Source organism: Camellia sinensis, chromosome 5, assembly GCF_055761805.1.
Source record: "Camellia sinensis isolate YWXY chromosome 5, ASM5576180v1, whole genome shotgun sequence".
NCBI lineage: Eukaryota > Viridiplantae > Streptophyta > Magnoliopsida > Ericales > Theaceae > Camellia > Camellia sinensis.
In genome coordinates this window covers 81,915,857-81,987,945 of record NC_138965.1, presented here as the reverse complement: position 1 = coordinate 81,987,945, position 72,089 = coordinate 81,915,857, and the positions used below count along the sequence as shown (strand labels likewise).

General features: G+C 37.7%; 4 protein-coding genes across 7 annotated transcripts; 1 reads left to right on the top strand and 3 right to left on the bottom strand.

Annotated features, from left to right (window-relative positions):
* Positions 1-14,444: 14,444 nt before the first annotated feature.
* Positions 14,445-46,752, bottom strand: LOC114311306 (zinc finger A20 and AN1 domain-containing stress-associated protein 8). Of its 2 annotated transcripts, XM_082869134.1 has the most exons (4): positions 46,425-46,556; positions 46,287-46,336; positions 22,199-22,241; positions 14,445-15,339 (listed from the first exon to the last, which is right to left on the bottom strand). In XM_082869134.1, the coding sequence occupies exon 4, from the start codon at positions 15,327-15,329 to the stop codon at positions 14,808-14,810; it is 522 nt and encodes a 173-aa protein (XP_082725260.1). In that variant the 5' UTR covers positions 15,330-15,339; positions 22,199-22,241; positions 46,287-46,336; positions 46,425-46,556; the 3' UTR covers positions 14,445-14,807. The 2 variants fall into 2 exon arrangements, with proteins under 2 accessions (XP_082725260.1, XP_028113226.1); XM_028257425.2 differs by lacking the exon at positions 22,199-22,241 and having other exon boundaries at positions 46,425-46,752.
* On the bottom strand, positions 23,567-24,561 carry LOC145791493 (uncharacterized). Its single transcript, XM_082871849.1, has 3 exons — positions 24,234-24,561; positions 24,108-24,190; positions 23,567-24,022 (listed from the first exon to the last, which is right to left on the bottom strand). The coding sequence occupies exons 1-3, from the start codon at positions 24,559-24,561 to the stop codon at positions 23,567-23,569; spliced, it is 867 nt and encodes a 288-aa protein (XP_082727975.1).
* Positions 31,609-32,256, top strand: LOC145791492 (uncharacterized). The gene has a single exon (XM_082871848.1). It carries the CDS (start codon positions 31,609-31,611, stop codon positions 32,254-32,256), a length of 648 nt encoding a protein of 215 aa, XP_082727974.1.
* LOC114311289 (uncharacterized) lies at positions 36,260-38,642 on the bottom strand. 3 transcript variants are annotated; one of them, XR_014329686.1, is made up of 4 exons: positions 37,474-38,642; positions 37,245-37,381; positions 36,702-37,097; positions 36,260-36,619 (listed from the first exon to the last, which is right to left on the bottom strand). XR_014329686.1 is itself a non-coding variant. In XM_082869133.1 (3 exons), exons 1-3 carry the CDS (start codon positions 37,812-37,814, stop codon positions 37,090-37,092), a joined length of 486 nt encoding a protein of 161 aa, XP_082725259.1. In that variant the 5' UTR covers positions 37,815-37,944; the 3' UTR covers positions 36,260-37,089. The 3 variants fall into 3 exon arrangements, 2 of the variants coding, with proteins under 2 accessions (XP_082725259.1, XP_082725258.1); XM_082869133.1 differs by having other exon boundaries at positions 36,260-37,097; positions 37,474-37,944; XM_082869132.1 differs by lacking the exon at positions 36,260-36,619 and having other exon boundaries at positions 36,956-37,381.
* Positions 46,753-72,089: the final 25,337 nt, after the last annotated feature.

The window sequence follows — 72,089 nt, the reverse complement described above, 5'->3', positions numbered from 1 at the left end:
TCAATTCCAACTAGTGTCCATTCATTTTCCAACTAGTGGTCCATTAAATTTTCCAAATAATGATCCATTCAATTCCAACTAGCGTCCATTCATTTTCCAACTAGTGATCCATTCAATTCCAACTAGTGGGCTTTAATGACAAGTAAATTCTAACTTGTCCTTTCAATTCCAACTAGTGGGCTTTTATGCCATGTTACACCAAGTTTGCCTATAAATTGAGCTCACCTCTCAACTTCTTTCTATGGTTCTTCCCATATCTCTCTCCATTTGTTATATAGATTTTGAGTTTAGATTAGGAATGTTTAAAGTGAGAGTAAGCATTTTCATAAAGGAGGAAAGTTGTAGATTTTGTGAAACCTTACATATCTTATGGCTTAGAATTTGGAGATCCATGGAGAAATATCGAGATTTGAGTATTGGCAACGGGGGAGATTGATTTGAGGTAATTTGGGTGGTATACAATATGTTTCCTCTAAATCTCTTTACAAAGAGTTATGTTAAATACTTTCAATTTGTAATCTTCTTAATTATTGTGATCATTTGATAAATCCTGTGAATCATTGTCTGTTGACACGTTTGAGTACTCTGGTCATTTGATAAATTCTATGAAGTTGTTATGTGTAGTTAATGTTGATTTGTCTGGCTAAATGACGTGAAAATGCTCCATACATGGATCGAGTAGACCTTGCCAATAGCTTGGACCAATAGCCCAGATAAGCGTTTGTGCTTGGGTGAGGTGGGTGAGGCCGGTCATTGGTCATGTACCGAGTAGGACAGGGTATTTGGTTCTGGATAAATTATCATATGTCGAGTTGACTTGTTTGTGCAATTTGGTAAATTGTTTGATTATCGAATCTAATCGGATGTGTAATTGCCGAATCTCTGTTAATTTATTTTCTATCTGAGCCTTGTTATTCCTGTTGTATTTTATACTTTCCAAATTACCTCAAATCAATGTCCTCCGTCGCCAATACTCAAATCTTGATATTTCTCCATGGATCTCCAAATTCTAAGCCATAAGGTATGTAAGATTTCACAAAATCTACAACTTTCCTCCTTTATGAAAATGCTTATTCTCACTTTAAACATTCTTAATCTAAACTCAAAATCTATATAACAAATGGAGAGAGATATGGGAAGAACCATAGAAAGAAGTTGAGAAGTGAGCTCAATTTATAGGCAAACTTGGTGTAACAAGGCATAAAAGCCCACTAGTTGGAATTGAAAGGACAAGTTAGAATTTACTTGTCATTAAAGCCCACTAGTTGGAATTGAATGGATCATTAGTTGGAAAATGAATGGACGCTAGTTGGAATTGAATGGACCATTATTTGGAAAATTTAATAGACCACTAGTTGGAAAATGAATGGACACTAGTTGGAATTGAATGGACCATTATTTGGAAAATTGAATGGACCACTAGTTGGAAATGAATGGTCAAGTTAAGATATTCCTGTTTTGATAAAAAAAAATGCTAATCGACAAGATTCGAAATAATTCTAGTAACTGAGGGGCTTTAAGCAAATAATTTAAACATTAGGTTTTTTTAAAGGGAAAACATTTTTCAGGGGCTTCACAGTTGATACATGCTTAGTGCATTTCATGTTGTTGCATGCTTGTTGCATTGCATGATTTTGCATGCTTGCTGCATTGCATTGTGTGTGCATGCGTTGGCTCTTGATCAAACATGATAGAGGTTAAGGTCCCTTATGTGTTTTTGTGCATTTCATTCACATTGAATTGTGCGACTCAGCCTCTTTGGCCATCATGCATCGAAATGCGTGATTGATGGCTCGAGAGTCGAGCACTACACTCCTTTGAGTTTCAAACATGATAAGGGGTGTAGTTACACAACATTTTCTTGCATATTGCCATGCCTTTGTTTGTACTCTGCTACAGCAAAAGGAGCAGTCTGCAGGAAGAGATGGCCGATCGGCTAGAAATGTTTGGCCGATAGCCTCATATTTGGTCGATGTCCACTGGCCAATGGCTACCTCTCTTGGCCGATGACCTCTCCGAGTGTCCATGAGGTGGTTCAGAAGCATCACAGAAGTTGGCATAATTTTCAGAGGTGCAGAAGTGTGCAAACAGAGGCAACATGAGGCATGACAACGGATTTCCAAGCGAAGCCGACCGAGCATGCATATGCCCCTCTTCTCGAGGCCGTTTTAACTGCTTTGTATAGTTAGTTAATTTGTAATTAATTAGTTAATGTGTTAGCTAATTTAATTCATTGTTGTAAATCCTTGATTAGCTTAGCGTGCCTAATTTTCAATTCGGTGTTGTAATAATTAGTCTAATTAGATTATTAGATTAGTTAGAATAGCTTAGCATAGATAGCTTGTATTATTCATTCGGACCCTCCGTCGAGAGGGCAAATTTTGTAATAAGTGTGCATGAGTGTGTGAATGTCTTCCAACCCCACGTTTTTCTCCCTTTTACTTAACCGCTTACGATGGTTAGTTATAGGTCATGTTTTGATTAGCATCTTTATGCTTGCATGTTTGCATTCATTCATCTGTCTTGCATGCACCGGACTGGGCGCATCATACAAACTGCATTGTATTTCAATACATTTTACTTGAATACGTGTTCAATAACATGTTATCAAGTTTCATTTCATATGCCATCTTAGAATAGCCGAGCCTATTTTAGTTGCATTTTTGTATGTGTTGCATTAGGCATCTTAACATAGCTAGGATCATGCATTGATTATTAACTAGTTGTTGTTCTGGTTCGGAGTGCACTGTAAGTGTTTGTGCTTTAGCATCTTGCATGTGTTATTGATTGCCATGACAGCATGCTTGCCATGAGGCTATTTGCTTAAATGATATAACTGCCTGAATGCCTGTGGGTGAGGTTGGATTGCTTGAATTGGAACAATTCATTGAAATGCAAGTTTTAAGCCCACTTGAGAGTGGCAAAATCATGTTTTCTAAGCCCACTTTAGGGTGGCAAATCCACGTCTTAGCTTACTTGCGAGTAGCACCTTCAAACCATTTTCAAACAAACATGAGATGTTTTGTTCCAAATTAGGCGATCTAGTCTATACTTGTATGTTGTGCGCATCACGTAGTAATGATAGATTAATAAACCGAAATAAGAACACATGTGTTTTCAAAAACAAGATATCATGCTTAGTAAAGGCCGATCTTTTTTATCGAGCGAGCGGGGGTGCTCATTGCATGACCTTCCCCTCTCGTACCCAAGCTCCTGAGCCGATGCAACTTTAGTGATGATGGACATGTGGCCTTAGGCACGAGTCAGGATTTCCTAAATTTTCCAAAAACAAAATATTTAGGTGGCGACTCTGTATCTGGCAAAGCAGTCCATGTTTGGCACTTCTTTATAAAAATCAATTTTCCAAAATGATTTGTCGGATTTGGACTCTTTGGTGATTTATCGGTCTTGCATTGCACTTTGCAAAGATTAGATTCAGAACCGTGACATTGAGTCCGAACTGTAGTAGCTAAAGAACAAAATGGATTTCGCGTCATTCGTCGTACGGAGCCGGGACGTTCGGGCACGTCTACAAGCTCATATTTATAAAATCGAGATGCAGCATGAGATATGTGGTAGTATTTGGTTGAACATGCATGAGTAGATTTAGGACTAGATAAACTACTCGCAACAACTATATATATGAGAATTGAAGGCATAAAAAGACCAGCACCACAAACATGAATTCAACATTCAAGCAATTCACTTTGGCCCCTCTATCATTTTCATAGCTTCAATATCTTAATTATCGTAGCTTAGTTCCAAAACCACCAACATTATTTTAATTTGGACAAATGCCTTTATCTTCATAGTTTCGTGGCTACAACAACTTTATTTATTTATTTATTATTATTATAATAATTTTTTAAAACTTCTGTAGCTTAGTTTCCTTAGCTCATCAATAGCTTTTCACTACTATTTAGATATGTGAAATGTTACTATTCATCAATGGAATTGTTTACATGTCTTTCAATTCTAATTATCCATGGCCCAATTCGTTCATCCTTAGCTTAGAATCAGTAGCTTAGTTTTCTACTATTTAGAAGTAGTTTTCAACATATTTCAGAGTTGTAATCTTTATTATTTCTACAATTGTAATGTTTTCTTTGTTTGTCTAGATTATCTTTCTCCATCGCCTGAGTAAATTGAGAAGTCCTCTTTAAAAAAGAAGAGAAAAAGAAGAAAGAAAGAAATAAGGAGAAAAAAAAAAAAGAAGTGATTTTTCGTTCAACCACGCACAATCCGATTGATTAGAAGTCAGCTATGAGTGCATCGCTCTCAATCACATTTGAATCACACTTGATCCTGGAACATCCACGAACCCAATCATTACTATACATTTGCCAAATTTGTGTTTTCTTTTTTAAAGGAAAATATTTTTGGCACACCCAAGGGGACTCTCAGGTGAATATACATTTGTTTGTTGCGTTGAGTTATTCATTATGTCAATTCTTCATTTTGAATTGAATGCTTTAATTTGGTGATGTAATGGCACTGTGATAAGATTTACAAGCTTGAATAAAAAATTTATCGTTTTGGTAGGAACAAATGCTAACTTATGGCCTTATATCCATCACTTTTCATGCTGGATTTCGAATGATTGCATGAAAAAAAGAGTTGTTTGATTGATGTAATTTAATGGCTTGATAATGATATTAATCGCTTGGATCTAGAACTCAAGTAGCTCCATTGTGATAAACTAGAGTCATGCTATATAGAGTTTTAAGCCTAACGTATTCAATCTTGTAAAGAGGATGAAAGGCATTTTCAAAATTTCAAAGTGGCAGGCCTAGTGAACCACCTATCCAATACACAAGGGGACAATATGAAGACTTCATTTCAACACAAAAAGGGTAGATTCTCTACCTTGAGGTTATATGAAATCAAACCAGAGATCGAACTTGAAATCGATCTTGAATTCAACCTTGAAATTGAGACTAAAATGGAAGATGAGATCAAGCCTGAAAACGAGATAAAAGAAGGTCAAAGCAAGTTTACCAAGGCTAGCAACCGAATGGTAGCTTTGTTTGAAGAAAGGTTGTTAACTCATTTGACGCCAACTGTTGCACAATTTAGTACACTAGGGATTTCCTCATAGCTGAATCCTCGTAAACCAAACATTCTGTTCCTCGAAGGTTTTTTCTAGGCTTCATTATTCAACAACTTGAACTCGAGGGGCAGGTTTTTTACCTAGAGCTCTGACCTGAAATTCATCTTTGAAATTGATCTTCAATTCGAGCTTGAAATCGAAGTAAAGATTGTGCCAGAGATTGAATTTGAGATCGAGCCTGGAATTGAAGTCTTGAAGTCAAGCTTGATTCTAACTATAGAATTGATCCTAAAATCAAGTATGAGATAGAAGATGAATTTGAACTTGATGTTGATTATGAATTCAAGCTTGAGGCAAGTTTGGAAGTTAAATAATAAACTCCTCCGAAATCACTTATACCTGAATTCAAGCCTAAGGTCATATCTAAATTGAATTTTTTATTTTTTTATTTTTATTTATTTTTATTTTTTAGGGAGGGGGGTTACATTGGAAATAAAACAACAACAAGTGTCAAGCCCTTAAAATTAACACAATATAGATTCATCAACTTCCAATTACATCATCTTGAATTCCAACTCAAAAACTTCCATTATTTAATGTAAATGGAAATAAAGCCTCAATATTGACATCATCATCAAATCTCCAACATTTGTATTCATTAGTCATCAAGAGATTTACAAATGATATTCCACATACGAATATATATATATATATATATATTTAACATTATCGTACTTTCATTATTGGCGTACTTCCATCATTGGCCCGTATCCCCTTTGAGATAGTAACTTGCTAGAGTCACCCTTAGCTCACTATCTTCAACGTGAAGCATCTCAAATGTCTTCACCGTTTGCTCGAGCCACCCATCCACCTTCTTGGGCTTGGGGCCATCGTGAAACGCATCCAGCTTGGCCCGCAAAAACTCCCTAGTAAGAAAACTCACCCTTGACTCTATGGCGTTTTCTCGGGCTTAGTTCTCCGCCCTCAAGATGTTCATCGACTCTCTCAAAGCCCCTGCCATATCTCGGGCTAGGGTACCCATTGTGGCTTGACTCGCTTGTTCAGGGACTCCTGATTGCCCCATTTGCTAGACCACATTAGCTTGGTCTGCTTGCTCAGTCGCATTAGCTTGGCCGAACCCTTGCTCTTGCACTGGAACCTCATGGACCGGTACTTCATACACACCTTGGCGAGGCCTACCACGCTGCCCGCCTCTACCACCACGTGCTTGACCTCTTCCTGACATCCTAATTATCCTAATTAAGGATAAAAGTAAACAATTTAGCACACAAACTCAAATGTGCTCGTAACTTATCTCACACGTCGTATCACACAATTCTTTACATTTCCATATCATAAAAACACTTAGTTTTACTCCACATAAGCACTTAGTCACATAAACACATACAGATTACTCCTTTACGATGAAATTTGTCCCACAAAATACTAAGAATTCTTAATAGAATGAATATTGATCAAGTACCCTTCTAATAAGACCTCAAGGAATTTAATAGGCGCAAACCACATCCCAAAAGTTCAATCCCATACCCATCTAGTCATGTAAGCATGTTATCACATAACACCTAAAGTATGGAACATCTCTTAATCAAGCGAAATGAACCCATTGTGGAAAAATCACTTCCCTCAAGCCTTAAGTATTCAAATAGCTCTGATACCATGTTGTCAAGCCCTTGGAAATCAACACAATATAGATTCATCAACTTCCAATTACATTATCTTGAATTCCAACTCAAAAACTTCCATTATTTAATATAAACGGAAATAAAGCCTCAATATTGACATCATCATCAAATCTCCAACATTTGTATTCATTAGTCATCAAGAGATTTACAAATGATATTCCACATGCGAATATATATATATATATATATATATTCTATATTCTTAGAATATGAATCATGTGGTACAATTAGTCAAGTACAAATTAATACCCTCAAGGGCTACAAATTCCAAGGCTTAAGCCCGATTACTCAAAAGTGGTTTTCGAACCCATACATATAAAGCCCTTGGCTAGTCAAAAATAATTACAAGAAAAGAAAAGAGCCTTGTGCTTTCAAAATATATTCCATGCCTCTAACTAGGTGGGATCACCACATCCTTTCCTACATAAAATCCTATAGGATAAGCACAAATCCTAGTAGGAAAATCTTAACAACCTATTCATATTTTATACAATCTCTTGAGATGAATGCATTTAAAAACATATATCTCTATCTTTTGAAACCTTTGTGCATAATACAATTTGAGAATTTAACAATTAAATGATTTTAATGTAGTTCGAAGGGGCTGTAAATACAACTCAGATAATCCCTAAGTTGGTGTCTGCAAGTAGGCATAACAAGCACTACCAATCCCCACTTTACTGGTTGCTAACCGGAAGGCACGGGATACCTCCTCTACGCGTGTTTTCGGTCTTTCACCATAGATACTCAGGCCAACTTAACCAATACCAACTACACCCCCTATCTGGACTTACCAACATATTTATCCCAAAAACAAATCAATATGATATTGTTTCACAAAACAATTTCCTTTCTCAAAACAATACTTTTCCAATGCAAGATTCAAAATGAATTGAATTAATGATAAAATGGAATGGCGATGCAATGTCCAATGCAATAATAAAGTTCTATTTAATAATCTCAACAATACCAATTCGACAGGTGATGATAATGAAATAAAGTGCCAATGCAATGTATTTCTATATCAATGCCTTAAAATTTCTTAATTTCTTAATTCATCCACACAATCCTCTATTGCGATTAAATTCCACATCTCTTGTCAATATGACATCAATATATATTTCCAAGAGATAAAGTAACAATATCGACATTCATATATTTTTCACAAGTTAAACATCATTTTCTAAACTTGGTTTTCCAAGACAAACCAACGATAAGTTTTAAAATCAACTATTCTCATTTCCCCCATGAAATTCTCTCATTGGATACAACCATAGGAATTTCTCCATCATTTCTTCACATAACAATTTATGAAGCATAAATTTCACAATACCTCAACTTTTTTCCAAAATTCCCAAATTCTTGGGTTTCCACCAAAACAAGGTTTTTGTTCCATTTTTGAAAAGATTTTTCCAAAACAACACCCACACTTTAGAACATAACTTATATTCTCAAAAGTTTGGGAAAATTAGAGAAGCTCTACTTATACAATCATCTAGGGTTCAACAACCCAAAACCATGATCTAAACATGACCAAATACTCAAAACATGCATAAACTTGTGAAAGCATATATATATAAATGAAGAGGAAGAAAATCCTAGAGCTCAAAGTGGACGAAAACACGATCCAATCAGTAACAAATGTAGCCCTCGTCGCCCTCTTCGACTTGATGTAAAAAACCCCCTCATACTCTTGAAGATTTGAGTTAAATCTTAGAGAGAAGTTGGATTTAGGTGTGCTTGTAGAGAAAAAGGGAGAGAAAAGATGAGTATAGAGAGGTGAAAATCTGTGCAAAAAATATTTTTGGCATTACTTTTGAAGAAAAGAGCACGAATTTCAAGATAGACGCACCGAAATCTGCATGAGCGGTTTCAATTCCGCAAGAGCAAAAATTCCAATCCGCACAAGCAGAAATTTTTGCCTCAGGGGCATTTTCCTCCAGAGAGTTGCCTAGAAAATTCACCCAAAGTCCGCTTCTGCCTAGAAAACCCAAAAGATTCTGTGATGATTCGCTTGGGCAGTTCCCAATTCTGCACTAGCAATTTTGGCCAGAAATCCAGAGTTTGATTTTGTAATTCGAAACAAGCTCCAAAGCCCAAAATTCAAAAATTTCAACTCGGAAAAGTTAAGAGAGGTTAAGTAGGAGTAGAAAAGGAATCTCAACGACTTGATACGGTAAACAAAACACCGAAAGAAATACATACTACCATACTACACAATACTATTCAAGCCCCAAGACCCAGGACATCCCAACAAGGGACTAAGAACGTTCCCTAGATATTTCTATCATGTCTGCAACAAGAAGACTTCTAATTTCAGCTAGTGGTTCATTCATAACCATCATGTCTTTAGGTTGTTCAGCACAAAACTTGGACAATGCATCAGCACAAAGATTCCCTTCTTTCCAAACATGTTGGACAGTGCATTGACATCCTATAAGTAGGATCTTGGCATCCTCTACCAAATTATTGAAGGGGTATTTGTCCCCTGTTTCTTCCTTCATCAATTGCAACACCTAAGCTGCATCTGTTTCAATGATCACATTATTTAGGCCTTTTTGGAGTATGACTGATAGGCCTTTGTACAGAGCCTATAGTTTAGCTTCAAGGCTTGTTCCTAGTTATAATTTGCCATAGTAGTGTCATGACCCCATCCCACCCCAAACAGGATAGTAGTTATGGTTGGCCAGTAGTGTCTGACTACCAAAGGCTTAACAAGACAAGACAAGGTTGGACTAAAACTTTGGGGCTTATGTAGAAAAACATCATTGTCCATTAATTACCAAGAGTCCATCTAGAGCCTGTGCATAAATTATATGATACAAACAAGCAACTTTGTTTATTATCTTTAAACTTTACAAGCTTGACATCCAAAAGGAAAGTACAAGCAAAAGCTGATATACAAGATCTTCGTCCATAAACTCTAACTCCTAAAAGTAGAAAAAGAAAGGAAAAAGACTTCTAGCATGGTCTCTCATCCACAACTGGATCCTTGACATCAACTACATATATATAGGAGAGAGGGGTGAGCTAAAGCTCAATGAATAGCAATATAGTAAAGTGCTAAATGAATGAACACCATCAAGCTTTATTAAAACCAAGCACACAATCATGTTGAACATAAGATAGCTTTTCAAGCAAAACAAGTATCACTTGCAACATATATACAATGATGAACATTCTCAAAGCACTTCAAATCAAGAGTCAAGAAGCTACAACTGGTAGTAGAGCTCAAATAGCAAGAGGCTACTGGTATGATTCCCAATAATAAACAAGTTCCAAGATGCCATCCTTCATACATGATACAAAAGTATATGATGTTCATTCATAGCAAATCAATAATTAACTCCCATAAACATACCATATGTTTGCATTTCGAATCATAATTTTAAAGAACATAAATTTACCATGCTACTACTCACATTTGGCTCCACGAACAAGGGTTTAAACGTCCTCAAGCTTGACCTATACAAGACAAGAACAAAAAATTGAAGCATTTGAACAATTTGTACATTTCCTATGTCAATTGATCATATAATTAGACTTTAATTCTCTTTTCTATTCAAGCATAACTCAAGTGGGTTTCTAATTATGTTATCCTTATGTTTAGGTGCTAAAACATACCTAAAGGTGTCCCAAGAAAAGAAGGAAAACAAGTGGAACAAAGTGTGAAAATGTGCTGAAATCGCCAGTCTGCTCGAGTGGTCATTTCATCACTCGAGTGGTGAATGGATACCTCCCAGAAGTTCAGGCCTACAAAACTAGATTTTGGGAGTTGCTAAAGTGCACTCGAGCGACACTTTTACCGCTCAAGCGGTTAACCGACTCACATAGGTTTTGGGGTTGTCCGCTCGAGTGGTCTTTCAACTGCTCGAACGGTGATCTGCAGAACAGAATTTTGCAGTTCGCGAATTTGTCCTGTCCATGTTGTTCTAAGGTCTTCTAACTTGATTTCCTACAATTTCAATCCATAAACATGATATGCTAAGTCTAAGATCATGTAAGTATACAAATATGATTATTTCCTAAATCAAATACATCAAATCTTTACTTATTTTCAAGGTTTGAAGCATATTTCAAGTTTGTATGAGAACTTTCATGGTTTTTCATCATTTTACTTCCAAAACTCAAAATCAATTTGTGAAATCATAGGAAAGCAAGAAAACATGTGAAAAGAATAGTGCAAGGACATCCAAAACCTCGAAAACCAATACAAAAGATTGAGAATCCTAAGCTTTCTCCCTAGTTCATCATCCTAACTTTTTCATGATTCATGATGTTAAAGGAGTCTACTACATGTTTTAGGCAGAAATCTCACCTTAGAACCCTTCTTGGTTGATTTTTGATTGAATCTCTTGAGCACTTCTCTTTTCTCATTTCCTTCTCTTTTGTCCCTTTCTTCTCTTCCTCTCTCGTTTGTTCTCTCAACTTCCAACATATTTTCCTTTTTGTTTGATTTGTGTACTCAAGGTTTATTTCGTGTGGCTAAGGCAAAGGCATAACTCCCTTGACTAACTTAATTCCCTTGCTTAGGCTTAATTAATCAAGTTCAAAATCAACTAACTTAATCTTATCCTAATCTTAGTTAATTATTACTAATCCTAATTAGCAAATAGCAAATAGCATGAAATGGTCAAGATTGTTTAGACTAAGGTCTTTAAGCTTCTCACTTAAGGCATAGCCTTATCCTAAAGTTTTCAAATCAAGTTTCAAATCATCCCCTAACTCTAGGCACAAAACATACAAGTCCTATACATACTTTCCAATCCCTTCTCCTTCTCAATACTAACAAGCCTAATATTACTCAAGTATCGAATACATGATTTGAATGCATAGACAATTAAGTAAGCATGATGCATGAATATGTTTGGTCATCACAAGTAGCTACACACCCAAGCTCCTCTCTTATCCCGGATCAGCCCTCCAAACCCTCCATCTCCTCCTGATTTTCTACTGCCATCTGTATTAAGCTTCAATCTTCCTGTAGGTGGTAAACAACAATTGATTAGTCTATAGGAAGGTCTGGGGTTAGGTACAGAATGGAGGAAAGCTTGATGGATTTCTCTAGAGTAATCACGAAATGAATTTACCACTCTCTTGGTTACTAGCAAATTTTCCTTCAAACACAAAAGCATTCCTGTTTTTTCCATATCTTCCATAAGGCAACAACAAAAATAGTATACCAAGAGAGGTAGTCATTAAAGTGTTTTTTTGCTTTTAGCATTACTTTGGAGCCAATCTATCCAAGATCTCCACATCATGTCTATGTACCACTGTTTATTACAAATAGTAAGGCACACTTCTTTGGCCCTGTAGCAATCTCTAAACAAGTGATTAATATCCTCAACCACACAACAACTAGGACATTGAGGGTCATTAGTCAAGTCTATCTTCAATCTTATTTGATTGGTAAGCCATGAAGCACGGTCCATAAGAAACCTTTAAGTTTCTGTGGTAATCTCAATTTCCACGCCCAATTGCAATCCTCCTCTCTTCCATTGTTCCCCAAAATGAACTTATACACTGAGGATACAGTAAAGGCTCCATCAGGAGACCCCTTCCATAGAGGAGTGTCCATATCATGATTTCCAGGAGGTGGTGATTTCAAAATCAGAGCAGCCAAGGGAAGGGGAAAGTTACAAATCACAAAGTTTTCATCCCAGTTCCCATCTTCCCCTAACTATTCTCTCACATTGGTAATATTAGGAGCATCACTTTGACTGATATGATTAGTGCAGGAGATAGTTTCCTCAAAAGATCTGTTCCTACACCACCAATCTTTCCAAGCATTCATAGATTTGCTATCACCCACATCTCATTTCACACACTTCCTTAAGATATCTTTGGTGCTCATGATGCCTCTCCATAAGTGGGAGGCATTTCTCCCTTTCTTCCAATCAAGGAAAGAAGTTTTGTTTAAATATTTCCTTCTCAGAACATCACACCACAAGCCATCCTTGTGGTTAATCAGATAAATTTGAAATTGAAAAGGATATCGACTCTAGGGTCAAATCAAATCGAGTTTGACTTCAATTTTGAAATTGGTTAGCTTGGGCATCACTCTCCACTCTCAAAGACTTGACCATCTAATTATCTATACTAGCATGATGTGCCCAACCAATTACTATTTATCATGTACCCAATTGGTTATAGAAAATTCAACAACGTGGCAAAATATCACTAATGGACACACAACATGATGTTAATTTTTGCTTTATTATGCAGTCCTTTGAATCTCTTCATTTTTCACTCAAATCTTCAATGTTGTCTTCTTTTAACAAGTACATCAAACACATGTCTACAACAAAAAGTGAGGCAAAAGACTCAAATTTTAGGAAAAATTATCTAGTAAATTCAATCATAAGGCGCGTGATGTGGGGCAGGTTCTATTTGCATACCACAAATGTTCGAACGACACAAATGGTATGAACTAAGACAAAGTGTGGTGTGTAAATAAAAGCTCCTTGTAACGTCCGCTCCTAATTGTAGGACACATGACCATCTTATCCTTTGTTTTTTAGACAAGGTAGATGTGTAACTGAGACAATGTTGTGTACTCCCATAATTAGGCAAACATATAGGTAAAATTCAAAATTACTTTCTTTGGGCTGATCTTAAAAGGCCACTTATTGACTTAAAAAAGTTAATTTTGCTCTTTTTTTTTAATTAAAAAAAAAAAGAAAATCTTAATTGTTTGGCAAACTCAATTTCCGTCAAAACAAAAAAAGGTCCACTTTAGCCATCAATTGACTTATTTTCCATGAAAAAGTCCAATGGACAAGTCAATCCAACCATTTTCATTATTTTTTTTTTAATTTTTCCCATCCCCATCCTCACGTTCCTTATTTCTCAAATTTTTTAAGGGTCGGATCTTTGGTCAAGTATAAATGCCAAAGTTGCTTCTTGGAATGCAAATATACAATGGATGAGGTTGAGGTTGAGGTTGAGCATGGTGTACCCAACCCAACAAGCAGCCAAGTTTTGGCATCAAGGAAATTGCAAATTCGTAAGGCCGTACATTACTAGTGTGCAAATTCAAGGAAACTACAAAAATAGTGTTACAAATTTTTTTTTTTCTCTATAAATTAAAAAAATTAAAAAAAAAATCAAAACCATACCAAATAGGCCATAAATTACTTTTGGATTCAAATCTATCAGACATGATTCATTTGATTGCTATAAAGATGTATAGAAACAACAATGCTTGGAAGCCTTAATTTTCATGACCCGAATGACTTGAATGTCTCAAAACGATATCATTTTGGGTGTAAAACAACGTTTTAATACATTTGAACTATTTGGACCACACAAATTCGAGCTACCAAACATTTTTCACATAGAAAACAAGCAAGATTTGTTGTATCTTCTTGACAACCACGTAACAGCCATTAAGAACTAGCCAGTCCGACAAAAATGGATCATTTTATCATTGCATTAGTTTGAAGTACAATGTAGTTAAAAAGAAAAAATAAAAAATACAATTATGTAAGATGTAATCCAATCTTGTTTCATCAGAGAATATATTTTTTTTAAACCCCCCAAAAAAATAAAATCACACTTTTTCTACATCGTTATTGTGACTACCATTCCATCAAGAAGAACTAAATCTGAATCATAAAAAAGAAAATATAGCAAGTATAGTTCTGATTCCACCTGAACCACTTATTTTCTAACCATAATAGCTTACGAGGTGTAAATAACTATTCATTCATAGATGATTTATGTCATTTGAATTCTGCATAAACTGACTACATGTAAGTTTATCAAAATACAGATACCAGTTGAGAAAAGTAAAAGAGTAAAAAGTAAAAACTAACCACTGAAATATCCATCAAACCAGCACAAACAAACAAGTACTACTGCTGCTGCACACTGAAGCCAAATGATACATCCTCGCCAACAAACAAGAACACAAAGTTGTTCCGGGTAGAGAGATGCCCCAACTTTCATACCTTGAAACATTATACCAATTATAGGGACACCTAACAAGAGAACTGACCAACAAGAATACTGCAGTTGATACGAAGTTTTTAGTCCAAGATAAGACTCCTCTCCTAGAGCTTATCAAGCTTTTCAGCCTTCACAACAGGGTTGGCTTTGGCTATAGCATCCTGAGCAGCAGACCGATAGTCGAAGGGGCAGTCATGTTTGTCAGAGTAGCGATGAACTGCACAGAAGAGGTTACCACATCGGCAATTGAAACCAGTTAAGCCAACACGCTTCCTGCAAGCGCTGCACCTGTTTGGTGGAACTTCTTTAACTATCACATTATTCTCATTTAGTAATGATTCATGAGACGCTTGCATTGAAACAATCATGGAATCTGATGAACCAGCATCTACATGAACAGTTGTTATGGCAGAATCAGGCTCCTTCCCAGGGCTGCCAGACCCACCATTTGCAATACTCCCAATAGACGATGCAGCAAGTTTAGTCTGTTGTTGCTTCAACATCAAGTCCTTGTGGCACTTGGAACACAGGTTCATGGTTGCTGCACTTCCAAAAAATCCGCAGTTATTGACGCAAAGCATGGGAGCATCTGGAGGAACTTGGCATCCTGTCTCATTTTGCTCCATTTTGACTTTCCTGCAAAATATATCCTCCATGTGAAAAGGAAATATACAATTATTGATCACTCTCCCTAGTCCCTCCATGTGAAAAGGAAATATATCCTCCATGTGAAAAGGAAATATACAATTATTGATCACTCTCCCTAGTCCCTCCACACCCCGAACCCTGTGTACTGTTACCTTTCATTTATTTTTCTTCTCAAGGTTACCAAACTGCCACAGGCAGACACATATATTGCCAAATTATGTAAGGTTACATGCAAAGATGCACACACATTGATCCATCCCAATAAAAAAGAAAAAGAAAAAAGATGCACATTCACATATATATGAACATTTTCCAAAACCAATTAAAACTGAACAAGAAATGCAAAGCAAACAGTTAATAACAAATGCACTGCTATCATCCTTAATAACGTAAAAAAGATATTTCTAACCAAATAATATCCTGGAGCAGTTTTGATGAACAAGAAAGAGCTTACTACACTCAAAATTAGAGGGAAACAGTATTTCATGGGTTTTAGTGGGTCGATTGCAAACCACCTTCATTTGAGTTCACTCTTGAACTCAACAAATACACAGGTCTCTCTCTTGAACAAACATTCCATCATTCTCTTGACGGAATATTTATTTTCAAGTAACCAACTATTTGTGCCTTACACATTTATTTTTCAATTTTCAACACTAAATATGGTGATCCAAGTGCCCCAAGTTAATAAGTTATCTCAATGGAATGTTGTGCTGACCTCTATCTCAAACTTAATATCATTACCAAAGATAAACTTAGTTAAGAAAATTTAATAAAGATTATGAAGAACCCATTAAACAAATAAATTATGCAAAATGGATATATGTAGCAATATAAAAATCTATTGAACTCATGTAAACACCCATCTCTCTCTCTATATATACATATACAAAACCTCTTTCCATATATTCTCTCTCTAAAATCAAATAGACCAACCTCCCCATGCAAATTCCTCAAACGATGTGTGTACACTACCATTGCAATGGTTAGATCTATGTGTGCATCTGTGTGCATCTGTGCATATATTTATATACATATATCATGTGTGCACAAGTGTTCAAGCTGACAGATGGCCAAACCAGCACAATCGTCACCACCCACCACTAACTATACCCCCTTCACCCCAACAACCATCACCACATATCCCATCAACTCTATCACTACAACCATCAGTAAACCCACCCCATTAGTTGTGAATCATAATAATTGTTGATTGGCTGAATTTTATACAGGCTTCATGGTGGAGTTAATTTAAATAGATAAGTTGAGAGAGAGAGAGAGAGAGAGAGAGAGATGGGGTGGTGGTGTGACACCGACACAGCACGACTCAGACATTTCCCGACACTTTACACACAAGAAGCACATAACAAGTTTAAATAAAATAACTTGGAATCTAATGACCAAAAAAAAAAAAAACAATGTAAATTTATACATATTCTCCTCCTTTAGGCTTTAAAAATTATTATCTTTGAATTAAATATTCATATACATCATACATGACATATAATAATTATTTATCCTTATACATGATATATAATAAATATATAAAATTATATATCTTGTTTATGTGCTCCATGTGACGTGTCCAAAAATTTTTGAGAATTTTTGTGTCGGAGTGTCGGTGTCCTGTCATGTGTTCATGTCCGTGCTTCTTAGGTGGCAATGCCTCTAGAGAAAGACTGGGTCATGGCTAACAGGGTCAATCACGGGTTCAACCAACATCAAACAATGACGTCAATATGAAGTCATAATTTATTATTTATTATATGGTAAATTATAGTGACTTCCCTAAGGTTATTGAAAATGACAGATACCTCCCCTAAGGTTACTAAAATGACTGACTTTCACCATCAGATTTATCAACAAAATGACAACTATTTTACCGCTCCAATATCATATTTCCCTTAGTCTATTTCACAATGCCTTTCCTCTTATATTTGTAACCAAACAGTCCCAAAGGATTGTTTTCCTTCTCTCGTCTTCATCATCTTCTCTGACCAAACCTCCATGACTACTACTTCCAACCCCACCACTGTCTTCAACTCCAATATCTAACCAATCTGCATACCTTTTGAAACCCTAAAACCTTGATAAATTTTTGTTCAGATAACCATCACATTTTTTAACTCATGCTCTTGAATCAAGTCAACTAAGTCACCATTAAAGCATTATCTAACTCATCACAAAAGAACTTCACTTTGCAATATCTTTGAACAAATCAAGGAACAAACAGATTTATAGTCACTCAGAATCTTCAGATCCCACAGGTATCCACAACAGCCCCACGATTTCATTGATTTCAACAATAAAGTTGTTGGAAAAGACCAATGCACCAGAATGATGCTTCTACTCCTGATATCATCCATAACAAGATATTCACTAGAGGACTGATATGAAGCACGTATAAAAGCTGACAGTGGAAGTCTGCAACTCCGGAAGAATTATCATCAAACAAAACAAGAGAGATTTTTTTTTGATACATAAAGACATTTTATTACAGAAAAAACATCAAGATAAATACAAAAGAGAACACCCCAATCACCACCCTCTAGACAGAAAAAGAGTCCAAAAAAATCTAGAAAGGAAAACACATCCGGATCCACTCTCCCCAAAACCCAACTATACAAAATTCCCAAGAACCTATACTTCAACCGAACCACTGGCTCTTCCTCTCCTAGAAAATCCTTCGATTCTGTTCTAAACAAATAAGCCACATCAGACACATGGGTGCAAGAGATCAAGCTTTCCAGCAATGCTTACCAACCTGCCCCCCTAGCCAACTACGGAGCACATCCACAACAGTCCTGTGCTGAACCCGGGCCAAACCAAAAATAGCAAAAATGAGGACCCACAACTAACATGCTACGGGACAATGAAGAAGGAGATGAGAAATAGATTTTGCATCCCTCAACACATACAACACCAATTTACCAACACGTGAAGGTACCAAATAAGATTATTGAGTGTCAAGATGCTATCTAACACCGCCATCCACACAAAGAAAACAACTTTGGACGGAGCACCCACAATCCACACATTCTTCCATGGGAAGCACGTAGGCACACCCCTTACCAGTGCAGAATAAAAAGATGAAACGGAGAACACATGCTTGGCCACCTTTCCCCGCCACACCATACCATCCTCCCCCTCCCCTCCAATTCGCACCCCATACAACAATCCCAATAGATCCACTAGTTGACCAACCTCCCATTCCTGCACCGGCTGACGAAGGCACACATCCCAAAACACCCTTCCCTTCGAAGTACCTCAATCAAGTAGTACTAATTAATGACATATTTATGCACTTTTTAGGCCTTATTTGTAATGCATTGGGAGCTATTCTTGATCTAGACATGCATTTTTATTAGAAAGATGTAAAAATTTATGTATTATTGATTGATGTTTTTTGATTTAAAATAAATTGATAGTATTATTGATTGTTGTATTGATATCTATTACAATGATTCATGATTCCTATATATAGAAGAGGGTGAGTGTGTAGTAGGTAAGGAGTAGGTGAAGTGGAGGTGGTAGTGGTGTAGTGGGTTAGGTTTAGTGGAGTAGGTGAGGTGGTAGTGGTGTAGTGGGTTAGGTTTAGTGGAGTAGGTTCAAGTGGGTGAAGTAGGTGGAGAGTAGGTGGATTTTAACAGCCCCCCGCAAACTCAAGGGGGATAGGAACTAACCAACTTGAATTTGGAGAGAGTAACAAAACAAGAAAATACATAAAAATAAAAGAGGATAAGAGACACTGTATGGTCGTGTCAGACCATTGGTGAGACACTGGATGGTGGTGTCATAACGTTGTACAGGACACTGTATGGGGGTGTCATAACCATGTAGAGGACACTGTATGGTGGTGTCATAACGGTGTAGAGGACACTGGATGGCGGTGTCAGACCGATGTAGAAGACAGTTTATGGGGTCATGTCGGACCGTAGTAGCAGACAATGTTGTGACAGTTGTTGTGACAGTTTACAGAGTCTTGCTGGACCCTTGTAGAAACTAACCGGAATCAATGTCGGGACAGTTTACAGAGTCTTGTCGGACCCATAAAGGAGCTAACCGGAATCAATGTCGGGACAGTTTACAGAGTCTTGTCGGACCCATGAAGGAGCTAACCGGAATCAATGTCGGGACAGTTTACAGAGTCTTGTCGGACCCTTAAAAAGTTGCACCCTCAAAAGGTGTGCCCAATCCATAAAAAGGCGTGCCATCAAAAGGCGTGCCCAATCCATAAAAAGGCGTGCCATCAAAAGACGTGCCCAATCCATAAAAAGGTGTGCCAGATATGATGGCGAGGCACGTGAGTGCCTTGGCTGGCGCGCCCGTTTGTCGTCTAGCGTCAAGTGGCGCGCGATACGCGTGGCTGCCCCGGCTATTTAACCAAGACGGAGGCGGAGGCTGAGGCAGAGGCTGAGACAAGAAACTGAGAAAAAACTCTGAAAAACAAACTCTTCGTTGTCGGAGAGAGAAACTCGGTAATATTCTGTAACACGCTGTTGCCCAGAAAATGGCTTCGTCGTCCCGCGGTCTGCTCACCCTCTTTCCCGACCTCAACGAGTCAACAAGAGAGAGAACTGGTGCGGTGGCACTGGAACCTCAACCAAGCGCCCCGGAGTTTGCTCCGTTGAACTTTCCAATGCGGTCTGTGGAGCAAAGAATGGCAGTGCAGTCGGATGTGGAAGCCAATCAGTATACATTGAAGTCATGTGTGGAAACCATGACTGCGGTTACAAACTTGTCGAACCGGCTGCAGAGTAGGGCAAATGAGGTGCAGCAGTTAAACTCCCAGCTGGCTCTGCTCCAACGCATGTATAAGGATGCGCGAGCAGAGATAAGTGTGCTAAAGGCGGAAAATAAGGAGCTGAAGCGGAAGGCCACCGTGATGTTCCGTTTTGGAGGTCCGCCATATTCTGTAGTGGAGGAGCAGGGAGGAGGCAACTTGCTTGGTGGTCTAGGAAGCACGGAGGCAACACCGGCAAGGACCACCCAGGACGGAGGCAAGAAGAAAAGACCGGCGGCTGCGTAGAGAAGAAAAATTCCACTGTGGGTGTGGTAGTTTTGTTTTTGTTTGTGTGGGTTTTTTTTTTTTTTTTTTTTTTTTTTTTTTTTTTTTGATGTAAAAGTGTGATCGGGGTTGATCCCCTGATATGAATAAAATGACAAGGTTGTGAAATGTTGTTGGTGTTATTTTGTGGTGTTGTTTTGTTTAATAAGAAAAATAAAATAAAAGAAAATAATGGATAAAGAAAATAGAGAAAAATATTTGTGGATGGGTGATAAGAAAAACAGCAGTGTGATTTTTTTTTTTTTTTTTTTGGTGGAATATAAAATAAATAATAATAAGAGAATGGAAAACGGGTGATGCTTACTAACAAGGGATAGGGAAAATATATTATAATAAAAAATATATATATATATATATATTAAAATAAAAGAAAAGGGTGAAAGAACGTGGATGAAATAAATTAAGAGAAAGGAGAGATATGATTAAAGTGGGTTTGAAAGTGGGAAAAGATGAGAGAGAGGGAGATAGAGTGGGTGCATGATGATGATGTTGGGTCCATGGAGAGAGAGAGAGAGGGATGTCCAAGAAGCTTGTGCTTTTGATAGTTACACATTACCCAAGCTGTATGTGAAGATGCATGTTACTGTCTTACACTTCTGCAGGCTTGGTATTCTTTGTGGGGCACTTGCAACACGTGACATTGAAAATTGTATTCAAAAATGATGACATCTCCAACATGAAACGTCTTGGAAGCAGCCCAGGCCTTGTAATCAATATTCCCAATGATGGTTCAACCAGCGGAGTCCCCAACCTTGTACACTGCTGCCATTGAAACCTTCAAGCCAGCAAACATGGCTACCAACAACAGAGCCACAGCTCTACACCCCACACCCAAATCCATGGCTAAGAGAGAGAGAGCAAATCGGGAAAAAAAACAGCAGTGACGAGCAGAAAAGCAGCGCCAGAAACGCCAACGACAACGACGAGTAAGAGTACAACCACGGATATGTGAGAGGCGAGGTGAACGGCGATAGAGGCTAGACGATGATGCGGGTGTCGTCGCCGACATAGCGGAGGAGGGGTGTAAGAAAATGTTGAAGAAGTCAAGGTATGTGTAGAAAATAAGCGGAATAGGTTGAGGTCCGGCGGGCGGCCAAGGCGAGGTTGCCGCCCGCCGGTGAAGCGAGAAATACTAAGGTCTTAACCTTGCTCTGATACCATGTAAAAATTTATGTATTATTGATTGATGTTTTTTTATTTAAAATAAATTGATAGTATTATTGATTGTTGTATTGATATCTATTACAATGATTCATGATTCCTATATATAGAAGAGGGTGAGTGTGTAGTAGGTAAGGAGTAGGTGAAGTGGAGGTGGTAGTGGTGTAGTGGGTTAGGTTTAGTGGAGTAGGTGAGGTGGTAGTGGTGTAGTGGGTTAGGTTTAGTGGAGTAGGTTTAAGTGGGTGAAGTAGGTGGAGAGTAGGTGGATTTTAACAAAAGATATGGGGATCGACGTTGGTCCATAGGATTTTGTGCTATTTTGTCTAAATTATGGGTTCCGATTTATGGTTATTTTAATTCTATTTAGCCGATTCAATTGAAGATTATTCTTAAATTGAGACCCAGGCTTACTAAAGTATAATGAAGCATTCTTCAGATTAGAAGATCAAGACATATCTGATGAAGAATTAATAGACCAAGTCATGTGTGAAGTTTGGCTCATTTCTTAGCTTTTTGAAATTTGAATGGTGAAGAATTGATTCCTTAACCGATTATGGAGCTCTATGGATCATTTAGCATTGATGACAAATCAATTCCATAATCAATCTGGAAGCTTACGAGAATTAGGACTCAAGATGGATCGATTCCATAATTGATTAACCTGCAAAAGAAAGGTCACGAATTGATTCCACAATCGATTCAACTGCAAAAAAAGGAAATGCGTTTAAGTGCAATCTGACTTTTAAACTTCTGGGTTTTTGACATACTTTATTTCTTTTTCCAGTAGTTGACTCTTGAAAATATATATTGTGTTGGATAATCTTCAGGAAGGTTTTCCATCTTGCTATATAGGGAAAGATCTTTTTATCTAAATATAAGGGGGATCGCAAGAGGGCTGAGAAGAGGAGATCCAATACAGAACAGCAAAGACAAGGAAAAAGTGAGCAATGTTTCGCAAGGATGAGGAAACTATGGCGTTCATCACCAGCTTCTTCTCTTTACTTTTTTTTTTTTTTTGTTTAGAATGATTATTAGCACTTTGTTTATAGGGTTTTCTTCCATAAGCATGAATGGCTAATTCTCTGGCTAGGGCTAGAATCTATTATGTGCGCTTGAAATTATCAATGTGGTTTTTCACAGATTTATGGTTGAATGGTTGGGGAATGATTAATCTTTAGAAACATTGCACGTTGACAAGTTTTTATGATTCACTATGATTGTTGGATATATCAAATGTATATTTTGCATGATTCATTATGACTTTGGAATATAATGAACGCATAATTTTCCTTGTAACATATTAATAGAATCAATTTCTCAATCAAGCCAAGTTCAATCCACTTTACACATTGTTTTGTCCTTTATTGCTAAATTTTCCAATTAGGAAAGTTGGCTCTCTAACCTAATTGAATTAAAATAATCCAAGCCCATGTAATAGGATGCTAGGTGGATCCTTGAATTCTTACTGTTTGTCTCCATTGATTTTTCTTAATCTAAACTTTATTATTTTCGGTTATAGTTTTAATATTACTCACTTGCTCCACTTCCTATTGGAAAACACAAATTCATTGTTTTTTTTTTATGCACAATAATAGAAATTATACACAGGTGTCTACTAGTGGATCGAGCTCAAATTCACTGAGCAATTATTATTTGCAAATTCATGCACTTTGGTCGCAATCATTTTGTTGCAGCAAATACCATAATCTCCACATGAAACATGGAACCAATATTTGAATTTGAATTCAAAGGTAAAGAGGTAAAACATGCACAGGGTTCATATTCAAGAATAGCACAAATATTCCGATTAGATGCAATAAGAAATATTTACATGGAGAATAGATGTGGTGCAGAGGAGTATTGGCACAACCCTGATATCAAAAGTAATCACAAATATTCTCAAAGAACTATTAATATCAAGCAAAGACAGAGCAGCAACAAACTTGAGAGGTGACTTATCAGAAATAATATTAGAGTCTCGCAACATCACGAGAGAGACCCAACAGGAGTAGAGGAAGCAATTTCATCAGGCTTGATGAAGATGATGAAATTTGAGAGGAGATGATGGCCCAATCTGTGATGCCAAATGGAAGCAGAGGCAGGAGAAGTAGTACAATTATTATCCTCAGAAAACTGATGAACAAACACAAGATTGGATGAGATGGAAGGAACATGCAAGAGTTTATTCAATTTAAAAGAAAAGTGAGGTGTAGGAAGAATCCCTTTACCAGAGTGATGAATGGGAATAGAAGAACCATTACCAACAGTGACTTGCTCAGCTCCGTAGTAAGGTTGATATATACTCAGATTGCCAAGATCATGATTGATATGATCAGTTGCAACAAAGTCAAGAAAACAGGGAGAGCTGGAAGACTGAGATTGAGATCCATTCTCAGAGCCAATAGCAACAAAGGCTTTACTTCCTGGCTTGCAAGAGAAGAACTGGAAGCAGGCTGAGAAAAGGATTGAAGTTGATAACCAGGATCCAGTAGGTGCCAACAATCAAATGCAGTATGACCAGATTTACCACAAATTTGACAAGGATAAGCATATGAAGATCTGCCTCGATTGTTAGATCAACCTCTAAAATTGGATGTGAATCTTCCATTCCTGTGAAATCAAGAACCATTTCTAGAATCACCTCGATAATAACCTCTGCCATGTTGATTGGAATCATTGCTGCCTTTATAATATTGATTTGAAGAAGAGTGAGGTTGTTGGCCTTTGATTGTTGCATATGCAGCAGTAAGATCAGAGGAAGTGACCTCACTTTCAATATGAATTGCTTCAGAAAAAAGCAAAGAAGAGAGTTCCTCCATGGAAATGCTCTCAGATCTTGCTCGAATTGCTGTTTTAAAGGAATCATACTCCGAAGGTAATCCATTTAGAGCAATGAGAACCAAGTCAACATCATCAATAGAAGCAGAGGCAAGATTCAACTGATCGACAATTTCCTCGATTCGATTAAGATATTGCTCCATTGTATCAGATTTCTTTGCAGTAGTGTTTAATTTCTTCTTCAATTGATGAATGTGTGATTGGGAGAGAGAGCTAAAGTGCTTATCAAGAGCTTTCCATACTTCAAAACAGGAATGAAGATGAAGAACTGAGGTAAAAATTGAAGGAGACAAGGTAGCACTAATGCAACTAAGAAGATGAGCATCAATTGATTGCCAACTGAGATGCTCTGGATTAATCACCTCTTTTCTAGTTGAATCTTGAGTTCAAATTACTGGACATGATGAAGATCCATCTACAAACCCTAGCAGATTTGTAGCTCAAAGCATTTTATGATATTGATTCTTCCAAACAATGAAGTTTGTAGAATCAAGCTTCACTATAACGAAAGAATTGAGATTAGAAATCAACAAACTCAGGTTAGAAGGAAGGCTTCAGCCATGGAAGAGGATTTAAGCTCGTTAGAGCATTCATGCTCTAACACTATGAAGAAAACTTAGAAATGTATTTCTTGAATATCCAAATTGTTACACACATATTTATACAGAGTCACTCACCTCTCTAACTAACTCTAACTAACTTTCTGTTACAATGCAGTCACATGAGCTGCACTCCCATACAACGGTCCTATGGTATCCTTCAATGCATCCTTACGAGTGCTGCTCTTGATTGGATCATGACTTTTTATTTGCTACCTCATCAAGGCAATGGTTTGTCTTTCCAATGATGTGATTAGCACGGTCTTAACTCAACCCCAAAAGCTAGCTGTTGAGATGAAGGTTCCCTCAAGCTTATATACTTCACATTACTTTAGTACTTAGGCGATGTGGGACTTCGCTTCATAGTCATAAACATCGAGAGGTCTTTAGATCAAGTTATAGGAGGCAAATGATGTAGAGTATATGAAGCTCAAGGAAGGTTACATTAAAAAAAGTGATGATATTTGGACATTGACATGATTTCAAAGAGCAACTGATAGGAACTACACAAAATTATGTTTCTTGTGTTATTAGAGTCTTATTTTATAGTTATTTTTTGTTTTCTAGATTTTTAAGGTCACAGGTATTTTGGTAAATTATAGATATGTTGACATGGGTTGTAGGGGTCGTCTTATGGGTCAAGTTATTTAATTGGTTTTAGTTCATATTTTTTATTTGGTCATAGATGGGTTTTGGAAGTGAAAATTTTAGTAGTTTCCTATTTTGGAATCCTAGATAGTAAAGGAACTCTAGAGGAACAACACTAAAGATTTGTCACTTGTGAAAATGATGACAATCGATGGCCAACCAAGTGTCTCAAAGGAATTTGGTAGGCTTAGGTTGCGGTGGAATGAGGACTCGATGGATAGCAAAGTTGAGCCAGAGCACTCTTGCCTATGACAATGAAATAGCCAATCATGTTGTACCTTGTCTTGCCTTGCAATCTTCTATGAAGCATGAATACTTTTAAAATAGAGTCGTATCTGTATTTGATTCTAATACTCCTAGGATACTTGTGGATATGTATCAAATACTTCCTAAGAATATCCGATACTTCCTAAACGTATCCGATACTTGATATTAATTTTGTTTACTTTTGAGAAGTATTGGATACCTTTGGGATACTCTACATCACGTATCTGATCCGAACTAATTTGAAAGTGAGATTGTGATATTTCTTGCATAACATTATAGGAGAAGAAGCTAGGGACGTTAAAAAATTAAGCTTGTGTATAATACAATACTAAAAATTATAAAAAAAATTCCACGAAAGTATCCTAGTTGTACTCGTATCTTATTTTTTAGGTTTTATCATATCAGCATATCCGTATTGTATCGTGCCCATATCTGTATACATGCTTCATAGGTAATCATGAATAGTTCTACTACAATTTATTGCTCTAAACATAAAGGGAGACCACATTTGGGTCTACTTGTTGACCACCTAGATAACATCTCAAGGTAGACTGATCAAGCGTTGAGGTAGAGCCGTCAAAGATGAGTTGCCAATAGAACTGTAGGTCAGCTTAAGCCTCTTCAATGAGTTGAGTTTCTAGATGAACCAAAAGAGAGAGTTGGAAGTGTTCTTCTCGACAAAGTTGTGATGGAAGCATTTTCAACATTTTTCAAGCATATGGAGGTGGTGTCCAGTATTGAGTAACAATATATATGGTCACTAGAGAGAGAAAACCATAGAAAGAGGTGCAATTGTGGAGCCATGGACTATGTGTTCATTATTGTTCAACTGACACTATCAAAGTAAACTACTTTATCATATATTTCAGGGCAGCATAAATCACAGCACAACTGCTAGGCCTTGGGATCTCAACTCACTATTGGCATGACCGAATGATACATGTTTGATTTTGATACAATTTATTTTCAGATGATAGGTAGAAACTTCATTATGACCCATGTACATTGAAATCAAGGTTGCATTAGTGATATGATGTTTGACCACTTCAATTAACATTCTCAATGATATTATTGCATGGATCCTTCATAATTGTCTTACCAACATCAAAACAATGTGCCCCTTGATGAAGTGGCTATAAAGCCACTTGTGCAATTGTCCCGGCAAAGCCAAAAGTCATAGTGATGCTGAATGGCTATCAAGAAATCCGTTCAACAAACTAATTGATTCCAAAACAAAAAATTATGGAGAATTGATCCAAAAGAAAAGACCAAAAGGTTTAAGCAATATAAGAAGAGAGCACAAGAATACAAGGATCAAAACTCTAATAACTTAATATTATTATCTCAAAGCTAACCTAAAACTATTACATAGAGTCATATATATATAGGCAACATAGGAAACCCTAATTAAGAATACCAAAAATATAATACTAACCTAATAGAACTCTAAATCAAATTAGACAACATAAATAAATAAAATTACCAAATCTTTAATATCTCTTTTATCCCACGCCTTTCCGTTCCCCATCACATAGCCTTAGTAAAATCATCATGTATGCACAAAAAACATCTCTATCTTTGTAAAAGCATACCAACATTGTATGAGTGATTTTCTCTTGGCCTTGCCTGTATCCAAGGTTATCAAAATTGGGATCCTAGGTGAGATTGTTGGGAGGGGTACTCATGGATTGTATCATATAAAATGAAAAATTATTGATAATGATAATGTATTTTACATAATTTTAAAATCATCAAAAATAAATAAATTTAGGGCTGGTTTGGCTTATCCTAAATAAGCCAAATAGTCAAAAAGTTACTCCAAAATCCAAAAAGATATCACTATTCACCAAAAATAATAATAATAATAATTATTATTTTCTGCCCAAAGTACACACCGAATTGACCAAAAGCCGGCTGCTGTGCAGCGGCAGTGCACATATATGAAATGATTGGGTGTGATTTGCACACACACCGCTGTTTGGCCTGCGGGGCTATCACGGGTCCCGTTTTGATAATCTGAACCGTTAAATGTGTAGAACTCGTCGAGTACTATATGTCTGCAAAAAATCACATTGATCGGATATCGATAACTATATGATCAGATCAGTTATGTACGACAAATGAATGGTATTATAATTAATGATTGAAAAATAAATATATCTGATCAGATAGCTATCGATATCCGATTAACGTGATTTTTTATAGGTACATAGTGTTCGACGAGTTATACACATTGAACGGTTCAGGTTATTAAAATGGGACCCGTGATAACCCCCACAGACCAAACAAAACCGTGCAGTGCTTTGTACAAAAAATAGCCAATAATTTCCAACTCCCATTCACACCTTCCGATTTGTACGGCTGGGGCCCACCTGTCACTATTCATCTCTTACACACTCTTTTTATACAATTTTTTAATACACATTTTTTCATAAAAATCCAAAAAGTTAACCCAAACCTCCATATTTTTTTCTCAACTTTTTTAGTCCAAAAAGACAAAAAGTGCACTTTTTTAGGATACCCCAAACCAGCCCTTAATGTAATGTATCTTTGATGTTAACATAAATTAGAGGAGATGTTCGACGGAGTTTATAGTCAAAGGTGGTTCCATAAGTGCAAGTTGATTCCAAAGACTCGTCATCTCAATATAGAAAACCTAAATAGACTGATCCCGCAGACAAGCACTCTGAATAGCTGATGCCAACTCATAACGCTTAGCAAAGTTGAATTGCTGATAAACTCCGAATAAATAGTCTCATACCTCCTTAGTAGTTGTGTACTTGGAAAACATAATCCCAATACGATCTTCCATAGAGTTGTGAAACTAAGTTAGAACTTGGGCATTATCACAATCCCAAATGTTACAAGAAGCCAAATATCCTTCCTTTTTCAGATCCGATGGACGAGGAACAGAACCAAAAATGTATCCCTATTTTTTTCAACCAGGAAGAAAATTCTTCATAATATTAGACCAATAAGCATAATTGGCACCGGTGATAGCTTAAATTTTCTCATTTGACATCGTAATAAACTAAAAATTGGAAATAAACGCGTCGAAGTGTAATAAACAAAAAGATGAGGGGTTCAAGTGTAATAAACCAAAAATAGAACCGAATAATTAGTGGCCCACACAAGCAGAATCAGATGGAGATGATAGCTCTTCTCTTTCATGAATCAGGGTGAGGTTGAGATAAACAAACCCACTGAATTGCAATCAAACCCAAAGAGAGATAATCGCGATCAAGAACCAGAGAATCGCAATCGCGATCAAACCCATAGAGCGAGTCGCGATTGAAATCTAAACCAGAGAGAGGTGCAAGCTTCAGGCAAGTTTGACATACCAAAAATTACATCTAAGCGGTTCAATTGTGAACCACGCGAGCCAATGAACCTAACCAGATGAATTAGAACTCTAAACCAGACAGAACGAGAAAGAGAGCTTCAATTGACCAGGATAATCGCAAATCAAAAGAGAGAGAACCAGCCGATTCGTGACTAAAAAATTAGAGGAACTCGTGAATTAGACGACTAGGGTTACGCATACTGCTCTAATACCATGTAAGCTATCTAAAAGAATTCATATATTCAAATTGTATTGTTTACAAAGAGCGTATCAATTCTATAACCCTAAACCTAAGTCTCAAAAGAACATAAGTCTCAAAAGGAAATACAATCACAACCACAACCATTCCTAATATAGACAATATATACAATATATTCTCACAATGCCACGTGTACAATTGTCTTACATGTGCAATTTGTCTCGACAAGGAAATTCCTACAATTCTAGAGAGAGACCTGAGAAGCAACCATACAAAGATCAAAGTAACTCCAATGAGCCCCTTCACACGACATTCACATTTCAAGGGCATTGAAAAGCTACAATGAGTGTTGACAATGAGAGATTGTTGAGGTAAAAGTCGGGTTTAGGGGATTACACAACCTTGAGTTATACATGGTCTTCATCTCGACTTTGCTTTTATCTCAACGAAGATTATCCCATCAAAGGCCGAAAGATGTCTTAAGTTTCAACCATTCTTGTTCACAAACTCAATAATCTCATTTCAATTGGATCATAATAGTGTCTACCTGATTTTCACTTAGCGAGAGAGATATTGCAGGTATTGCGTTGATTTTCCACTTCGACAAAGAGAGATCACAAATCTCGCATGCATCTTTAGAATCTTCCCAGGCAAGTAAAAGGTGGGAGAATAAGTTGCTTCAACAATTCATTAAAGAAGGTATCATTGTAATTGTCTCAACAATAGTCATTAAAGAAACATGTAATTGCCTACCAAATTCAAGGCTAATGGACATCACAAAATCAACTTCAGAAAATCGAAGTTGTGGCATTTTGATCGTCAAGGTCATGAACTGATGTAGGACAGCGCTGGCTTTTCAAAAAAAATGTTATTTGACGGCCTAAACAGTGGGTACTTTAGGGTTTTAAGGGTTAAATTGAAGGCTAATAGGTAGGGAAATGGATTATGATTGATTTGGGGGTAATTGGATAGAGTTTTGAGATTGAAAAGTGCACTTTTAGAGAGCCGTGAATAGTAATCCAAGAATAATAAATTGAAATAGAAAAGAAAAATAAAGAAGAAAATAGTCTAGGAGTCACTCCTAGAATTCGTTAGGCATCACACCTAGGGTTTGATTGCATTACACAATCCATAAAGAAGCTTCAAAAGCTCTTAAAATTCTCTAAAATATTAACTCTATTAAATTATAAGCATTACATGACTTTATATCATAGTTGTCAAATCGGGATTCGAATCGTGAATCGAAATGGCCATGTGCCGAATCGCGAATCGAATCGAATTGTGAATACTAAAGATTCAATCACTTTTTTTTAAATTACATTTAAAAAAAAAAACATATTTATACACTTAAATATTATAAACATGAAATATTTAGACTTACTTTAATGAAAATGTTATTTTACATGATGATCACGTGGTCTAAATAGGTAAGACCCTTCTATGACAAGTGTTAAGTGTTAGGGATAGTTTAGTCTTTATGTATTATTCTTATTAGTATAAATAAATGTGTAAGGGGGAAACCCTATGCTTTTTGAATTAAGAAATATATAGCAGCTCTCTCTCTCTCTCTCTCCTTCTTCTTCTTCTTCTTCTTCTCATCATCTATACATTCAACATGGTATCAGAGTAATATCTTCCTCCTTGAAGATGATTCCTCTCATTCTCTAGGTACGTCTATAGCAGCAGCAAAAAAAAAAAAAAAAAAAAAAAAAGATTAGCATGCTTGAAATTTAATGGGTATTCATCCTGTAATCTCCTTTTGATGTTTTGGTCATTCTTGATTTCTTTTTCCAATTTTTTTGATTTTTCGTCAATATTAGGTGATTTTTCGAAAGTTGCTGTTTGAACCCTTTTTGATTGGTTTTGTCCCTTCCTCTCACTTCTGTGGGAGCCAACTGGAACCCTTCAAGGGTTTACTGCCCCTGATTTGAGGTATTTTGGCCCTACCTTGGCTTTTTTTTGCATTTTGGATGGTCTGCTTTAGTTTTTTAAGCTTGTAGGTGATCTGGTTACTGTATTCTAGAATAATCTTGCCCTGTTTTAGCCTTAAAAGGTGAGTTGTTGTGCTGGTTCAGTGTTTTTTGGATTCGTTTGATATCCTGCTTGTGTTTCTGCACCATCTTTCTCTCATCTCATGGCTGCCATCGAGGGTAAGGGCAAGGAGGAGAGTGGGCTGAGTCATGGTATGACTCTTAGTGACAATCCATCTCTCCAGATTAGTCCGATCAAGCTTAATGGTACCAATTACTTGATTTGGTCCCGCTCCCGTAGTCTTGCCATTGCCGCCCGGCAGTTGACAAGCTATATTACTGGTAATACCCAGCAACTTACTAAGAATAGTGCTTTATCTGCTCAATGGATTTCTGAGAATACTTTAGTTATGACCTGGCTCATCAATTCTATGGAGCCTACCATTAGTCGGACTTTTCTCTTAATGGATACTGCTCACAAGATCTGGATAGCTGCCTCTCAGATGTATTCTCAACAGGGAAATGATACACAGGCCTATGAATTGCGTAAGAAGATTAGGGTTTTGGATCAGAAAGATCGCTCTCTGGCAGTCTACTATGCTGAGTTGAGTGGTTTATGGCAGAAGCTAGATTTCTACCAGAGTTTCCAACCATTTTGCTCCATGGATGCCATTATGTTTCAGCAGGCTGTGGAAAAGGAGCGGGTGTATGACTTTCTTGCTAGCCTGAATTTAGAGTATGATCAGATACAGGTTCAGGTGTTGGGTCGCTTTCTGTATCCTACATTGCGTAAGGCTTATGCACTGGTTTAGCAGGAGGAGAGTCCTTGTAGTGCTATGGTGCATGCTCCTGTTCCGGATCGGTCAGCGATGGTTGTCTGTCCCAAGTCACGTGATACTCCGCCTTGTCAGCCTCAAGGTGGTGGTAAGGGTCCATTGGTTGATCGAGACCGATTAAAGTGTGAGTATTGTGGAAAAGATCGACATGATAAAGAATACTGTTGGAAGTTGCATGGCTGACCTACTCGAGGCCGTGGTCGTGGTGTTCGTCCTCAAGCACATGTTTCTGGGACTATTGCTAGTGCCTCGAATGATGCTAATTCTATTTCTCAAGATGAGCTTCACACTCTCTGACGTTTGATGGCTCGACTTGATTCTTCATATGCCTTAGCTCCGTCCTCTTCTGCCTCTTCCAACTTCGCCCACACAAGTATTTCTGCTAGTGCACTTAGTGCCTCTTCGTCATCTCCTTGGATCATTGATTCCGGTGCTACCAATCACATGACGAGTACTTCTAGTTTTTCCATTCTTATTCACCTAGTTCTGGGCTCTGGGCGAGATAAGGTTAGAGTGGCTGATGGCACTTTATCTTCTATCTCCGGCAAGGGTTCTGTTCATTGCACCTCTTTACTTTCGCTTTCATCTGTTCTTCATGTTCCTACTTTTTCAACTAACTTACTTTTTGTTAGTAGCCTTACTACTACTCTCAATTACTCTATAACCTTTTCTCCGACTCATTATGTCTTTCAGGAATTGGCTATGGGGAAAATGATTGACAGTGGTAGAGCACAAAGTGAACTATACTTTCTGGATGCCATTCCTGCATCACCTTTGTCCTCTCAGGCTCTTCAATGCACTTCTGGCTCCTCCCTTCGTCTCCTTCATTAGTGGCATCGCCGTTTGAGGCATCCTTCCTTTAGCATTTTAGAGAAACTTTTTCCTTTATTAGTTCGGGATTGTCCTAGGAATAACTTTGTTTGTGATGCTTGTGAGCTTGCTAAGCATAAACGTACTTGTTATCCTTCAATTAATAGAAGTACTTTTCCTTTTATGCTTATTCATACCGATGTGTGGGGTCATTCTCCTGTGGTTACCTCTAGTTATTAGTGGTTTGTCACATTTATTGATTGCTATTCCTGTGTGACTTGGCTTTATTTACTTCGTACTAAAAATAAGATTTTCTCATGCATCAAAAGTTTTCATAAAATGATATCCAATCTCTTCAATGATACTATCAAAATTCTTAGGAGTGATAATGGACTGAATATGTTGATGGCGTTTTCAGGGCATACCTCGAGGAGCATGGCATTCTTTATCAGACTAGTTGTGTTGGCACTCCTGAACAAAATGGAGTTGCTGAACGCAAGAATGGCCACCTCCTTGAGGTTGCCCGCTCTCTTGTTTACCATGAACGTTCCTAAGTCTTTTTGGGAGGAGGATGTTCTTACCGCGGCTTACCTTATTAACCGTATGCCCTCTAGTGTCCTCCACTTCCAAATTCCTCTTGAGCTTCTTCCTGTGACTTATCCCACTTATTCCTTTCCGCCTCGGGTTTTTGGTAGTGTTTGTTTTGTTCATCTTCAACCTCGTACTCGTGGGAAGCTTGATCCTAAGGTTGTCCGGTGTGTCTTTCTCGATTATTCTGCTACTCAAAAGGGCTACAAATGCTATGACTCTCACACTCATAAGCTGTATGTTAGTATGGATGTCACCTTCCGTGAATCTGAGTCCTTTTTTTCTGGTCCTCCGCTATCCCCTCAAGGGAAGAATGGTATTGATGAGATTGCGGATGAGACAACGGCTTCATATCAACATGAGTTGTCTTTTTTCCTTTCTAATCAGCAAGTTGTTATTTGTGGTAAGGGGGAGCCTAGCAATTCTATTGATGAGGAGTCGAATATCGATTGTTGTTTAGACAGAGCTAATCTTAAGACTTGTTCACGACGTCAGAAAGAGCAGGCTTCTCGTGTCACCAAGTCAATCATCATCTCCTATGCCAGTTCCACACCCAATTTCCACTGAGACTACAGGTAATGATCCTCAATCCATTTCTTCAACTGTTGTTGATGGTCCTGTTACTGATGATTTGAGTCTTCCTATTGCTCTCAGAAAGGGGATTAGAGCTTGTACTCAACACTCTATTTCTAAATTCATGTCATATGATTCATTGCCTTCTCCATATTGTGCTTTTGTTTCGTCTTTTTCTTCTGTGTATTCCGCAAGATTGGAAAGAAGCCATCAATGATCCTAAGTGGAAGGTAGTTATGGTAGAAGAGATGCAAGTTTTGAGTAAAAATAACACATGAGAGTTGGTGTCTCTTCTTAATGGGAAAAAACCAGTCGGATGTAAGTGGGTATTCACCATTAAGCACAATGCAGATATGATGATTGAACGGTACAAAGCAAGACTAGTGGCCAAGGGATTTACCCAGACATATGGAATAGATTATCAAGAAACTTTTGCCCCAATAGTAAAGATGAATTCCATTCGAGCTATTCTATCGTGTGTTGCTAATTTGAGATGGCCTCTATAGCAACTAGATGTCAAGAATGCTTTTCTTCATGGGGATTTGGAAGAGGAGGTATATATGGATGTACCTCCAGGATTCTCATCTCAGTCTACAGTTAGAAAGCTTTGTAAATTGAAGAAGGCTTTGTACGGTTTGAAACAATCTCCTAGAGCCTGGTTTGGTAGATTCCTAAAGGCAATGCTGGGATTTGAGTATCAGCAAAGCAATGCGGATTACACCTTGTTTGTCAAACGCAATGTACATAAGGTAACAGTGCTTATTGTATATGTGGATGACATAGTTGTGAGAGGTAATGATGAGGAGGAGGTGACCCATCTCAAGATGCAGTTAGCCAAGGAATTTGAGATAAAAGATCTTGGTCTATTGAGATACTTTCTTAGGATTGAAGTTGCCAGATCTGATAAAAGCATCTTCATTTCTCAAAGGAAGTACATTGTAGATCTTCTTAAGGAAACGGGCATGTTGGGCTATAGACCAACTGATTCACTGATCGAGACTAATCATCGTCTTTGTAATGGAGTTGGTGAGCTTGTGGAGAAGGAAAGGTACCAAAGACTTGTGGAAAGACTGATATATCTCTCATACTCGTCCAGATATTGCCTATGCAGTTGGGATAGTGAGTCAGTTTATGCATGATCCTCGTGCAACTCATTTGGATGCAGTCTATCGCATTTTGAGGTACCTTAAATCTGCTCCTGGAAAAGGAATTCTGTTCTCTAATCATGGTCACTTAAGGTTGGAAGTGTTCACAGATGTAGATTGGACAGGCTCTATAGATGACCGACACTCTTACCTCTGGTTATTGTGCTTTTGTAGGGGAAAATCTAGTCACATAGCGTAGTAAGAAGCAGGCAGTAATTTCCAGATCTAGTGCTGAAGTTGAATACAGGGCTATGGCACATGGAACATGTGACCTAATGTGGCTTCAATCTTTGTTGAGTGATATTGGGCTTGATTGGAGTGATCCCATGACTTTGTATTGCGACAACAAGGCTACTATTAGTATTGCACACAATCCTGTTCAACATGACCGGAGTAAGCATATTGAGATTGACAGACATTTCATTGAGGAGAAGTTGAATAAAGGTGTGAAATGTATGCTTTTTGTTAAGTCTGAAGATCAATTGGCGGATGTTTTTACTAAGGGTTTTAGTAGTAAAATCTTTCACCCTAGTTGTTGCAAGTTGGGCATGAGAGACATCTTTGCACCAACTTGAGAAGGAGTGTTAAGTGTTAGGGTTAGTTTGGTCTTTATGTATTATTCTTATTAGTATAAATAGTTGTGTATGAGGGAGAAACCCTACGCTTTTTGAATTAAGAAATATACAACAGCTCTCTCTCTCTCTCTCTCTCTCTCTCTTCTTCTTCTTCTTCTTCTCATCTATACATTCAACAGAGATGTGGATCCAAGCCCCACCGTGATCTATGATTCTATACAATATTTATGCATTTATGATATAATTTATGTAAATTCACATCACATCTTATATGTATGGCAATCCACATTCACTATAATATGATTCTATAAATATATGATCATGAATAAAGTTCACAACTTAACAAGTTCTAAACTTTTCAAAACTCTAATCTATATTTGTAACTTGTGTAAAAAAGAGACCATACAAAACAAAAGTTAGATTAGACAAATTTAAAAATTCCAAAAAGCCTTCATTTCTTCATTAATCAATCTTCATCATCTCCAAGGTCAATATCAGAGTTATCCTCTTCATCATCATCTACCATAGTCATTTCATCAAACTCTTCTTCCTCTTCCTCTTCCTCTTCTCCACCTTCAATCAATTCAATTTCATCATCATCTTCAAATACTTTTCTTTTTCCTCTATCGGCATTTAAATTTCTTGATCCTACGTTAATAAAAATAAATAAGGCTATGAATGAGCAAGTAAAGGTGAAAATATAGAAACTAAATCTTTGAAATTAACTTACTTCAAATATGTTTTTTCTCTTTTTGCTAATTGTTGCTCCTTCATCATTTCAAAGCACTCTTGGATGTCCATCCATGAATGATCTTTGGGTAAACATGGATCCTCTTTCTCAATAATCCATTCATAATTAGATTCCATATCCGATAAATAAATAGGATCATAAGTCTCATGCCTTTCTTGTCTCTTAATTTGTCTCAACTCAAGTTGAACGTTATACTTCACAATAACCAAAGCATTCAACCGTTGTTGCTCCAATTGGTTTCTTTTCTTGGAGTGCACATGATCAAAAGTGCTCCAATTTCTCTCACACCCGGTGGCACTACAAGTAGGCTTAGCACTCTAATAGCTAGCTTTTGAAACTCTTTGCACTTTTCTCCATAACTTTCCCATCATAGAGCTATAATAAAATGATAAAGAGATGTTAGAGAATAATGCATGCCAACATAATTGTTATGAAATTGTGAATACACAATTTCATAATCAAAAAATTTACTAGGTTGTTTCTTTTCCCTTGTCAAGATAGCCATGCTCATACCAAACATACCCTCGGCCTTCTTGAACTTCTCTAATTGCTCATCAACCTTCAGTCTATCCTCTATATCCAGAGACATCCTCTCAATGGTTTTAAATAAACCAATTTTCACCTCCGTATCTGCAGTGAAGTTTTCTTGATAATGAAACCTAGAAAGAAAGATAACTTCATAAATAAATTTCATTACACATTTTGTATATAAGTCACACAAATAATTAGACAAAAGGAGTAAAAAACTTACATGGGATTAAGGTAATATGCCGCCACATGAAAAGGCCTATGCAGTTGTAAATCCCATCTAATATCAATAATTTCCCAAATGCGCTTATATCTACCCCTCACATGGTTCAAGTTTGAAGCAATTTCTTCCTTCGCTCTATCCATAACTTCATAAATAAATCCCATTGCCAGCTTTGCATCACCATCCACAAGCCTCAAAATTTTCACCAAAGGGAGCACACACTTTAAGCAATACTTGATTGCTTTCCGACATCTAGCATCTCCCAAGATTGTTCCTTGTGCCATTTTTGCATTAACAGATGTAGAATAGGTGCTTCTAGCCCACTCTTTCGATGCAAACATAGCTAAGTTGGAGCTTTCTATCTTGGAAACTTTTTAAGTAAGGAAGGCGGTGGCAAATTTAGTAATCACGGGTCTTGTCAACTCCTTATTCTTTGTAAATGTTCTGAACAAATCAAGCACCCAAGCATGCCTATAAATGTACACAATGATTTCCTTGGCTTTAATTATTGTATCTTTGAAAATCGTCAACTCACCTATGTCACTTAACATTAAGTCAATGCTATGTGTTGCACATGGGGACAAACAATTTAGTCCTCTTCTCTTCGAATAATCTACCGGCACCCACATATGCCGATGCACTATCGGTTACCAATTGAACCACATTTTCTTCCCCAATTTCATTCACAACGTCATCAAGCATCTCAAATAATTTCATAGAATTTTTAATTGCTCGGAGGTGTCTATTGATTTAACAAACACCGTTCCACTTGGACTATTAACAAGGAAATTAGTAAGAGAGCGAGACTTTCCATCCGTCTATCCATCGGACATTATAGTGCAACCCGTCTTCTTCCATTCCTTCCTATACACTTATAAACTAGCATTCACATGATCAACCTCTTTTTTCAAAAAGAATACTCTCACTTCATGATAACGAGGTGGTTTCAATCCCACACCATACTCACCAACTAACTTCAACATCTTTTTAAATAAGGGGCTTTTCACTAGATTACAAGCCAATGCATGCCCATAAATGACTCTACAAATATCTCTAATCACGGGCTCCCTTTGCTTTACCATTTGATTCAAAATTTGTTGCTTTGCCCTCCCCTTTGTGACATATGCATCCATAGTTCCCCCTTTACTTTTCCTGTCAACATTTTTTTTCTTCAAAACAATCAACATCTATAAGATTGCCTTGTTTTTTCCCACTTAACAGCTGTAAAAACATATTCATAATATCTTCAAAAACTTGACTACAAGCACCAACATTATCATGAGTTCCGGCGAAATGATTTTTCATTCGAATCACCCCACCCCAATAATCTTTTCCACAATAATTACATCTCAAATGCATTCTATTGTCATCTTTAACACGGATACAATGGTCCCATGTCGGATCTTGTGTCCCATGTTTCTTTTTTCTTTTCATATTTTTCTTATCCAGCAAAGAAAGAAAAATATTGATTGAAGACCAAAGAAAGCAAAATGTTTTTCTAATGTCCTAACAGCAGCTTCAATACCACAGTCCACAGTACACAACACAACAATAAAGTAATGGAAAAGTTTATAGTCAATATAAGATTTTATAATACCTATGAGGTTTGTCTATTAGTAGCTCAAAGTAAAAGACCCAAGAGGACAAACTTTAATAAAGTTTTTTGCAAGTTGAAGACCAAGAAAGGCCACCGAAGCATATTCCTGTTGCAAATGGGCCACCAAACAGTGATAGAGAGCACTGCGTCAAACCAAGATAAGGAGAAAACAATGGCCTCATTTGGTTTGCTTTTGAGAAACAAATTTCGGAGAAAATTTTCTAAAATTTTGATTGGTTTGGTGATTTTGGAAAAAAAATTTCAAAATCACTGTTTATCTCCTACACATCAATCAATCATTTTTTCTCTCTCCTCTCTCCTTCTCAATAACTTTTTCTCTCACACACATCTACTCAACTACAACAAAATATCAAATCATCCCAAACTCCCACACTCTAAAACTATTTCCAAAATATACAACCAAACAAACCAAAAAAAATTCTAAACTCTTTTCCCAAGATTTTTTTTGAAAATTTATCTACCAAAACCAAACCAAACACACTCAATAGTTTTTCTAGGGTTTTGTCTTTTGGGAGTAAATAGAGACAATGGGTTAGGTTTGTTGGACTATCGTTTGATCTTAGAAGACCAAGCAACCCATCATCTAGCAAGAAAAAGCACCCAAAAAAAAGGGGCCAAAAATCAATTTTTCTTCATTCGGGCCTAAGAAATCTGGGTCGACCTGCGACAATCCTGAATTGTGCGATTCAGCAATTCGTATTGTGAATCGTTTGTTTTGTATGTGATTCTGTTCCATTTGCGATTCCACCAACCTATTCGGATCGATTTCCAAGTGTATCGAACCAAATCGTACGATTCGAATCTCGAATCGTACAATTCTAACAACAAAGCTTTATAAAGGTTTTAGAGACTTTCTAAATCAACTAGAACCAAAAAAGGAAACTATTATAATATCTTTGACTTCCAAATTTAAGACCAAATAAGAAAATAAATAAAACTAATTAAATAACTTGACCCGCAATATGATCCATGGCGGACCCCTTCAGCCCATGTCAATAAATATGAAAACTACCAAAATAACTTAATAATAAATTAAGACTCTAATAATACTAGAAACATGATTATGAATGGTTCCTATCAGTTTTTCTTTGAAATCATGCCAATTTTCAAATATCGTCACTTCTTTGAATATACTCTTCCTTGAGTTTCTTATACTTTGCATCAGTTAGACGAGGTGAAGAGACCCATTTGTCTCTGCAATGAAATTCCCAACCAAAACATGCACTATTGCTTCAAAAAGAAATGAGATTATTATCCCATCTTTGTCCTACATAGAAGACCCAACAGCAAAAAGTGCAGTAGTTGGGTCATGGTATGTGCCCCGAGCAAGTGTCTTAACCCAAAAAATAAATGGATTGCATCTTAATAACCCGTTTGAACAATGGTAACCATCTTCATATGCAATATCAATCTTATATTAGGACGATAGACAATAAATCCACTTTTTTCAAAAGCATGGCATGTAAATGAAGATAAAACTTCCCTTGGCAGGGCAGCTTTGTCCATTGTAATGACAATATATACATATTGAGTGTAACCAACCATTATTTTAATATATCCAAATCATGGGAAGATATGTATCTATAATACCTTGATGGAGGAAAATCATTATTGCTCTAGCACAAAGGATAACCTTGACGATTATAGGCACTTTATATACAAAACCACATATAATAGAGAGCCTTTGCAACAGATATGTGATGTGGCCTTTGTTTCTATGAAGATGTGAAGAATACCATTTTTGCTCTCTCAGCAGCTTCACATAGGTTTATTCCTTCTGCCCCACAGATTTTGTGGTAAAGAAATCATGACAAAATTTCAATTTCAGAATACTGAAGTCAAAACAATAAAAACTTTGAGAGGATCCTGCAAAAGTCTCCTAAATGTAGAAGTGTCAAGACGTATAGAAGAAGCTTGAGCTGACCTTAGCTGAATAGGGCCGAATACATTTAGCTGAAAAAAACTCTAACAAGAGGGAGTTCAGAGAGAGAGAAGAAAGACGTAGGTAGCTGTGACACCCCAAAGAATGCCACGTACTATAACTATATCATTATCCATATTTGAATAACTTAGGTCAAATTAACTATTGCATTGGCTACCTCATTATTCAAAATACTTGAAGGAGAGCATAGAAATGAGTAGTTAGAAAGCCTTGAGGAGGAGTGCCTAAGAAGAAGGAACTAAAGGATACTTCTGATTAATGAAAAACCTAAGACAATTTGGAAATAGAACCTTGGTGTGGAAAGTGATAAGTACATGGAGTTAAGGGATGGATTTTGAAGTGCATATTGAATGCCTAGATCACCTAAGAAATCTTAATTGAGGAGCTTAAAGACCTTAAACTAATGTGCTTGTCATTTTGATACTATTATTTTGCTAATTAGGATTAGTGTTAATTAAGTAGAATTAGTAAACATTAATCGTGATTAATTAAGTTAAGCAAGATTAAGTTAAACCTTGATTAATTAAAGACTAACCTCAAGTAATAATAACTAAGATTGACTAAACTAACGATAGAAGGATTAAGGAATTTGGTGAAGCAAACGAATAGGTGATGCGTACACCTCCCTTTTTGTCCCACCTAGCCTTTGACCTTGCCACCCTTTTGTCCTACCTTGCCTTAAAAAACCAAACAAGAAAAGAAAATCTGCTGGAGATTATCAACTAGAAGAAAGAAGAAGAAAGGAGCAAGAGGGAGAAGAAAGAATAAAGGAGAAAAAGAAGAAAGCTTGAAGAACATGTCAAAAATTCATCTTTTGATCATCCTGAGGTAAGATTTGAGCCCTAATTCTTGCAGTAAACCCACCTACTACTTAAGATTGAGAAGAAATTAGGCTTAATTTGAGTTAGCAAAGGAGGAATGAAGAAAAGAATGAGAAAAGAGATGAATAGAATGAAGAACAAGCTAGGTAGCTAGGTTTTCACTTTTTTGATCTTGTTTTTGATGTTCATAATTCATAGGAAGTTATATTCCCATGTTCTCTTGATTTTAAATGATTTTACAAGTTCAAATTCATGTTTTGAATAAAGAAAAAGAAAGGTTTGTGTAAAAGCAAGTGTTCAAGAATTCTTCAACAAATCTTGTGTTTTGATTCTTAAAATCTTGAAAAGAAACTATGTTTTGATCTTGTAGCTTTAAAAAGAGTCATGTTTTCATGTTTTCCTATTAGTTTTGAATGTTTTTCAATGAGTTTTGAAGGCCTCAAGTCATGAATATGAAAGAAGGAGAAATAGAACAAAGTAGTATTTTTGGACTGCTTGATAGCTGTCACTTCCGCACATGCGGCCATGACTCCCGCACATGCGGCCACCCTCTCTAGAACCCAAATCTGCTACTGGAATAACCGCAGGTGCAGCCCCTGAACCCCGCACGTGCAGCACCCCTGCTCCAACACCAAACTTTGTTTTTCAAGTCTTGTTCACCTAGGACCCTCCCATGCTTGTATTTAACACTTGTTATGCACTTGTTTGAGACTTGAATTAAGTCTAGAATAATACTTAACACTTAAGAGAAGTTTAGGAAAACATTTAGTTAAGTCTAGGCACTCGATTTATTATACTTATACAAGTTAGACATTTCAACGTCTTGTTCTTGTTTTGTGTAGGTCAAGCCTTGAAAGAGTTTATCATTTGTTCAAAGAGCCATTTCTGAGTAGTAGTATAGTAAAGTTATGATGTAGGATGATTAGGGAAGCAGCGAATCTAGACTTTTAGGACTGATTTTAATTGGATTTTATAGCCGAAATCACAATGAGAAAATAGGATTTTGAAAGATTTGTATTGGGTGATAAAGGGGCAAGAGTTTGAGTATAAAAAGATGGGATTTTTCCACTGTTTTAGGGGCTGTTATGAGGCTGTAAACAGTAGCTCGTGAATAGTAAACTTAAACAGAAAAAAAATGAAGAAAGAAGAGAGAAGATAAGTCTAGGCATCGCACCTAGATTCCATAGGCATCGCACCTAGGGTTAGGGTTGCATCACACAAACCTAAAAGGCTTCAAAGCTCTCAAAATTCCTTAAAATATCAACTCTATTAGATTAAAAGCATTACATGACTTTATATAGACTTTAGAAACTTCCTAAACTAACTAGAACCAAAAAAGAAGACTTCCAAAATTAATTTAAAGAGTAAATAAGAAACAAAACAAAGACTAATAAATAACTTGACTCACAAGACAACTCATGGACGACCCACACAACCCATATTCGGAAATTCTACAAATTATCGAAGTATTCCAAAGCTTAAAATCCTAGAAACCATAGATATAATTATAAAATAAGACTCTAATAATACTAGAAACATAAATTTCTATCAATCTCTCTATGAAATCACGACAATGTCCAAATATCATCACTTCTCTGAATTTAGTCTTCCTTAAGCTTCTTATACTTTGCATCATTAAGTTATGTTTGATAAACTATGATTCAAAAGCAAACTTGTGCTATGTTTACGAAAGTTAAGCTATTGTTTTTCCATGAATGAACATCTTATATTCTTGTATCATGTATTAAGATGACATCTTGGATCTTGTCTTTATTATTGGGAAATCATGTCAATAACCTCTTGCTAACTAAGCTTCTCTTGCCACCTGTTGTGGGTTTTGATGTTCTTGAAGCCCTTGGAATGCTCATCACTATGTATATGCTTGCAAGTTAAGCTTTGTTCTATCATGATCAAATTATATTATATTTGAACTATGATCTTGTATATGATTTTATTAAAAATCATCGGGGTTCATTCATTTACCACTTACTGTATTAATATTCACTGGGCAATGGCTCACCCCTCTCCCCTATATATATATAGGTACAAGAGAAGCATCATGAAGAAGTTAGCTCCCTGAGGTTTACATATATATGCTAGAGACGAGAGAGTTGTAATTAGTCTTGTATATATTGTAAACTTTGTAAATAAGTATGCAATCAAGAATGATGTATGTTTCATTATATATAGATAAGCACTGCACTGAATGGGTGCTCAAATGAATTTAATGGATTTAACTAAAGTATTTAATGGCTTCCGCAAATTAAAACAAGATTTGCCCCAATTATTATAAAAGTCCAACTTGTTTTTTGTTTAGTTAGGCCTTTAGTAGTCAAGGACTACTAGCTAATCATTGCACCATCCTGTTTGGGATAGGTTTGATTTGTGACAATAGCCCACATGTCCATCTGGTAATAGTAAGAGAAAGTATGAGAGATAAGTCAATCCTCCTATCAAAGATGATGAACTAGAGGAACCTAGAAAAAATAAGAGGGATAGAGAAAGATAACGTGGGCTAAGAATCCAGTAGAGAGAGAAAGTGGGAGAAAATATTTATCTTGGCGTGTTGAGTAGTGGGAAATAAATAGGTACATATATAGATATGGACCACATGTGAAGCCTATACACATTCATGAGGGACAACCAACAATTAGGGGACACATGTCCCTATGAGAGGGGAACACGTTTCATAAGCTTCTTTCCGATTCTTGCCTCGAAATAAATCGCTCTTAGCCAATGGTTGATGCTAACACACAAGGGATGATTTTCCAATCACATCAACCCTTTGCTGGATGACGTGATATCGTGCTAATGGATGAGACTAGAGAAAGAATTAACACAAAGTTAGCGATTTGGAGAAAAACACTTGAATCTAAAGGATTCCGAATAAGCAGAACAAAGACAGAGTACACGGAGTGTTAATTTAGTAACAGTAATAATGAAAGTAGAGGAGAAGTGAAGATTGAGAACCAAAAACTGCCTAAGAGTGAACACTTTCGTTATTTAGGGTTGATTATCACAACGCCAGGAGATATTGATACAAATGTGGCTCATAGGATTAAGGTAGGATGGAGTAAGTGGAGAACTGCGTCTGGGGTACTGTGTGATAAACAAATACCCACTAGACTAAAAGGTAAGTTCTATAGAACGGCTATTAAACCATCGATGTTGTATAGGACGGAGTATCGGGCAACTAAGAAACAATATGAAGATAAGATGAATGTGGTTGAGATGAGGATGCTAAAGTGGATTTGTGGCAAGACTAGACAAGACAGAATTAGAAATGAGTGTATTCGGGAATGTGTAAGAGTAACACTAACAGAAGATAAGTTAAGAGAGAATCAATTGAGATAGTTTGGTCATATTCAACAAAGACCAACAGAGACAATAGTGAAGAGATACGATACAGTGACGGTAGATGGAAGTGTTAGGAGACCGAGTAGAGCTAGATTAATGTTGGGTAGTGTTGTAAATAGAGATATAAATCTACTTAATTTGGCTAACAAAATGGCATTTGATAGAGCCGCATGGAGAAGAAGGATTCATGTCGTCGACCCCATTTGACGGGACTTAAGGCTTGGTTTGGTTGATTTGGTTATCAACCCTTAGCTACTACTCCCTCGTGACCCGCCAAACCACAACCTCCTTGGAGTCCCTTAAGTGACATAACGAGCGGCTACAAGTTGTGAGCCAGGTGCCTAGATGTGATCGCCTACAAAGCATAGTTTAGATATTCTCGTAAAGCTAAGGGAATTTTATAATATAGAAGCATGAAAATTTAAAAACACATAAAACTCCTCTCCATTATGATAAGGAAAAACTACTTGGACATACATGTGTATAGAATGGAGAGAAGGTGGGCCTATTTTGTAAGTAGCTGAACTCCTTATTTTTTTTTTTTTTTTTCATGAAGCTTGGGGAATTGCAATATCCCTCATCCCACACTGTTTAAAAGTTTCAAGCCAAGCACCACCTAAGATTCCTCTATCACAATCAAAGTAGTCTTGCAAACTTTTGAGAAATTTTATCACGTTTGTCCTTCTAAACTACCCAAGTCTATCAATTTCCATTGAAATGGATACACACACATACTTTAATAGACATACAACTAAACATTTTCACAGAAATCTGCAAAAATTGCTTTGGAAATGGAACAACATAGGGGCCATAATTTAACTTTAAATAATTCCAACCTTCGCTCCAACGTGAGAATTTCAACAGGTAAGGTACTTCTACAACTAATATATAAAAATTAAAAATTAAAAAAAAAAAAAAAAAGTGCACAGAAGAAAAGGAAGTCGGAATTGAAAAGGGTCATTTTAACAACTCCATATTCACTTCAATAAGAAAATCAACTTTACTAATTACATTGTCTGAACAACATAAATAAAAAAAGTTCAAATATACAGAAAAAAAAAAAAAAATCACTAACCTGTTCGCAAAGGAGGCAGCTTTTTCGTAATTGCTCGCCCTTCCTACCCCCTTCAAATGGAAAACTAAAGTTAATCAAACACTGAGTTGAACTCATATATATATATATATATAGAGAGAGAGAGAGAGAGAGAGTAACCCTAGGGCGAACAGGAAATCGCCTGAGGCTCTGAGCGGAGAGGCTAAGGATCAGAGATTTGTTATATAAAGGCAAAGTGAAGAGCAGGGGTGAGCTATGATCAAGTGTTATGAGTTTTGTTATTATGACAATAAATGACTACGTGGCAAACAGTAGTTGGCTTAGGTTAAGAAAAGTTGCAAACTGGGACGGTCCTTTTCAATTCTAACAACATTATAAAATTAAACGGTTCCGCTATGTAGATCGAAATTGACCTGAATTCAAAACGATGCCGTTTTGATTTTTCTTCTTCTTTTTATTTCATAACTGGGAGAAGAAGAATAAAGAGGAAAAAGAAGAGAAGAGAAGAGTAGAGGAGCAAAGAGAGAGAGAATCATTATCACCAATCAAAAATCAAACCCACCCAACACACCATCATCAATACAGAGATAGAGAATCATCATCATCAACCAAACACATCATCATCATCACACATAAAGATCAACCAAAAAAATGTAAAATTTGAAAAAAAATTTCAACACATTATCCTCAGACATAGATCGAAGGAGGAGATCAAAGATCGGAGGCCCGGTTGTGGAGAAGAATTGGAGATCAAAGGCGGCAATTGACGGGCGATGGAGAAGAATAATAGATTGGAGGCAACGATCGACCCTCTCTCTCTATTCTCTCTTCTCCACTCTCTCTTTCTCCTCTCTCTCTCTTTCTCTTTCTCTTCCTCTTCTTCTCTCTTCTCTCTGTTTTAGACATATAAGGAGGGGAAAAAAAATACTCAAAATAACGTCGTTTTGGACAGTTGAGTCATTCAAGAGAGTGAGATTTCAAACTACGAAGAATTATCCAAAATTAAACTTATGAACCAAGGATTTATTCACAAAAGATAATTAGTAATTCAAATTCATCACTTTATATTTTATTAATTTAATCTTTATAATATAAATACATTTAAAATAAATTATAAATGAATAAACGTGAGTTCATAGTATTTTTGTTTCAATCCTACATCCAATCAGTTACAGCAAACCTGACGCCAACGGTCCTGTGTGATCATATCCAGTGGAAGTGCTCAAAAAAACATCATATCCGATTGAAAATGCTTTTGTTTTGTTCTTCCAAGTTTTTTTTATTTGTTTGTGCGTCTGACTCACTTTGATACGTGGCAGTTGATTACTAAATTATTAATATATTTTTTTATTAAAAAATTAGTGAAAGGGGTAAGACATTAAGGGCGTATTTGTTTGGACGGATTGAATAAGGGGAGATTGTAATCCATCGGACTGTTAATCGCGGGATACATTGTCTCCGGACTATTTGATTGGATTAGATTTGTATTCTATATTTGTTTAGTCATGAGATTAGATGTCTAGATCAGACTATTTTTAGTGAATCAAATGTTTGGTTAAATGGACTGGATAAAGAAAAATGTTCAAAAGACTATTTTACCCTTGTAATTTATAATTTTTATTTAATATATAATTTTAAATTTGTAATCTATAATATATAATTTAACAACACTAAAAAATTTAATTTATAAGGCCATAATTTTTAATTTATTATTTTCAATTAAATTAAATTTATAATTTATAATTTATATTTTTTATTTAATATATAATTTTAAATTAACAATACTAAAAAAATAATTTTATTTAATATGTAAATTTAAATTTTTAACAACACTAAAAAAATGTAATTTATAAGGCCATAATTTATAATTTATTATTTTTGAATAAATTTAATTTATAATTTATATTTTTTATATAATATATAATTTTAAAGTAACAACACCAAAAAAATAATTTTAATTAATATGTAAATTTAATTTTTTAACAACACTAAAAAAAATTAATATATAAGGCCATAATTTTTTATTTAATATATAATTTTAAATTAACAACACTAAAAAAATAATTTATAAATGTTCAAAAGATTATTTTACCCTTTTCTAATTGTTTACTAAGTAATAGCATGGAGGGTAAAATAAAAATTTCACAAAATAATCCCATGGGATACCAATCCCATGGTTTCTATTCCATCCCCCCATGGGATAAGATAGTCCCATATTTGTAGGACTAATAGCTCGGGGGGACTGTTAGTCCGGGGTAAAATTTTTCAAACAAACAAACAATGGGACTAATAGTCCAATCCCACACTCTTATCCTTCAAAACAAACATGCTCTAAGGGACTAGTTAGGAATGTCAATAAAAAGTCAAAAATTAATTTTTAATCTATTTTAAGTTTTTATTATTTTTTACATAAAAAAATTAAAAATGTGACGCCTCAAAAATTAAGAACATCAGATAATATATTAACTATCAAATACAGGATTTATCTAAGGTTACAAGAGTAGGAAACGTCACTAATGAGTCGTTTGGCTAATAACCAAACAAGATCCCAGGAAGGTTGGAGGAGTCAAAATAGCCTCCTTTCTAAGTCCAACCACCTTAAAAGCAAAGCTACCTTTTTGACAGATCTTGACAAGGTATTAACACAAGGTCTACATGAGTTGACGGAGTATAAGGATGGGTTACAAATGTTATGCATATACAAATTACAAAATCATGTCTTAAATACAACATGGGATCTATAACTTACAATCTCAAAACACGTTTAACATAACTAGTTCTTAACTCTCATAGGATAGTCATACGCCCTCAAATACTTCAGCTTCGCCTTCAACCAGCCTAATAGTCTTCAATACATGACATGAAACGCCATGAGTTTTGAATGCCCAGTAAACACACACACACCCCGTCCCTTTTTCCTAATCCAATACATTATCATATTTATAGCAAGCAAGTAGTGAAGCATGATATTCAAGTCAATAATAGCAATTTCAATAATAGAGGAAAGGAACATGTCATTCAAATAGATAACAAAGATTATAATGTTAGTAGTTAGCATTCTAGAAATCCTTCAAAGAGATTGCATCCTCCCAACCACAAGAATTGGACACCGGACTATTCGGAACTCCCCCTTTTGCTGCTTTGTTGCAGAACTAACCTCGGACACCTACCAATGGTTATATCCCACGTAGTGCCAACTGTAGGGCCTCAAAAGGGACAGCGAAAAGAAAAAAGGTTTTATCTCCTGAAGCCAACCTTATCCTTCCAAAAAAGTTTTATCCTCCTAAATGTCCCATCCTGACCCAACCTTATTTCACCAATCAAACCATCGCAAAGAGTCTGAATATGTCCGTTCCATTCTAGGGTTTACATGACAACCGCTTGCGTAAGACTTAAATCTCCAATTAGAGAGCACATCCCATCAATCTGTACATAACACATTATCATCTCTTCATTATTCAAGTGATCGAAAACCCAATATCATCCCAATTAAGTTTTCCGTTTGGATCAATGTTTTAAGTCAAGTTAGAACAAACTCAACAAGATAGTAATATCCACATAAGCATGAGCATCATTAAAATGAAGAAGATAAGGAATATAACCATAACACATGCAATATCATACCAAGACATGATCATAAACTAATAAGCATGAACACAAGAACATAAAACACCCATGCAAAACTAAATTTCCAGATTCAATACCATTTAAAGATTAAAATCAAAAGGGATATTTTAGATTTTTACCGAACTTGGCCTTCCTATAGTTCGTAGAGAATTTAATCTAGTTTTCAGAACATGTTTTGGAAATGTGATAGCTTTAATGTTCCAGCGCTGCCCAGATTCGTCAACCGTAACAAAAATTGGAGTTTCTCACAAATCGCTCACTAGTTTTCAATGAAACCAATTTTAGTTGAAATATAACTCCTCAAGGAAGACTTTTACATAAAATTGAGGTCCAGAAGATTTTTCTAGAAATTTTGAAAGTTGGTTGTAAAATAGATTTTTCTGGCACAGTTCTTGCAAATAGAAATTTGGTGAGAAAAGAGGTTAACTTGGGGAAATTTTCCTCTTATCCTGTGATGAAAACTTGCTAAATAATATGTATTAAACTCAGAAATTTAAAGTGAAGGTGTGCCCTTTGGAAATTTTGAGAGCTTGATATGGAAAAATGTAGTCTTATACCGATTACGAGAAATACAAGAAGAATATAATCAAGGCTTAACTTCTTTCATTTCTAACACAAGAATACCATCAAAACACATCTAAAATGAATGTTTAAAACTTCTAAGAGTATGTATTTGAAAAAAGAAAATAAAAGAGAGAGTTGTGTTGTGGCTTACTTGATTGCCTAGTGAAGTGTTTGCACAATTGTCTTATCTTTTCCTCTCATTTACTACCAAAGTTCACTCTCTTCCTCTTCTTTCTTTCTCTCAACTGAATGTGTAGGTGTGTGAGTGTATGAGATGTGTAACATGTGGAGGGTGGTGATGTTTTTATAATAAAATTGGTGTAAAAGGTCCAAAATGTCCATTGGTGTGAATGGAATGGAATTGAGATGTATTTAGTTGGAATGTAATGGAATGAAGGATCATTAGGGAGCCTAATCATGTATTAAGGCATGATCTAGTTAGGTTTAGGGCTAATTTAAATACCTTCTAGTTAGAAGTACACACATATATAGCAAATCTTTATAGGTACTAGAAGTCATTATTGCTCTAAGATTTCAAGGGATTTGTTTGCACTAAAGTACAATGATTATAGCGTAGGAGATATGATGGCTAGCCATGTGATGTTGAATTGATGGACATGCTTTATTTATTTATTTATTTTTGTGTACAAATCTTGGAAATTGTAAAATATAATGTTAAAAAAAAGATTTTATGGTACAAGTGCATATATAAATATATAATGGTACTTGTTTGGGGTCAATTTGTGATTTAATAAAAATGTGAGGGCTTGGGCTCAACTAAAGTATCTATTTCAAGTGTAGAGTTAATAAATTAGTGTTAGAAAAAATAATTCGGTTTGTATTATCTTACTTTGAATTTAAAGGTAAATAATTGAACGAAGACTGTGAAAACTGAAAGTTAAGGTTTAGAGCGATTAATCTAAAATTTGAGAGTTAAATAATTAATATTAGAGTGTTAGAAATGATGTCTAAGCTTTCAGGGTCGATTAGGGTTTGTATGGGTTTGTCCGTAATGCGTTTTCGGTTCTAGAGTTTAATTTGCGAACAATCAACGAATTAAGGGCTTTATTATAATAACTCAAAATTTAGGGACTTTATAAGGTTTACAAAAGTTAGGAGTCTCACAAAAAAGTCAATATATATATATATATATATATTTTTGGATGAATTACACTAATGGTCTCTCTAATTTGGGACTTGTATCACTTTGGTTCCTAACCTTTTAATTATGATACATTTGACCATAGATTTTGAATTTCGTTTCAAATAAGAATAATTGAAAATATTGTTAATTTATTTTAAGGGTAAAGTTGTCAATTTGATAAAATATAAATTAGTTTGATAAAAATAAATGTCAAAAAATTATTTTTAAATTTTTTAAAATTATTTCTACTCACCAAAAATAAAATTATATAAAAATGATAAATCTTTTACATTTTTTTTTAACCAAATTAATTTTTAGTATGTATTTAGATGATGATCATGTAATGGGTGGTTATTTTTGTTGATATTTTTGGATGGTTTTCATGTAATAAATTGTTGTATTTGTTGTTAACAGATATTTTTTTATGGGTATCATGTAACAGATGGTTACTAGGCTTTTAATGTATAATCAATATGTATATTAAATGTTTTTAATTTTATTTTTTTTTTGATTTAATGGATTGGTTTAATAATGATATCAAAGTTGTCGTCATATTTGACTTTTGAAAAAAATAAAAACTAATTTAACAAAAATAAATATAAAAAAATTATAAGTATTTCTACCCTCCCAAAAGATAAAATTATATAAAAATGATGTGCTTTAATTTTTTTCGTCAATTTAATTTTTAGTTTCTCGGAAAAAAATTTTGAAAATAGATTTTGAAAACTAAACCAAACTGAACTTTATAACCAAAAAAGTTCTAACATTTATTCACTAAAAAAAAGACCATTATATTTCAAACAACATATAAATTAACTAACACAAAATAAGTTATATACGACTTTGCCCTTCAAATGGAGTAATAATGTCTTCAATTATCCTTATTTAAAACGAGATTCAAAATTTAAGGTCAAATATATCACAATTGAAAGGTCAGTGATCAAAGTGATAGAAGCCCCAAACTATTGGGACTGTAAGTCTAATTCGCCATTTTTTTTAAGTACATTCTTGGTGAAATATTATAATGAGAAGTATATTTTGTTATTTTGAAAGATTTTTTTTTATAATTTTACCCCTTAGCCTATCTATTCAAATTTATATCTATTTGTCAAAATTATTTTTAATTTTTTTAATCTATCTATTGACATTTTGATCTATCTGTTAAAATTTATAGAGCATATTTTTAATCTATCTGTTCAAATTTTGATCCCATTAGTTTTATTTTTTTGATCTATTCAAATCTTTTTTTATCTGTTCTATTTTCTTAGTTATTTGTTGAAATTTTTAGGCAGATCAAGTCCATTAACACCTATTCAATTGCTGAAAGAAAAGAGTAGGAAAAGAAAAGAAAGCTTAGGAACCTAGAAACAGAACGGGGGAACTAAACTAATGAAGTATTTTAAAATTTACGTGAGTGTTCTTTTTTCTTTCAAACATTTTCTCAGGTACCGAATAGACTAGTAAGAAAAGGGCCAATTCCAAAAGTCATATTCATTTGGATCTGGATCTATAGCGGGTTTGGAATCGGACTATGACTATTTAGATTTAAACAAAATACAGTACTCAAGCCCAGTCCATTCGCACCGAGTTAATTCTCTTTTCTCACACAAATTCTATATTATCTTTTACCTTATTACCAAATGTAAATAAGTAAGCAATTTTTCATAATTGGTGTGGAAAGTGCAAGGGAGACCAACTTCAATCCAACAACAAACCTCAAGAAATTAAAAGAAATATATAATAATAATAATAAAAAGGAAGAAGTCGAAGAAGATCATCATCGTCGAAATGGAAGAGGAAAGAGCACCACTACCACTACCATTGAGGTCATCACTGCTAGTGACTGTTGACTATTTTTGACATTTCGAAGGCTAGAAATGTAATTATAGCATGTCAATAAGGATATAAAAAGTTGTTACAAATATTAATAAGCCAATTTGTTAGACGATTGTGATGAGATTTTCTTAGCCTCAATAAAAAGGGCTTTACTGTGGTCTATTGAAGTAAGAACCAATGCAATTTAACTTGAATTTGAAATAGAATTAGAGGGATAGACTAGGCCGAAAGGCAATTGATTAATTGAATAATGTAATTATAATGTTATCTTTAATAAGGGTAACTTCAAAGCTTTGACCAAGTTCTGGAATTGCAAGAGTTATTGTAGTCTACTCCTATGAAAAGTAAGTGCATGAAAAGTAAGTGTAGTGCTGAAATTTAAAGATAAATGAAATGACAAAGACGTAGAGTCTGGATTTGATTGGGGTCCTTTTCTATCTTTGCTTCCATCTATTTATAGCTTTTTCTGGACCTTCGAAGCAGCTGAGTTAATATCTCTCACCATGATCTCCTTTCTTCTTGCTATTTCTTAGGGGCGCTTCTTCTCTTTTGTGTGTGTGTAACCCTGGTAACCGCTCTTTTGATAACTTTCCTTCCATGTGCTTCTCATGTGTAGATTAAAGCTTTAACTGCTAAAACTTTGCACCTGTTGCTCACGTGAACAGCTTCGAAGGTGAATTTTTTTTAAGGACTCGCATATTTGCATAATTCCCCTTGCTTGCCACATATTGCCTTTTAATTGGATGGTTTAATTATGGTGCCAACAATCCTCATCGCACTAGTGTAATCAATCAATTTTTCTGGTAGTTCATTAGGGAAAACATCAGGGAATTCACTAACTATAGAGATAGTTTCCACATTAACACTATCCGTAGACATATTCAAAACATAACACAAATAATCCCTACATCCCTTTTTAAGCAGTTTGTTTGCTTTCATAGTAGAGATCAAATACAGAAGAGGAACTACACTATTCTCATCAAATACAAATTCAGGCAACCCCGGTGACCGAAACACAACAAATTTGGCAACACAATCAATGGTAGTGCGATATTTAGTCAACCAATCCATACCCAATATGCAATCAAAATGATCTTTATAATGGTAGCAAATCAACATATAAAAGTGTTTTTCCAACCATAACATCACATGCAGGATAAATATATGCACATAACATAGAACCCCCCGATGGTGTAGATACAGACAACAAATAATTCATAGGCCCTAGAGGTCTAGTCAATTTCTGGGAGAAAACATGTGATACAATGGAGTGGGTGGATCCGGAATCTGTTAAGACATAGGCATTCTAAGCACAGATAGGGATTATACTTGACACCACAGACTCAGTATTCTGAACGTCCCCAGGCACAAGTGCAAAAACTCTGCCTTGCCTCAAGGTTTCCTTTCCAGCATTAGTTCTCATGTTTATTCTTGGTACAGAAGCAGATTCAGTTGAACTTGCTGCAGGATGGTTGGAATTTTGGGACACGAACGAGCAATATTTTATCATGTGGACAGTCTTGTCACACCAGAAGCAAGCACCTGTTGATTGCGTTCTTGTGTTTCCTTCCGCATTTTGAGCAAATAGGTGTTGTACCACTACTTTGACTTGAACGACTGGAGGATCCTATATTTTGCTTCTTTGAAAATGACTGGCCCTTTTTGAAATTGAACCCAGATCTTTTGCCTCTCTATTCATTTGTTTGAGCTTTAGTGTTTCATTGCTGCTAAGTTGGCTTCTGTCATTAAGGCTCGGTCAAGCACATCTACATACTTAGGTAATTTTAACACGCCGACTCGATCAAACACATCTTGGTTGAGGCCTCCTTCAAATTTCTGGGCTTTCTTGTAATTTATGTCCACCATGTGAGGAGCAAAATCGAGCTAATTCAGTTAACTTAGCTTCATACTCAGCTACAGACATGTTGCCTTGTTTTAACTGTTTAAATTCTGACACTTTCCGATCTCGGAAACATTGAGGGAAATATTTTTCATAAAAGATCTCTTTGAATTGGTTGCAAGTCAAAGCCCCATTACTGTCTCGTATTAACAGCCATCAACGTCGGGCTTCGTCTTTTAGAGTGTAAGTAGCCAACAAAACTTTCTAGACTTTGGAAGATAGAAAGACTTCAAATAATTTTTCAGTCTTTAGCATCCATGTGTGATAACCTTGTCCCGTGTTATGTTAATTAATCTTAATTATGATTGTGGTTATGCGCTTAATATGATTTTGAGTGCTACTTATATGATTATGTGTGTGTTTGAATTCTCATTTGTTCACTGTAGGAAAATCTGTTTGATTTTCTACTATAGAATTTAAATTGAAGGCCGTAGAAGCGCCAGAAAGTGAAATTGACTATATTTTTGTGCTTAGCATAATTTTTAAAACTTACGGTGAAATTTAATTAAAAATTGATTCGGATCAAAATAATTTGATTCAATATGATTGAATTAGAACACCATTACTTAGCCTTAATCAATTGGGTTAGGCAAGCCTATAAATAGGCTTATATACACTCAAGTTCCTTCTTTTGAACTCATTTTCGCTGAGAATACACTAAAGAGAGAGAGAGAGAGAGAGAGAGAGAGAGAGAGAGAGAATGCACGGTTTAGAGAGAGAAAGAGGCCAAAATTGAAGACTTTGTTAAGAAATTAGAAGATTAACGGAATTGGTACAAGATTGAACTACATTTGTGAGGATTGAAGCCTCTAGGTGAGTAATTGACCTCAACTTCATGAATTTAAGTTCATAATTGAGTGAAGTCAAGCAAGATATGAAATGAATGACAAGAATTGAATTGATTATGATGAGTTTGAAGTCAATATAACCATGCATGTAGAGAATTGCCACGAATTTGCATAATCTAGCATGTAACATGTTAATTATGAGAAATTGAGTGCCAATCATACATGCAAGTATGGTTTTGTTAAGCTCCATGAGTGTGAACATCATTTGTACCATTTGAAATAGAAATAGAGTCAATAAGTTACATGAATGCATAATTCAAGCAAGCTATGTAACTTGATTTCATGAACCTTGAAGAACTTGAAATGGTTTTTGGAAATTTGGGAGATGAACCATGATTTTGGGAAAATTGATTTCAAATTATCTAAGTTTTATTGTCACGCAATGTTTGTCTACATTTTTAGTACAAAATTGCAAGTTTTGAAGCCATGGGAGTTGAGTTTTGAAGCTTAAACAAAATTCTGGAAAACCCATAATTCAACATGTCCGCTCGAGCGAGGAAAGTCTCTCTTGAGCATAAAAACTTAGCTCCCAGAAGTTTTGCAGAAATTTGCACTGTGGCTCGTGCGGCGAACTCTACGCTCGAGCGTACCCTATTTTGTAAAACTCCCCGCTCAAGCGTCAGAAATCTCGCTCGAGTGTGAAATTCATGTAACTAGTATCTTTACAGAGTTTTGCAGCCCGCTAAAGCGACCAAAGCTACGCTCGAGCGGAGAGCCAAGGCGTTTTATGTTTTGTTTTCTATTCTCTTTAATTTCTAAGAACTCTTAGGTATGCACTGGGCATTATAAAGGACCTAAAAGGATAAAAAAGAGGCCTAAGAGAAATAAATAAATTAAGAACGGATTGAATTGCTTGTAACCTGATATGTTATGAAATGTATAGGGCCAGGTGCAACGACAAATCCACCGGCAGAACACTGTGAGTAATATCTTAATAAGAATGTATTGAAGTATGCTACTTCCAAATGCTCACTTATGTATGAGTTCTACAGAGTTATTAAATTGAATTGGATATTCGTCGTACAAATGATTGGGCCAAAGGCCGTTTGCTAGAAATGATTGGGCTAAAGGCCGGTTGACATAAATAATTGAGCCAAGGGTCGTTTGCTAGAAATGATTGGGCCAAAGGCCATTTGACATGAATAATTGGGCCAAATGTCGTTTGACATGAATAATTGGGCCAAAGGCCGTTTGATAGAAATGATTGGGCCAAAGGCCGTTTTGACACAAATGATTGGGCCAAAGGCCGTTTGACATGAGCGAATTGGGCCTAAGGCCATTTGATAAGAATGAATTGGGCCTAAGGCCGTTTGATACGTTTGGGCCTAAAGCCGTTTGATATGTTTGTTAACAGATTTTCATTCTTGTAACTTCCTTATTTGATATTTTTCACTAGGCTTTCGCTTATTCCCATTTATGTGTATGTAGGTGAGCAAAGAGACGTCCAAACCCAGCCTTAGTGAAGACTATGAGAGGAAGTCAAGTTGTTAAGGAGTCAGCCCGAATGTCTCACACACGAGACTTTGTTTTTGTCCCTTTTTGTTCTTTTGTTACTCTTTTTGTTATTTTGGTGAACACGTTGGATCACCTATGTATATAAGTTTTTGTTTGGCTGACTGCATATCTTAAAGTTTCTGGATGTATATAAGATGTTAACTCTATTTATATGTGTGAGTTATTATAAAATACCTTTGGAATGATTTTGCTATACCATGTAAGCACGACTCATTGGACAGAGTTTTTAAATCTGCTTCCGTTTTGGCCCCTTTAATATTTCTGAAATTGTTTGAGATCATAGATAATCTCATGATTATTGGCCGATTATGACCTTAATCCTTAGGGGCGGGATCGGGTCATGACACCATGTCTTGCCTTTCAGTGGTTCAATACCACATAGAAATGTCAGTGGCTTCATCTTGTTGAACTTCTGGGTCAAGCTAATGATATTATTATTCATAGGTTCAAATTGTACCGGAGAAGGCGGAGGAGGCAAAGGTTGTTGTCTTTGTTACTGCCTCATTGATTCAGTTAAAGCCCCAAGCGATCTTTCTATTCGGTCCATCTGTGCATCAGATGATTCAAATACATCATCACTTCTTGTTCTTTCCATTGCTATAGGTAAACAAAACGATAATAAACATAGGCAAATAATTCATTTCATAATGTTCATAGTGTTCAGTTTCATTCATTTCATGTTACACATGTTTGTATGTTTATTTCGTTCAGATATGTTCACATGATTATCACACACACACACTCACACATGCTAATGCAATGTCCCTAATTCTTTTCTAGGACATCCTGTAGCTTATATGGACTCATGTATGAGGTATAACACTGTAGACCGCCCGAACTCCGCTCCGCGCGCGAGGGCGCGAATTGTAGTTCTAGCTACTACAGTTCGGACTCCTGTCACAGTTCTGAATCTAATCTCACAAAGTGCAATGTAAGACTGATAAATCACCAAAGAGTCCAAATCCGGCAAATCGTTTTGGAAAATCGATTTTAATCAAAAAAAACGCCAAACATGGACTGCTTTTCCAGATTTCAGAGTCGCCACCTAAATATTTTATTTTGGGAAATTTAGGAAGTCCTAACTCGTGCCTAAGGTCATGTGTCCGTCATCACCAAAGTTGCCTCAGCTCGGGAACTTGGGTACGAGAGGGGAAGGTCCTGAAATGAGTACCCCCGCTTGTCCGATCAAAGATCGGCCTCTACTAACATCATATGTTGTTTTTGAAAACACATGTGTTCTTATTCCGGTTATTAATCTAGAATTACTACGTGGTGCGCATAGTATACAAGTATAGACTAGATCGCAAGATTTGGAACAAAACATCTCATGTTTGTTTTTCGAAAATGGTTTGAAAGTGCTACTCGCAAGTAGGCTAAGACGCGGATTTGCCACCCTCAAGTGAGCTTAGAAAACAACATGATTTTGCCACTTCAAGTGGGCTTAAAATGCACATTTTGATGAATTGTTCCAATTCAAGCAATGAAGCCTTCATCCACAGGCATTCATGCAGTTAATGAATTAAGCAATTAGCCTCATGGAAAGCATGCTAAACATGGCAGTCACTTACACACATGCAAGGATGCCAAAGCATAAACACTTACAGTGTACTCCGAACCAAAGCAAAAGCTAGTTAGTAATCAATGCATGATCCTAGCTATGTTAAGATGCCTAATGCAACATATGCAAAATGCAACTAAAATAGGCTTGGCTATCTAGAATGGCATATGAATGCAACACTTGATACATGCTGTTAAACACGTATTCAAGAAAGTGTATTGAAGTAAAATGCAGTTTGTATGATGCGCCGAGCCCGGTGCATGCAAGACAAATGAATGATGCATGCATGCGAAGCATAAGTATGCTAATTAAAACATGCCCTAAGACTAACCATCAAAAGCTGATAAGTAAAAGGGAGAAAGAAATGGGGTTGGAAGACATGCATCACACACGCACTCTTATTACAACAATGTGCCCTCTCGATGGAGGGTCCGAATGAAAGCTAAGCTACTCTAAGCTAAGCTAAATAACAAATCTAATAATCTAATTAGACTAATTATTACACAATTGAATTGAAAACTAGCTATGCTAAGCTAATTAAGAAATTACAATAATGAATTAAATTAGCTAACACATTAACTAATTAATTACAAAATAATTAAGCTAATGAACTAGTTTAGCTAAGCAATTTAAACAAATGGCCTCGGGAAGCGAGGGGGATATGCATGCTCGGTCGGCTTCGCTCGGAAATCCACTACCGTGCCTCATGATGCCTCTGTTTGCACTCTTTTAGACTTCTGAAAATTGTGTGAACTTCCAAGACACTTCTGATCCACCCTAGAAACATGTTGATGGGTGGTCGGCCAAGAGGGATGGCCATTGGCCAAAGTTAATGGTCATCGGCCACTTTTGATAGCTGATCGGCAGACTTGGTGGCCGGTCGGCAACTTTGATGGCCGGTCGGCCACTGCTTCTTGCAATTTCTCCTTTTGCCTTGAAGAACAGCAAAATAAGCAGCTTTTCTGAACCAAAACCAACCTTAGGATGCTAAAACAAGTCTTATGGAATCTCAGCTCCAAGGTCAAGAGGTTTGGCTAAGGGTTGTAGGCAAAATGTATGATGAACACTCACTTTCAAGCAATATAGAGAGAGAGAGAGAGATATTTGATCTAATGCAAATTTTCAGACCCTTTGGAAAGGGAGAGGGACCACCCCTCTTATAGAAATCCAAGTCTCAAGCTTGTTGAACAAGCTAGAGGCTTGGTTTAATCCCTCCATACACGTGTATAGAGGATGCAATCTATACTCACCAGCTGTCGCAGCTGGCAACAAAATATCTGAAAAAGCAAAGAAAAGGGCCTCGGCCAAAAGGTATGGCTGATCGGCCATCAGAGCTGCCGACTGGCCACCACTTATGGCCGATGAAAAGAGAGCATGGCCGATGGGCACAGGGCCTGGCCGATGGGGTATAGGGCTGGCCAACAGACCACCTCATTCCCTCAGAAACAAAACCACAAGCTCTTAGTCCACAACCAAGCACAAAACAGACAAGTTGAGAGGCTCCAAGGCAAGGCGCACAACCGAGACCTTCAGAAACTCAAAACGAACACGAACATGGATGATCATCGAGTGTTCGAACGATGATGTCCAAGTCTTGAGGACGGTCAAAAATGGGGTGTCTACAGTTGCCCCTATTTGACAAAACTCGAAAGTCAAGAAATGACAGGAGTGAATGTCAAAGCCCAGAGATGACCCATTTTTGACAAGGCCGAAGACTTAGACAAACATACAAGATAAGAATATGGATGCGCTCGCAGGCTAGGGCAAAATGCAAATGATATGCACAATGCAAAACATAACTTATGATTATGCAAAGAGGATTGTAATGAAGCATTTATGCAAAATAAATATAACATTTTAAGCAAGCGAATAAGAAACAACAGTCTCACACATTCCAATAGAAATGATGTAAGAAAATTATACAATTCTCACTGCGTCTCACGCGGAGAAGACTAAAAGTGACGACCGAGAATACCCGGAGTCTCAAACACAACATCTCTCAGCGTACCACACACAGGGTAGGAAAGACAACGTCTCTCAGCGTTCACACGCAGGGGAGGAAAGACAACATCTCTCAGCGTATCATACGTAGGAGAGGAAAAAGCAACATCTCTCAGCGTATCACACGCAGGGGAGGAAATGCAACATCTCTCAGCGTATCACACGTAGGGGAGGAAATACAATATCTCTCAGCGTATCACACGCAGGAGAGGAAAAAGGAACATCTCTCAGCGTATCACACGCAGGAGAGGGAAAAATAACATCTCTCAGCGTATCACATGCGAGAGAGGGAAAGGTACACCTCTCAGTGTATCACACGCGAGAGAGGGAAAGGTACATTTCTAAGCGTATCATATGCGAGAGAGGAAAAGGTGCACCTCTTAGCGTATCACATGCAAGAGAGAAAAGGGTACACCTCTCAGCGTATCACACGCGAGAGAGGGAAAGGTACACCTCTCAGCGTATTACACGCGAGAGAAGGAAGGTAGCAGTGCAAGCACTGAGGAGTTGTATAAATATTGGAGTGCGTCCCAATGCTTCTAACAAGGGTATAGCATAAACACCAAGCGCACTCGGGCGTTTCTAACCAAAACAAAGCGAACTCAAAGGACAGGAAAGGTCTTACTTGGCATTCTGCTGAATAAACCGTACATAAAATATCGTCTGGTTGCACCAGCCTCAAATGAACCATACATACAATATCGTGCCTGCAGAAGAAAGAAACTCAACAGGTACAATATAGTAGAAACACATGTTCAACGTTACATCAAGATACAATTCCAATACGAGATAAACGTGCGCATATACAATGCAAGTGAAAAGGTGCATAGCAATGCAAGTGAAAAGTGCATAGCAATGCAAGTGAAAAGTGCATAACAATGCAACTGGAACGTGCATAATAATGCAACTGGAACGTGCATAACAATGTAACTGGAACGTGCATAGCAATGCAACTGAAACGTGCATAACAATGCAACTGAAACGTGTGCTCCATGCAACATTAGGACGCGCATTTCATGCCAAGGTGAGAAGTGCACATTCTATACAAGCAAGGTTAAAACGTGTTCCATGCAATGTACATACTCTATGCAATATAAACACGAATACCTATTTGACATAACGCGCATATGTCATGCAAACGCGATGATGCATGTTCGATGCAAAAGTGAAAGAGGCGTATAACAAATGCGAACTTCGTGAACGTGATAAGAACACTGTAAAGCCACACATTCAAAGATAATTTTCAAATCTAGCAATATGCAAAAGGATACGAAAAAGGATATATTTTGTGTGTATCGAGTGCCGCACACAGAAAACATGGTTTGAGATCTCCACGAAGGTTGCTTAAGCTTCAAAAGTGTATTTTCTTGCACTTTCTTGAGAGATAAGGGTACAAATAAACAAAAAAAAACCCCAAACAAGGGCATTGGAGGTCCATCGGCTACAAGAGGGAGCTATCGGCCAGCCATCGGCCACAAGAAAACTCCATCGGCCAAAAAAGTGGCCGGCCGGCCAACAATTTGGCCGATCGGCCAAAAGTGGCAGATTTGGGGCAGTTTTGTCCATTTGCCTCGAGTCTTTAAGTATAGGGTTCCAAACCCTATTCTTTCACTTCTCCCTCGCCGAAATCCTTCCTCCTCTCTCTCTAGATCGTTTTCCTCCCTTCGATCCAAGCTTTACACACGTTTTCAAACCTCCCAAAACTTTTGATTCACAAAACCCTCGTTGTTTCAAACACTTTGAACCGATTCAAAAGTTTTTTGGTGCCACATTCTTGATTTCCATCATTTGGGGTTTGTTTCCCCCGAGTTATCCTTGATCTTTGTGCCTTTTTCCGCACTTCGATCTTTTTTTTCCATTTTTCATCCCTCGGAGTTGACTTTCGGTTGACTTTTGGCATTCTTTCCCATTTTCCATACCTTCGACCATTTTCTTATTCTTCTCGAGATGGTGGACGATGTTCCACAGGGTGGGGCTCCTGCAGGGATGAAGATGGATCCCGAGTTCAAGCCTTTGCCGCTCGGCATTCGTCCTTTCTACCCAACGACGTACGATCCTGACGCACACGTGTTGCCTCCCAACAATATTTGCCAGTTCAGGAGCTTCGCGAGGTGCTCCGGAGGACCTCTTGCTACGCGAGTCGGAGTTGCACTTATCCTATGGCACTGCTGAGGTATACTCTTCCTCTTTACTTTCTGCAATGTAGGTCATATGCTTTGGATAGCCAATATCACTCTGCATCTGATTAACCCAAACACACTTGTACATCACATGCCTAGTTCATTCTGAGCACATTGATATATGATACTTCTGTCAACTCGAACATATGTACACACTGCACTTCTATCAATTCTGAACACATGCATACACTGTATTTCCTGATATTGCTTCGCATCTGTTTATCTTGAACACAAGGAGATTCTCATGTCTTCCGGGGTTATGGGAACACCATTCTACGAGACTGGTACATGGTGCTACCCGATGATGTTCGCCACATCGTCGATGAGGCTAGTTTTGGCGTATTCTATATGGGACTCTCACGCCTCACTGCAAGTCGGCCTCTTCTAGGCACTTTAGTGGAGAGGTGGTGGGACACCACCGATTCCTTCCACCTTTCTACAGCAAGGGAGATGACGATGACTCCTTTCAACTTCTCCATGCTCACCAGCATCGAAGTAAGGGGTGATCCGATCCCTTTTGACATTGATATGAGCGAGTGGGATGCCGCTCAGATTTACTTGCTGGGGGCTCGCCTACCCCTCTCCCGACCAGGGATGGTGCGGTATTCATGGTTCGCAGACTATTTCAGAGGGGGGACGCCGACGACCCGCGAGGAGACCGAGTACTACGCCCGGGGGTTCCTCATGTTCTTGTTGGGCACTACTCTCTTCGCCGACCCGGCGAACACTGTTGGCCTCTACCTCTTGAGCGCACTGGTAGATGTGACTCGCATCCAGCGCTATGACTAGGGCGGCGCAGGCCTGGTCACACTGTACGGATATATGAGTTCCTCATCTCGCCGGAGTGGGCACCTATTAGAAGGCTACTGGCGAGCCTGGGAGGTACATCTTTCCCTTCTGCTTTACAGTTCTGCTTTACATTATCTGTACACCCTGCACACTGCATACATGCTATCTACTTTACACTAGTTGCACACTGCATACACTGCACAAGACACTGCACATCATTCTCTGATTTCTGCTTTATCTGTATACTGCTTTACTGATAAATATACTCATTATTGCCCTTTCACATTTTGTAGTTGTGGGTATATGCCTACTTCCCGAGGCTTGCTCCAGAGCCAGAGGTAGAGATGCCCCCCATGGTTCTATATTCTCATAGGTAAGATGTGAGATGCAAGCGGAGGCCGCGAGAGTCTTTCTTATTCTTCCGCCGATATTTTGAAAACCTTACAGTTCATCTGAGCTTTGCTTTATATTGCACTTTTAATAGCAGATAACAACCTTTATATCCATCATTTGCAGATCACCTGGCAGCTCTGAGCAGTGCTGCCTGACGCAGTTAGAGACCAATATATGGGCACTCAGGAGACTGCCCAATTCCAGGTTTTGCTTGAGGGTCCGGTCTGTCGGCCATAGTACTTGGGAGAGTGCTTCTTGCGACAGAGCCTTGGTTTGCCTGAGCAGATAGTCCTGATGCCATCTCCTTCGCACATGAGGCATACGGCGATGTACACTCCTCAAGAGATGACTGATTTCACGATAGGTTGGGATGCCAACTACTTTAGGCTTGACGGCGACTACACCGTCTTCATCGAGACATATCTCATGCTGCCTCTGGCTAGCGTTCGCCGAGGTGAGAGAGAGAGAGACCTGTAGCCACAGCAGGAGGAGTGGGAGGATCGAGGGCGACCCAAGCCCATGACAGGAGGGGTTCCCGGAGGGGACAGAGGACGGAGTGGCCAGACCTGCCCACTACCATGACATGCCGAGGACGGGCTGGAGAGACTTATCAGATTCCCATCGCTCCTCCCCCAGCTGATCATGACCTCGTCGGAGTTCGAGGCTCGACCCCAGTATATGTTATACTTTACATTATGTGCATTCATTTCATTTAAGTTGATATCCCGCAGATTACTAATTACCTCAACACTTTTGCAGGCTTCCATAGAGTACACTGGGCAGGCTCTAGAGCTGTCGGCTTCGGTGATGGGGATGTTGGAGAGGAGCATGGACCTGCTCAGTATTTATGGTATTCTGGTAAGTTCTTTCAACTTTCATCCCCAAACCCTCTATAATCTGCTCCATACTGATCTGATGCATCACATTGTCAATACTGCATTTGATACACCACATTCACATACCACTCACGGCACCGATACACTGCATCTCATATACTGGCCACGACCCTTATACACTGTAATCATTCACCGTTTACGGCATTCATATACTGCTCACAGCATTCATACACTGTAATCACATACTGCATTTGATACCATACTCAGCCTCGCATAGCATAACTGATGCATTTTCCAAATTGTTCTTTTCAGGCCCCATTCCAGATACCAGCGACTGCGGGACCTTCAGTGCCTCCTCGAGCAGCAGGGGGAGCGGGACGAGGGACTCCAGCGCACAGCTGTAGCAGAGCCAGGCGTTCTCACACCGGGAGTAGTTTGCGGGCGCCTGTCCCAGATGATGACGAGTCTGATGAGGAGGTAGTGAGTCCACAGTCAGAGTCTTCTCAGGATGGAAATGAGGTTGGAGATGGCTTGGGTTCAGACTCAGGCAGCGGAGCTGATGGCAGTAGTTCTGGGCCTTCGTCAAGGAAGAGGATGAGGAGGGCTTCCAGCTCTTGAGGCGACTGGCACCGATTTAGATGTTTTATTTTTTGCTTTATTTCTGTTTTTGCTTGTAGTTTTTGCACATTGTACAGCCTTAGGCAGTTTTATTTTCTTTAAAACTTGTACTTTTGCAAAAAAAAAAAAGAAACCATGATGGAATGAAAACAACTTTTTCATTGAAAAAGTGTTACTTTTTACATTCTAAGCATCACATTACATCATCACACAGCATGTAAATGAGATTGAACTTTGTTTGAAAACTACACACTCGAATTGCATTGCCTTAATCAGGTAACGAACCGACTGACAACTGAAAGAACAAAATAACTCGATAAGCAAAACCAGGACTTGACATGCTAACCAAATGTGAATACAACTCGATAAGAAAGACAAGAACTTAACAATCAACTCGATAAACAAAAATGCAATAACTCGATAAACAAATTGAAGTAACACAGGCAAAACTTTGCAAAATTTCCACAAAATACATCCAAAGTAGAACAAGGGACAAGTTCTCAGTACTTCCAACACATAGACAGCTCAGGGAGCAAAAGGAGAGGCCATCGGCCAAAGGTAGAGACCACCGGCCACCATAGAGGGCCATTGGCCACTAGAACTAGCCGATCGGCTATAAATATGGTCGGTCGGCCATCAATCTTGGCCGGTCGGCCACTAATGTAGAAAATCTCCAGATTGTTGACACATGTCTTCCACTCAACACCTTATCTCCTATAAAAGATCCAGCTTCGTAGTTTCTCTATTTCAGGTCTGTTTTTGCCCCAAATGGAAGCATTTCTTGCCCAAAACCTCACAAATTGGATTGCTAACTTGGATGGCTCAAAAAAGCTGAATTTTTGGGGCTTCAGAATGAATGCACTATTCACGCTGAGCTGCACCCCACTGCATTTTCCGTTCCTCTATGCTGTGGCAAGGTGTTGGAATCCGGTAACTCATGTTTTTAGCTTTGGCAGACAAGAGATGTGTCTCACTTTCGAAGACTTCCAAGCTTTGATGGAGTCTTAGCGCGATGAAGAGATCTTGTCTTAATTTCGTTTTGGCCACATCCAAGCTCTAGGATGGATGTGCGGGCTCACTTTGCATGACGCTCGGTCTTTGATTCACGACGGAGAATTGGACATCCCCAGCCTGATTCGTCAGTTTTCTGATGCCAGTGACCGCGGTGATCATCACTGGCTGGGTTTTCGGCGACCTGCGCTTTGCTTGTGCATGTTGTCTCATTTCTTACTTGCCCCAGGCTCCAGAGGATCTAGTGTCCGTATGATTGAGGTTGCCCAAGGTTTAAAAGAGGGCAAAAGCTGTATTGCCATAACGCTAGCTGAGACACTGATGGGTTTGGATGCCTTTCATCGCCAGGAGACGACTTGATTCGTGGGAAGTCCACTACTGCTGCAGGTAATGTTTTCCACCCTATCTCACATATATTTCTCACATCACTCGGCCACCAGGCTCGGTTTTTCTCTCAAAACTCTTTTCTCACTTTTCTCTTCACATACACCTCTTTATTCTTTAATCTCTCATTTTTCATCCCTCCCCAGATATGGTTGATGGATAAGTTGAAGGTTGTGGACTCATGCCCAACATATTCAACACACAACTATTTCTTCCAGCGATGTCTAGTCGATGCCCCTGATGAGGGATGGTCGTGCGAATGGATGTGCAGTCTGTCTGCTGCTAGTATTGCTTGGCGCTGCCCCTGGCTTAATCTGTCGGCGATGAGTTACAGCATGTCTCGCCAGCCCGGGATTCAGTTGATCGGCCTGACACACTGTGTCTTTTACTTTTTCATTTCGAATCCGGTGCCAATTTGGGCATGATCAGACTTGCCCAGAAGAGGGGATAAAGTACCCTGCCGCATTTTCAGTCCGAGGCGCACAGCTAGCTCGGTATGCCATAACATGGAAGACGAGAAAGCTTCTGGACCCCGTTCCCATTTTCAGTTGCACCCTCTCTGATGAGTGCATAGCTTGGCTCGATGAGCAGGCGCAGGTTGGCCCTACTTTGGCATCAGAGGCTTCCATAAGCTCTGGGAGGGGCACAGGAACACCTGACTATGCCCCGAGTTTATTTGCTTTAATCAGTACTTTCAAGTTTTCTTTATGAATGTAATAAAAAGAAACTTCAATTTGTATTCAAGAGTAGGAGAACTCTGTACGGAAATCAATGTAATTGAAGGTTGTGGGTACTGAAAATTTTCCGTTTGGTCCAGAAATGGTCTAAGCCGTAAAAAGATTAATTTGAGCAAAATCAACTTTTATTAAAACTTTTTAAAACCATTTTCGATATGGATCACAACTGGACACGCCCAAGATCTATCACTGAGATGTACAACCCCAGATCCAGCAACTGGAAAGTTGCCCTTAGTCTGAATAACACTGCACTGGGGATCACAACTGAGCTCTTGAATGCAGAATAGATAAAGATGACTAATATGATCACATAGACAAAGTTGATTTGGAAGTGTTTATGGCTGGACTTCAGAATGAAGTTGCCTATGTATCCCAAAGATGGGAATCAAGCTTTACGTAGTTTGGCTCAGGTTCACTCGTGTATTAACACTCTCCTTTTGCGCTCCAACTTTTGTTAAGGCCGCCATTTCTGGGTTTTCAACCTTGCGAGCTCAGTTTTTATTATTTCAAAATTTTCATGCTCTAACTTTTGCCTAGGTCGCCTTTTCGAGTTTGCGGCCTAGCGAGCCACTCAGGGACAGTATTTCTTCAACTTGTCCATGTTGATCAGCTGGAAGAACTCTAGGTCATCTAGGCCCATCAGAACGATAGCTCCACCCGACCAGATAGACTTGATGATGTAAGGACCAGTCTAATTGGGTCTGAACTTGCCCCTAGGGTCGTGGATGGGAGCTCGGTTGTCTTTGAGCACTAGACCCCCCTCTTTCAAATTCTTGGCCTTAACCTTCTTGTTGAAAGCCTTGGCAATTCTTCGTTGATAACCCTGGACGTGATATAGTGCTTTCAGCCTTCTTTCATCAAAGAGCATGAGTTCTTCGAACCTGCTTTGCTATCAATTTGCCTTAGCTATTTGACACTCAGCCAATACTCGTAATGACGGAACCTCAACTTCGATAGGCCGAACAACCTCCATCCCATAAACCAAGGAATACGGAGTTGCCCTAGAAGAAGTTCGAATTGAAGTCTGGTAGCCCCAAAGAGCAAATGGCAGCTTATCTGGCCAGTCCGTGTAGGTTTCCACCATCTTCTGTAGAATGTGCTTGATGTTCTTGTTGGCGGCCTCAACAGCTCCGTTGGTTTGCGGCCGATATGTAGATGACTTATGAAAAGCCACATTGCATTTCTCCAACAAGTTGATCACCTCTTTCTTGAAGTGGGAACCATTATCCGAAATAATCTCATTCGGGACCCCGTAGCGATAGATGATGTTGTTCCTGATGAACTTAAAAACATGCGATGCCTTCAATACCGCGTAAGATTGGGCCTCAACCCACTTCGTAAAGTAGTCTATCGCTACCAAAATGTACTCATGCCTGTTGGACCCCTTCGGAGTGACAGCCCCAATTACATCAACCCCCCAGACTGAAAACGACCATGGCGAAGTCATGTTGTATAGCTTTGACGGCAGAATGTTCATGCGGTTTGCATGGATCTGGCATTTGTGGCATCGCCGAACAAAGCCAATACAATCCTCCTCCATGGTTGACTAGTAATAACCCCGTCTAAGGATCTTCCGGGCTGGCATCACCCTACTCATGTGTGCTCTGCACTTTCTTCCATGGATGGCCTCCATCAGGAGCTTGGATTCTTCAGCATCAACGCATAACTTATGCATCCCGAGATGACCTCTCTTGTACAGTTTACTCGCAGACGATGAACTGAGCAGCCATTCTTCGAATTGCCCTCTTATCTTTAGCATTTGCCCCTGGTGGATACACCTCCATTTCCAAGAAGTTCCAGATTTCGTAATACCAGGGGTTCTGATCTTGTACCTCATCTATGGCAGCAATCAGCTCGTAGGCCAGCACGAATTTTTGTTCAATGATGATCGGACGCATTCGAACTCTTAAAGGGATGTCTATCATAGAAGATAGAGTTGCTAATGAATCAGCGAATCTGTTATTCTCTCTTAACAGATGAGCAAAGTTCAGCTTCTCAAACCGAGGAATCAAAACGTCCAAGGTCTGGTGATAGATTCTAATCTTTTCTTCTTTAACTTTCCAATCTCTTTTAGCTTGAGATACAACAAGGTTTGAGTCCCCGATGACATCCAACCATTTTGCCCCTAGTTCCAAGGTGGCTTCTAGTCTAGCAATACATGCCTCATACTCTGCCTCATTGTTCGACACTTTGAACCGGAGTTTGAATGCTAGTGGTATACGGGAATTGTCGGGTGCTATTAGCAACACCCCTATCCCATATCGGTATTGGTTTGACGCTCCGTCAAAGTACATCGTTCAAGTCTCTTCTTCGACATGCAGAATGGCCTTGTCTGGGAATAGATACTCAACTGCTTCATCCCCCTCCACTGGGTGATCAGCTAGGAACTCCGCTACTGCTCTTCCTTTTACTGACTTGCGCATCATGTACTTCAAATCAAATTCGGAAAGCAGAAGTAACCAACGTGCTAGCCTACCCGTAAGTGTCAGTTTCTCGAAGAGATATTTGATTGGATCTAATCTCGAAACCAGTATTATAGAGTGAGCTAACAGGTAGTGCCTCAGCTTCCTGGTAGCCCATATCAAGGCCAGACAAGCCTTCTCTAGCGGAGTGTAGCAGGTCTCGTAATCCAGCATTTTCTTGCTCAGGTAATAGATAGCCTTCTCTAATCTGTCCTCAGACTCCTCTGCAAGCATGCAGCCCATTGTCGTTTCAGTCACTAATAGGTACAGAATCAACGGTTTCCCCGGCTCAGGCGGTGACAACACAGGTGGGTTCTATAAATATTGCTTGATCTGCTCGAAAGCAGCTTGGCATCGGTCGTCCCATTAGAATTTCTTTCCTTTCTTCAGGAGACCAAATAGTGGTTCACAAGTCAAGGTTAATTTTGCAATAAATCGTCTTATGAATTGTACTTTACCTAGAAAGCCTCGCACCTCCTTTTCAGTCCTCGGTGGTGGCATTTCTAAGATGGCCTTGATTTTAGAAGGATCGACCTCGATACCTCTTTGTGTGATCAAGAACCCCAGCATTTTTCCTGTTGTAACACTAAATGTACATTTCTGAGGATTCAGCTGTAACCGATACTCTCTAATCCTTTGGAAGAATTTTTGCAAGGCGGTGTAATGGCCCTCTCTTTCCTTGGACTTGACAATCATGTCGTCTACGTACACCTCAACCTGTTTATGGATCATATCGTGCAAAATCATGGTCGCAGCTCGTTGATACGTAGCCCCAGCGTTCTTCAAGCCAAACGGCATCACCCTATAACAATAGGTTCCCCACGGGGTGGTGAAAGCAGTCTTCTTCCTGTCTTCGGGTGCCATCAAAATTTGATTGTAGCCTGAAAACCCATCCATGAACGAGTGCAGCACATGCCCAGCAGTGAAGTCTACTAATTCGTCGATATGCGGCAGGGGAAAGTTGTCATTTGGACTGGCTTTGTTCAAATCCCTGAAGTCCACACATACCCGAATTCTGCCATCCTTCTTTGGCACCGGAACTATATTGGCCAACCAAGTTGGGTACTCAGATACTAACAGGAACCCTGCGTCGATCTACTTGGTGACCTCTTCTTTGATCTTCAGAGCCCAGTCCGGGCAGATTCTTTGGAGCTTCTACTTAATAGGTTGGGCCTCTGGGTCAAGAGGGACCCGGTGCTGTACAATCTTAGGATCAATTCCAGGCATGTCTTCGTAGGACCACGCGAAAACATCTTTGAAATCTTTTAATAAAGCGACTAAGCCTTCATGCTCCTCTGAAGACAACGTGGACCCGATCTGGAATAGCTGCGGGTCTTTCTCAGTACCAAAATTAATTGTGCTGATTTCATTGACCAAAGGTTTTACAAACCTCTCCTACTTTTGATCAATTAAACGTTGTA

What these genes read in the sequence shown, in the direction of transcription:
- LOC114311289 (XM_082869132.1), bottom strand. Translation starts at nt 37,814, where the DNA reads ATGTTTGCATCGAAAGAGTGGGCTAGAAGCACCTATTCTACATCTGTT. An exon ending in GCATATTACCTTAATCCCAT is followed by an intron (nt 37,382 to 37,473) that starts GTAAGTTTTTTA and finishes CTTTCTTTCTAG; the next exon opens with GTTTCATTATCAAGAAAACT.
- LOC145791492 (XM_082871848.1), top strand. Translation starts at nt 31,609, where the DNA reads ATGGCTGCCATCGAGGGTAAGGGCAAGGAGGAGAGTGGGCTGAGTCAT.
- LOC114311306 (XM_028257425.2), bottom strand. Translation starts at nt 15,329, where the DNA reads ATGGAGCAAAATGAGACAGGATGCCAAGTTCCTCCAGATGCTCCCATG.
- LOC145791493 (XM_082871849.1), bottom strand. Translation starts at nt 24,561, where the DNA reads ATGGAGCAATATCTTAATCGAATCGAGGAAATTGTCGATCAGTTGAAT. An exon ending in TTCCAATCAACATGGCAGAG is followed by an intron (nt 24,191 to 24,233) that starts GTTATTATCGAG and finishes TTGATTTCACAG; the next exon opens with GAATGGAAGATTCACATCCA. An exon ending in TTATCCTTGTCAAATTTGTG is followed by an intron (nt 24,023 to 24,107) that starts GTAAATCTGGTC and finishes GCCTGCTTCCAG; the next exon opens with TTCTTCTCTTGCAAGCCAGG.